Source organism: Vulpes lagopus, chromosome 24 (genome assembly GCF_018345385.1).
Source record: "Vulpes lagopus strain Blue_001 chromosome 24, ASM1834538v1, whole genome shotgun sequence".
NCBI lineage: Eukaryota > Metazoa > Chordata > Mammalia > Carnivora > Canidae > Vulpes > Vulpes lagopus.
Genome location: NC_054847.1, coordinates 1,979,400 through 2,051,160, shown reverse-complemented (window position 1 = coordinate 2,051,160; position 71,761 = coordinate 1,979,400). Strand labels below are relative to the sequence as shown.

General features: G+C 47.3%; 1 long non-coding RNA gene across 1 annotated transcript; it reads left to right on the top strand.

The window, feature by feature from the left end:
- The first annotated feature begins 23,557 nt into the window (after positions 1 to 23,557).
- Positions 23,558 to 43,269, top strand: LOC121481824. Its single transcript, XR_005985431.1, has 3 exons — positions 23,558 to 23,901; positions 25,133 to 25,256; positions 40,423 to 43,269. It is a non-coding gene; the product is annotated as an uncharacterized LOC121481824 (long non-coding RNA).
- The last annotated feature ends 28,492 nt before the right edge of the window (positions 43,270 to 71,761 follow it).

The following is a 71,761-nucleotide window of genomic DNA, read 5'->3' as shown; positions in this document are numbered from 1 at the left end:
AGTATTAAGGATTTTTGCATCTATGTTCATGAGGGATATTGAACTATGGTTTTCTTTTTTTGTGCTCTTTTTGTCTTATTTTGTTTCCAAGGTAATACTGACATCATAAAATTATTTTGGAATTTCCAGAAAAGATTGTGTACAATTGGTGTTAATTATTTTTTAGGTGTGTGGTAGAATTTCCAATGAAACCATCGAGACTGGAGATTTCATTTTGGGGAGATTCTGGTAATTTCCAGAATTTCCAAGGTAATACTGATGTCATAAAATTATTTTGGAATTTCCAGAAAAGATTGTGTACAATTGGTGTTAATTATTTTTTAGGTGTGTGGTAGAATTTCCAATGAAACCATTGAGGCTGGAGATTTCATTTTGGGGAGATTTTAGCTTACAAATTTAATTTCTTTAAGAGTTACATAGTTATTCAAGTGATCTATTTTGTATTGAGTGAATTGTGGTAGTTTGTGCTTTTTGAGGACATGGTCTATCTCATCTAAGTCATATATTTATGTGTGGAAAGCTGTTCACAGTATTCTCTTAGCCTTATGCTGGCTGCAGGTCCTAGCCCTGCGGTGATACGATAGCACCTGCCACATTTCTGATACTGGTAATTTCTCTCTTTCTTTCGTCAGCCAGTAGAGGTTTGTCAATTTTATTGATCTTTTCAAAGAACTAGCTTTTTGCTTCATTGATTTGCTCTATTGTTTTGTTTTTAGTTTCATTGATTTCTGCTCTCACCTGTAATATTTCCTTCCTTCTGGTTAGTTTGGGTTAATTTTGCTCTCTTGAATTTTATCTAGTTTCTGAAGGTGGGAGTTAGTTTACTGATTTGAGTCTTTCTCCCTCTTCTAATGTAAGCATTTAGTGTTGCAAATTTCAGTCTTTGGTATCAACATCCAATTAGTTTAAATGAAATATGGAACAGTTTCCTCCTGTTATGTTCCTCTACCCTTGTCCATTTATAATATAACTTTTACATATTTTTTCTATATACATACATTGAGAACCACATCAGTCCATGATGTAAGTCTTGCTTTAGCCATCAAACATAATTTAGGAAACTCCAGAGAAGGAAAGTTTATTGTATTTATCTACATTTTTACTTTTTCTGTTGCTTTTTCTTTCCTGATTGCCCAATATTCTTTCATCATTTATTTTTCTAGTTCCATAATTTTATTTAAGCTCTTCCTCAGGCTGAGTCTGCTGGCTCAAATTCTCTTGCCGTTCCTTCACTTAAGAATGTCTTGCTTTCCTCAGAGTTTTTTGCTGGGTATAGAAATCTGGTTGACAATTGCTTTCCCTCTCTCTTGAAATTGGTCATGTTACCTCTTTCTGGCTTCCTTGCATTTGAGGAGAAATCTGCTCTTATTCATAACAGTTATTCCTTAGAGTAAGCTGTCATTTCAATCTTGATGCTTTCAAGATTTTGTATTAGTCATTAGTTTTCAGAAGTTTGACTATGATATGCTTGATATGGTTCCTTTGGGTTTTTCCTATATGTTTAGCTTCTTGAATCTGGAGGTTCATGTATTTTGCCAAATTTGTGGAAATTTGAGCCATTATTTCTTTTAATCCTGTTTTAGTCCCATCTTTTTTCTCTTCTGGGGCTCAGATGACACAAATGTTAGATACTGTGCTGTAGTCCCATAGGTTCCTGAGTGACCATTTTTTTCACTCTGCTCTCTCTCTATTGTTAAGTTTGGATAGTTTTTATTATATCTTCAAGTTCACCAGTACTTCCTCTACCTTCTCTATTCTACGTTTGAGCCCATCCATTGAGATTTTTTTTTTTTCAGTGATTGTATTTTTCAGTTCTAAAATTTCCATTTGGTTCTTTTTTTGGATATTCTATTTCTTTGCTTAGATTTTCTGTTTTTGATTTATTTCAAACATGTTCAAAACTGCATTTCTGTATTGTAGCATTTTTATCATGGCTACTTTAAAATCCTTGTTGGGTAATTCTAAGACGTGTGTCATAACAGGGTCAGTATTTTTTGATTATCTTGTCTCATTCAAGTTGAGATTTTCTTTGTTCTTGATATAATGAGTGATTTTCATGTGGACCTTGGGTATCTCAGGTATTATAAGACTCTTAATCTTGTTTAAAACTTCCATCTCAGCAGGACTTGTTTGGCTCTGTGCTGGAGGGGAAGGAGGATGCTGCCTTGTTGCCATTGGGTGAGACTTGAACCCGGGTTCTTCATGTGGCCTCCATGGACACTTTGGGTGGGAAAGGGTGCCTCATCATTGCTGGCAGGGGAGGGACACCTTCTTATGTGGTCTATCCGGGCATTGCAGAGCAGGGACTGGGGATGAGATACTCACTGCTGGCTTCTGACACACTCTAGGCCCCCTCTGACACACTCCAACATAGAGGGGAGAGATACATCCATCTACTGACTGGGGGTAGAAACCTAAGATCACCACATGGACTCCAGGGACACTATCAGGAGTAGGGGTAGGTGGACTCATTACTGCAGGTGTGCATGGAAGTCCTGAGTCTCCACTGGGCCTTTGCTGTTGGGAGTGGGGCCACAGTTTTTTCTCTCTGGTTGGAATAAGGCAATGTTCTGTTTTGCTAGGTTGCCTTTTCCTGGTCCTTTGGCTAGAGAGAGCAGGCTTTCACTAGAGCCTTGTTTGTCTGTGCCCATTGGTACTGCCAGGTGGCCCCTTCTTCAAGCATGCAGTCTGGGATATATGTGGCAAAAAAGAAAGTTGTGGGAACTCTTGAGGAACACTGCCATATTATTCCTCAAGTTCCCTAGCTGAGCAGACTTCTCTCTCCTTTCCAGAGTGTTCTTATGTTTGGCTTATAAGTAATATCCAGGGTGTTTAAGCTATGCTTTGTGGGCAAAATAGGGAGAAATGTGTTTACTCCATCTTGTCTGGAACTGGAATGCAAATGGGTTTTAAAACCATCACATGAGGGAACCTCCCTGTTGTTTTTATTGCCTTTTAGGGTTGGGTGTGAGAACTCACTTAGGGTGTTACTCTTCTGGCTGAAATTAGGACACCCCCCTTCATTGCCTGGCAGAGAACATCCTGAAGCAGGCATGGCTTGTATACTCCCTCGGAATACTCACTGCAGTGGGAAGAGGGCTGCTCTATTGTGGGCCTCTCTTTCACACCTGGCTCAGAACCCTTGACTCCACAGGGTTTTCCGTTTTTGACAGCCCAAGGATAAGATACTCTCTCCTCTATGCTGCCTGCCCCTTATACAAGCATCATGTGTCTCCCTAACTGCTTACCCATCCAGGTGCCCATGACTGGGGAGATTTATTTCCTCTTATGATCCAAGCCCAGCCCAGGTCTGTTACTCAGGAGCCATGAACTGAGCTGGCTAGAGCCGGACAGGCTGGGAGCGGAGGCTCTGACTAGTTGTGTGTGTGTATAGGGGAAGGGTTGCTGGGAACAGAGACTTGGAGGCTCACAGTTGGGAGGGGCATGTGTGAGGTCATTTGGCTTCCTAGGAGTGACCTGTGGAATTCCCTCAAACCTCAAATGACAGAGATTTGGATAGACTTTTATCATGGTTAAGACAGTTAAAGCTTCTATGTGGTCTATGTATACAATGGAATATTACTCAGCCATTAGAAACGACAAATACCCACTATTTGCTTCAACGTGGAGGGACCTGGAGGGTATTGTGCTGAGTGAAACAAGTCAATTAGAAAAGGACAAACATTATATCGTCTCATTAATTTGGGGAATATAAAAATTAGTGAAAGGGAATAAAGGGAAAGGAGAGAAAGTGAGTGAAAATATCAGTGAGAGTGACAGAACGTGAGAGACACCTAACTCTGGGAAATGAACAAGGGGTGGTGGAAAGGGAAGTGGGCGGGAGGTTGGGGTGACTGGGTGATGGGCACTGAGGGGGGCACTTGGAGGGATGAGCACTGGGTGTTATGCTATATGTTGGCAAATTGAACTCCAATTAAAAAAGAAAAGACAGTTAAAGCTTCTATCTTTCACTAAGTCTCAAATTCAGGGAATGTTAAATAAAAAAGAACAGTATTTAGGATTAAAGTAAATAAATGAAAGATTAGCTTCTGTTTGAACTACCCACGTGATTTGAATATTCAGCTTTTCTCAGTGGAATGTCAGAAGATTTTCAGGAAATACAATGAAGATTATCCAAAGTTGCTGAAGACCTTAAAATAAGTTTGTTAAACAATTATATTCATCTGTCAAGGGTTAGAGTGGCATAAGTGAGGGGAGGAGATACTTCTTTGGGATGCTTCTTTTCACCAGACAGTGGTTTCACCAGACAGGGCTAGGGGACAGGAGGTCTGGGTCTAAAGTCTTCCTTTTCCTCTGAGTCCTTCTGTTGTGTGATGTTGGGTGATTTCTTGCTCTCTCTGAGCTTTGGCCTCATCATTGGCCAGCTGAGGCGGTTGGACATGTAGTCCTTATACTTAGTGTTTTGAGATCCTTAAAGTTGACTCTTAAAATTCTTCAGTGGAAGAATTCCCCATGAACATTTGAATCAAGTCCAGACCGTAAGGCGCCTCCTGGTAGCTCAGAAATACACCCATGCACATATAGTCAACTAGTCTTTGACAATGGTATGAAGAACACACAGTGGAGAGAGGACAGTCTCTTTAATAAATGGTGCTGGGAAAACTAAATATTCAAATGCAAAAGAATAAAACTGGACCATAGCTTAACACTACTCCCCAAAGTGAACTTGAAATGGATTAAAGATTTAAGTGTAACACTTGAAACCGTAAAGCTCCTACAAGAAAACATACAGAAAAATCTCATTGACGTTGGTTTTAGTAATGATTTTTTTAAATTTTATTTTATTTTTATTTATTTATTTATTTTTAAATTTTTATTTATTTATGATAGTCACAGAGAGAGAGAGAGAGGCAGAGACACAGGCAGAGGGAGAAGCAGGCTCCATGCACCGGGAGCCCGACGTGGGATTCGATCCCGGGTCTCCAGGATCGGGCCCTGGGCCAAAGGCAGGCGCCAAACCGCTGCGCCACCCAGGGATCCCGACTTTTTTTTTTTTTTTTTAAAACGAAACATCAGAAGCAAAAATAAACAAAAGGGACTGCATCACACTAAAAGGTTTCTTCATAATGAAAGAATCCACCAAATGAAAAGACAGCCTATGGAATGGGAGAAAATATTTGCAAACCATATATCAGATAATATGTAAAGTACATAAGGAACTCAAACAACTCAATAGCAAAACAAAAACAAAGACAAAAATAAACAGTCTGATTAAAAAACAAGCGAAGGACTGAAATAGACGTTTTTCCAAAGAAGACATACAAATGACATAGCAGCACTATTCGCAGTAGCCAAGGGGTAGAAACAACCCAAGGTCTATCAAAAACAAATGAGTGAATAAACCAAATGTGATATATTATACAATGGAATATTATTCAGCCATGACAAGAAATAAAGTATTTATACAGGCTATACCATGCATGTACCTTGAAAAAACTACGCTGAGTGAAAAAAGCCAGACACAAAGTCCTTTTACGTGAAATACCCAGGACAGATAAATCCATGAACACGGGAAGTAGATTAGTGGTAGCCAAAGGGTAGGGCGTGGGGAATGGAGAGCCTGGTAATGGGCATAATGTTTCCTTTAGGGTACGCTAGTCGTTCTGGACCTACAGACGGTGGTGATACAACATTGTACAAGTAACCGAATACTGCTGAATTATAAATGGTTTATATGATGACTTTTGAGTTATGTTAACTTTACCGTGATAAAAAAAAAAAAAATCCTGACTTCTGGGCCCCACTGGAAACTTCTGACTTCTAAATCTCTGGAAGCAGGGTCTAAGCACCATGATTCAAAGCTCTCCAGGTGATTTCCATGTGCAACCAGAGTTGAGATTTCTGGGTGTCCAGATCTCGTTACAGGAGGTAGATTCATCAGGGTTAATAAGATTTTGTACAGTTCAGGGCCCCGTAATACTTAGAGCGACTGAAAGATCAGTATTTATAACATATAGAACCCATGTAAATACAAACAATCCAAAATGTGTCCAAATATGAAAATCATATCTGAATTGGGCAATCACAGGAGAGAAGATCTTTAAAAAGCAAAAGAAACAAATGGAAAGAGGCTCGACCGCATTAGTAGCCGGGGAGATAAAAATGAAAGTAACCTGGCTATAGCTATATTTCATTCACCAGATTGATAATGATGAAAACAAAACAAAGCAAAAACACACAGTACTTGCAAAGATGCTTTGGAATGGGCACTTCTGCAGATTGTTAGCGAGAATGTGACTTCTTATTGTATTTTTGGAAAGTTAATAAGATGGTTGAAATCCCATATCTGGGACTTTACCGTAATAGAACAGTGGTTACTGAAGAACTGATTGTAGATAACAAAATATAAACCAGAAATAACTTGCAGCCCTTCAAAAACGGAATTGTTGAATAATCAGAATATACTCACATCATAGGATATTATGCAACTATTAAAAATAGGGAGTTAGACATCTATCTATTCACTTGAAATTCCAACATTGTAAACACTGCCAAGTTAAAAAAAAAAAAAAAAGCCAGTTTTAGAGAAAACAGGGCCTCCTGTGTATGGCCTCTTTTTCTGTCTTTGTTTCCTCCATCTCCCCCATTCTGCTGTGGCCTTCACTTCCTGCAAGGGGCCAGGCTCAGCCCCACCTCTGGGCCTTGCCCACGCTGTTCTAGTTGCACTTCTCAGCCGCAACCTTGTAAAACCTACTTAGGGCTCACGTTAAGGAGGTATCTCCTCTTCCAGGAAGTCCTCTCTGACCTCTCCTCCCTCCAACGTGTGTCCCAGTCCCCCAGGCTTCTCTCTGACCTGTCCTTACTATGGTTTCTGCTACTCATCCTTTGTCTCTGGCCTGGGGCCTCCTTGTGGGGGAGGGACTGTGTCTTGGTCACTCTTGAACTCTGCATGCCCAGCACCGGGTCTGGGGAGGGCGGAAGTGGAGGAGCAGTGGTGTTGAAATGGAATTGAAGGGGGTGTGTGGCCACTGCCTGTAGGGATGGGCTGACCATTGCGAATCAGACTGTGAGAGCAGAAGTGGTCAGAAACTTTCTTGGCTGCTTCTTCAGACCTGATCTTGGGAAACATTGACCCATTTAAAAGGAGTGGACTTAACAGTGTGTTCTCTGTTATTGAAATAGTTGAATGAACCATTATGCATTTTCTAGCTCATTAAAGGTGATTGGACATAGGGTGATCAGCTGGTCCTGGTTCGCCTGGGGTTTTCCTGGCTTTGGTGCTAGAAGTCTCATGTCCTAGGTGAAACCTGACAGTTGGTTGTCCGACCGTGTGGGTTACCTGCTGAGGTCTCTTACTGTCCTTTCCCAGGGTCCAGCTTGCTGTGTGAAGAGTGGGGTCAGCAGGAGTTGCTTTCTAGGGGAGAATGGTACTTGGTACATCGTGTCCAGGTCTGGCCAGTATCCTGCCACTTGCAGCATATGCAGTTGACCCTTGAACCACATGGGTGCACACTGCATGGTCCACTTATTTCAGATTTTTTCAAAAGATACAATATAGTTATGTAAGTGTATTTTTCTTATGATTTTCTTAATAATATTTTCTTTTCTCTGACTTACTTTATTATAAGAATACGGGATATAATACATGTAACATACAGAATATATGGTAATTGTTTATTATCAGTAAGGCCTCTAGTCAAAAGGAGGCCGCTTAGTAGTTAAATTTTTGGCAAGTCAAAGTTCTATGTGGGTTTGCGACTGTGAATTCCTGGTGTTGTTCAAGGGTCAGCTGTAATCTCCATTTAACTCCAGGAACCTAGGTTTTCTAATACTCAAAATGAGCATAAAAATCCTAAATCCAGTTGGTGGGAATTTTCAGCATGATATAAAGAAAGTCACTGGAGTGAGGTGATCCTAGCATAGCCACTATACACTACATGCCTCCAGTGTATAGTGGGCGCCATGCACTGTGGTTTTAACTCTCAACATCTTAGAGATGGGGGCTCATCTAACTCCCATCTGACAGACTAGGAGATTGGGGCTCAGGAAGGCTGAGCCATCTGCCCAAGGTTGCACACATGCAGGTGGCAGGGCTAAGCAGTTGTTCAAAGGCCCTGGGGCTCGTGTCTGTTTCTGACTGCAGGCTTCAGGTGCTGGCCAGGTAGACACGAATGGTAGCTTTCTCTTGGACCAGGCCTCCCCACCAATGCTGGGCAATCCTGCTGGGGAGCCTCTGGCCTAAGGCTGTGGGAACAGCTAATGAAACAAGCAGTTCCCCTCGGTGCCCACGGTACATCACCCGGGGCTTCATCAGAGATGGGGAAAGGGATCCAGTAAGGCAATCAGGGCAGTGATTCTTTCATTCTGGCAATCGTCCCTGCATGCGTTAATCACACAGGTATGCACTCACTGCCTCTGCCACCTGAAGGGAGGGAGACTCCCCCCACCCCAACAGCAAATACACTGGTGCTTCTAAAGAGAGGTGCACCCAGGATTGTCTGCCTGGGGTAGTCAGCGAAGGCTTCCTGTAGGAGGATGCATTTGAACTATGCCTGGAGAGAGTGACTGCCCCTGGATGGGCAAGCTGCTAACAGCATTCCCATAGAAAGGCCAAAGCCATTGTGCAAGTGCGGGAGGTTGGGGCAGTTTGACATTACTGGGATCGAGGAAGTGTGGTGGGGGTGTGGTGGGGAGGAGGTCCTATCAGCTCTGAGGGCCAGGGAAGGGACTGTAGTCATCTGAGGCCAGGAGCGGTCACTGGAGCGTTCCGAGGAGTGGCAGCCAGCTTTGTGGGCCAGGAAGGCACAGCTGGGATTACTGGGGGGCTGAAGCATCCCCAAGAGGGAGGTGAAGGCCAGAGCAGAGCAGGGCAGGGGCCCAGTCTCTCCCGCCCCTGCTCCCTGCACCAGGTTCTTGCTGACCCCAGAGGGAGGGGAGGGAGGTGTCTGGCCTGAGACCCAGGGCCCAGAGTTGGGGATGGGTGCAGGGGGAGATGAGAAGAGAGGTGGAAGCAGCTTTCCTGGTAAGGGGAGTGATGAACACTTGGTTTGAATTTGGAAAGACATTTCCCCCCGACCTTCTGCAGAAGGAGCAAGCGCCTTTCAGACGCCCTGACGGCTCCTCATCCCACTGATTTGCACAATATACAATTTCTTTGCATAACAGACAGAATAATCTCATTTTCTCACTGGCTACACAGCTTAGCTTTCAATCAATTATTCCAAATACATTAAAAAAAAAGTCTCCATGTCACTTCCCTGCCTGCTCAGTGCTCAGTTTTCCCTGTCAAGGAATTTGCAAATCAATTGCTTTAACAATACTTTCCACAAATTACCTTCGAAGGCCTGTGATGTCACCCACAGTTAATGTGCTCCTGATAAATAATGCATCAGGAAGTGGTGAGGCTTTTTCTTTCTCCGGCCTCCCTGAGATACAATAAAGGAACTGTCGTGTTTTGTGTTGAGCAGCCTGGCTTCAGCCCTGGGGCCCCAGCGTGGGGTTGGGTGCTGGGTGGCAGTAGTGGGTGGAGAGGGGACCAGCTGGGGGCATAGGGTGGCTCTGCACCCACTGTTGTGGCCTGGCCAGCGCAAGACCCTGCACCTCTTTGCACTTCAGCTTCTGTGCTTGGACTTGGGAACAGGCGGTCCCACATCCTTACAGCCTTGTCTGGAGTCCAGATCACTCCATCCAACCGCTCGCCTGTGGGAGGTGTGGGAATGGCAGCTGTTCTCACTGTGGGGCTTGGGTCTGGTGCAGAGGCTGTGATTTTGGCTCCTGGTTCCTGAGAACTGTGGAGAGTGGCTGGAAAGCAGAGGGCATTGTCTTGAGCTGGCTAAGATCCCAGCCCAAGGAACCCCGGTGGTCTGCGTTCTTAAATTCACCATCCCATGTACGGGCTACTCCGGAGAGGCCTCTGTGCTCTGAGCGGGGCTGCAGACCCTGAATGCAGGCCTTAGGAGTGCTTAGAGGAGCTATGGCTTGGGGGAGAGCTGTGTGTTCTGGGGGCTTAGGCAGCACCGGAGCTGGTCTTGGCTGGGGACTGGGATGACAGGAGGGTCTGGGCCTTTGGCTGGGGTCTGTGCAGTTCCTTCATTATATGCTGTGCAGTGTATGCTTGTGTGCACATGTGTGTGCAATCACTATGAGTGACATGAGGTGGGTGCTCTGTACTGAGGCTTTTGCAAGGGGCAACAGGACATCCCCTGGGGGCTGCAGAATTTGCTTATAGGAATAAAGTTCATTTTTTCCTCTGTATGAGTCTTACTACTGCTGGTGTCTTCATGACTCTTAAGTGTGTTTTGATATTGCAAACTAAAAATCATAGTTTCAGCACAGTTAAATAACGAACCCCAAGCCAAAAATTTGGAAGTGGCCTGAGCTCCCATGTACATAGAACAAGGACCTGGTTCCAGTACTACTTGTCAGCCCCATGTGTGAAACTTGGGCTCCTGTTGCCTCTGCATGTAACCAGGGCCCTGTGTGAAGCGCACACTGAGTCTCTTAATTAACCCATTGCACTGTGTCTACTTCACATCACGGGGTACACACCACAGGAGGAAAGACTGTCTGTTTGCAGGGCGGCCAAGATGAGAGGGAAGAAGGGCCTGACCCTGCCTAGGGAAGTTAGAGAGGATTCCAGACGGAGAGGACTCAGGGTGGAGTGTGAAGGGCACGTGGGGTGCGGGACTCCTGAGGCATCTGGCATTTGGAGAAGTGTTATCTGGAGCGTCCTGGATGTAGCCATGGGAGATGGAGAAGGTTGTCTGGTAACAGGCTGAGGAGTCTGTGTTCGCTCCTGCAGAGTGGCTTTCCGGCTGTGTGTCTTGAGATGTTAACTCCAAATGGCGTGCTTGGGTGGGCAGTCAACAGGGCCTTGGTGGTTTGGTGGCCTGTGAAGTGCTGCCCACTGCACTGCACACCCTGGAGGTGGTGGTGTTAATGCAGAACGAACAAACCTTTGACAATTTTAAGAAGAAAAGAAGAGAGTTTTATTTGAGCCCAAGTTAGGACAGCTTCATGGGATGCACAATCCTCACAAAGAAGAGATGCTCAGAAGAAGCAACATTTGGAGCAGGGTTGGGTACATTTTTTACATAAAGAGTCACAAATCATCAAGACAAGGGACATTCCAGAAAGCTACAGAGGTTATCTTCTGTTTTAGTATGCGCAAGGCTATAGGACTTTAATCTTATGGGAACCCAGTCTCCCATCCAAGTACTAACACTTGCCATCAGGGAAATACAAATCAAAACCACAATGAGATCCCACCTCACCCCAGTGAGAATGGGGAAAATTAACAAGGCAGGAAACCACAAATGTTGGAGAGGATGTGGGGAAAGGGGAACCCTCCTGCACTGTTGGTGGGAATGTGAACTGGTGCAGCCACTCTGGAAAACTGCGTGGAGGTTCCTCAAAGAGTTAAAAATAGACCTGCCCTATGACCCAGCAATTGCACTATTGGGGATTTACCCCAAAGATTCAGATGCAGTGAAACGCCGGGACACCTGCACCCCGATGTTTCTAGCAGCAATGTCCACAATAGCCACACTGTGGAAGGAGCCTCGGTGTCCATCGAAAGATGATGGATAAAGAAGATGTGGTCTATGTATACAATGGAATATTCCTCAGCCATTAGAAACGACAAATACCCACCATTTGCTTCAACGTGGATGGACCTGGAGGGTATTATGCTGAGTGAAGTAAGTCAATCGGAGAAGGACAAACATTATATGGTCTCATTCATTTGGGGAATATAAGAATTAGTGAAAGGGAATAAAGGGAAAGGAGAGAAAATGAGTGAAAATATCAGTGAGGGAGACAGAACATGAGAGACACTTAAATCTGGGAAATGAACAAGGGGTGGTGGCAAGGGACGTGGGCAGGGGATGGAGTGACTGTGTGATGGACACTGAGGGGGGCACTTGATGGGATGAGCACTGGGTGTTATGCTATATGTTGGCAAATTGAACACCAATACAAAAAAATATACCAAAAAAAAAAAAAAAAAGAATCTTATGGGAACCTGGGAAGTTTCTTTCTTTTCCTTATCTTGTGTTCAGAATGCTTCTATGTGATTGGTTGGTTGGTTATTTGCTTAATGAAGCAGACATACAATGTGTGCTCAGAGCAGAAAATAGAGGACATGAGGACATGCTCTGAGTTGGGCCCAGTCATTTTGACCTTGGGAAATGTTAAAGTATAGCTTCCCTGGAGCCCAGGGACAGGGCCCCAAAACATTAAAGGTTGAAAATTTCCTTTACGAGCGGCACATGGGGACAGTCAAGAGGCTCTGGGAGGTCCTGAAAAATGTCCCTCAGACACAGGGCTGCCAAGCCACTTTTATTTTGTAATTTGTATTAATGTATTAATGAAATGGGTTTTGGGGAACATACTCTGGGAAATATCATGCAGGCAGAGAGGAGCCATTGAACTGTTCCTTGTTTCTTGGTTGCTCCTCTGGCTGGTTTCTGGCCCCGTGAAGGATCAGATGCCTGATGTCGGTGAGCTGGGCCGACTCAGGGCAACCCCGTGGTCCTGGGCTCCTACAGTGAGATCCTCTGAGGACCAGCAGTGCTTGGGGCCAGGTGCACGTGAGGTCATTGTGGCCACAATGTCTTGCTTGAGGCCTTCTCATGGAGGCTCCTGATCTGTAATTTCTGAACCAGAAAACAAAGTGAGGAATAGGGGAAAAATAAAACTTGAAATGCATCAAGTCAAGACCTTTTTAGGCCCCATGAAACCTGAACCTACCCTGGAGGATTTGGGGCCACTTGGGGCCCCTGGGGAGGAGTTAGGTCCAGTGGGCTGTCTGTCCTGTGTGCCCTCCTCTTTCGAAGCTCCCTAAGCTCTCTTTGAGGGTGACCAGTCAAGGGTGGCCAGACTTGCTGAGGCAATCTGAGCTCAAAGCAAAACCCAAGGAAGCAATGATGAATCTCAGATGGCCAACAAGCAGGAGAAAAGCTGCTCACCTGGCCCGGACTAAGATAGACAGGAAGGTCCTGCTTCCTGCCCGATCATACTGGAGGATGGGTCAGATAATGGCAAGTGTTTGCTAAGATGTGGGGAAGTGGGTCTCCTGTGTTCTGCTGGTGCAAGAGCAATCTTGGACTGTGTATGGTGTGGGACCAATGGTCCTACACCCAGATCATTTCTGAGAGACCTGCTTACCGTGGTGGGGGGGTAGGTGAGTGAACTGCAGCAGTGCCATGGGCACCATCCAGCAGTGGGTGCCATGGCTGGGCATAGGTAAGGCCCTCAAGTGGTCTGAGAATGGGACCTAAGCACAAAAGCCGAGGGCAGGAGCGGAATTTGCAGTATAATTTCATTTGTGTAAATTACGATGCAAACACTCAAAAGATGGATTCGAGGGAGCCTCCATCTTCCAGAAAGTCTATTCACATAAGGCAGTAGGTGCCTTTAGCAGGAAGGAGGATGGAGGGTGGTGTTGAGGACAAAGGAAAATACAGGCAAACACCACAGTGTTATCTTAGCCTGGGTTCCCTGGGAGGCAGAGCCTTGCAGCAAGGCTTGAATACTAATGCTTTATCAGGAGAATGAATGGGAAGGCCAAAGGGGAGCCTGGGCAGAGGTCCCCCCATGTGGGGTGACATGGCTGGCCCTTGGCAGGACCTCATCTGTGGGTCTGGACGTGGCAGGAGGAGCCAGGAACTCTGGGAGCAGGACCTACTGGCTGCAAGCATCGGAACTGCAGTGTGGTTGGGTGCGCTGGCGGCTAAGGGGACAGGCGGTCGAAGGGTAGGAGAACAAGAGGACAAGAGGCGGAGAAGACGCTCAGGAGGGGGCAGTCACCTGATGGCAGAGCAGGGCCGGGGCTCGTGCGCTGAGTAGGAGCAGCCTGAGTCCCCTTGTCAGAATATGCACATGCGCTTGTCCTAGATTTAGGGAGGCCTGGGTCTGAGCGCTTGGGCGAAGTCCGTGCCTGGCTAACGTGGGTTCCCATGTCGACAGAGCGGACGTAGTGAAACCGTTACTTCGTGAGAGTTTTGCGGATGCAAAGTGTCCAGCATCCTTGGCGTCCAGCGAACATTCACTGTGTTACTACCTGGGAGAAGCAGGTGTGCCGCGCGGCACTCAGCTGCTCCGTCACCCGCCTGGAGCAGGGTGCCCCATCTCCCATGTGACAGGATCTCTTTCACGTCGTGACAGTCTGGGATCTGCAGCAAGGGTGCCCTTCCTCCAGGGAGAAAACCCACCAGAGCAGCCCCCCTTCATAGTCAAGCACATGATTTACTTCGCTCCCAGGTTTCTGTGTTTGACACCTGGTTACATCCAGCTTCACACCCAGAGTCCTCCGTGTACTGAGCACTAATGATTTCATGCATCCTGAAATAGAGACAACTGGACGCCACTTACTGCGTTAATTGGGATTCGTTTTACTCCTGGGACTCCTGTTCTGTACAGATTTTAGGCTGTGTTTATTCATTAATGCAGCCATCTAGTCATTAGAGTCATTAGGCACTTTTTGAGAGTTTATTACACACCAGGCATGTTGTGGGCACTTTGTTCTAGAAGTAAGACCCTGGCTCCTGGTCTTTGGCAGTACCTCATCTGTGGGTGCCACCAGGGCCTGCGGGCATGGAGGGCAGATAGGTGGCACCCACTGGGATGACCCCTTGGGAGGGCCTGAGGGAGCAGACGAAGTGCTAAGGCCTTGGGAGGCCACTGCTCCTGGAGAGCCAGCTGGCCTGAGTTATAAAGCATGGGTGGGATTTCTCAAGGTGGCAGAGTGGGGGCTCGCTTGGTGGTGTGTGCTGATGAGGCGCCTGGATTTGAAGCGAAGCGTCTCTAGGGTGAAAGAGATAGCAGGAGGTGAGATTGGGCCCAGAGGAGGTAGGCTCTGAATGCCAGGCCCTGGTCTCGTTCTCTTGGATATCAAGCAGCAGTGGGCAGGCTGGGAGGTGGAAGGGGGTATAGGGTGGCAAACCCGGGGGTGGGGAGACTGATGGGAGGCGGTGATCACAGATTGTACAGGTCTAAGGAGCGCCTGGTTATGCACGTGTATTAGATGTCCCTGAATGATCACTGCAGGGAAACCCCGGCCCTTGGCACCTGGAAGGGCCATTCTCACTGAGGGCAGTTTGTTCATTGTGGGAATCTGGCTTTGCTGCCGTTGTAGTGTTCAGAAGGATGACATTTGCTTATGTAAATCCAGCTTTTTGGCTTGCAAAATCTGATCTCCTTTTATTTTAAAGAATATGCTTATTTCATAAAACAGGACAGATTTTTTTTTTTTTTTTTTTTTTTTTTTTTTTTTTTTTTAATTAACTTTTATTGGTGTTTAATTTACCAACATACAGAAAAACACCCAGTGCTCATCCCGTCAAGTGTCCACCTCAGTGCCCGTCACCCATTCCCCTCCAACACCCGCCCTCCTCCCCTTCCACCACCCCTAGTTCGTTTCCCCGAGTTAGGAGTCTTTATGTTCTGTCTCCCTTCCTGATATTTCCCAACATTTCTTTTCCCTTCCTTTATATTCCCTTTCACTATTATTCATATTCCCCAAATGAATGAGAACATACACTGTTTGTCCTTCTCCGATTGACTTATTTCACTCAGCATAATACCCTCCAGTTCCATCCACGTTGAAGCAAATGGTGGGTATTTGTCGTTTCTAATTGCTGAGTAATATTCCATTGTATACATAAACCACATCTTCTTTATCCATTCATCTTTCGATGGACACCGAGGCTCCTTCCACAGTTTGGCTATTGTGGCCATTGCTGATAGAAACATCGGGGTGCAGGTGTCCCGACGTTTCATTGCATCTGAATCTTTGGGGTAAATCCCCAACAGTGCAATTGCTGGGTCGTAGGGTAGGTCTATTTTTAACTCTTTGAGGAACCTCCACACAGTTTTCCAGAGTGGCTGCACCAGTTCACATTCCCACCAACAGTGTAAGAGGGTTCCCTTTTCTCCGCATCCTCTCCAACATTTGTTGTTTCCTGCCTTGTTAATTTTCCCCATTCTCACTGGTGTGAGGTGGTATCTCATTGTGGTTTTGATTTGTATTTCCCTGATGGCAAGTGATGCAGAGCATTTTCTCATGTGCATGTTGGCCATGTCCATGTCTTCCTCTGTGAGATTTCTCTTCATGTCTTTTGCCCATTTCATGATTGGATTGTTTGTTTCTTTGGTGTTGAGTTTAATAAGTTCTTTATAGATTTTGGAAACTAGCCCTTTATCTGATATGTCATTTGCAAATATCTTCTCCCATTCTGTAGGTTGTCTTTTAGTTTTGTTGACTGTATCCTTTGCTGTGCAAAAGCTTCTTATCTTGATGAAGTCCCAATAGTTCATTTTTGCTTTTGTTTCTTTTGCCTTCGTGGATGTATCTTGCAAGAAGTTACTGTGGCCAAGTTCAAAAAGGGTGTTGCCTGTGTTCTCCTCTAGGATTTTGATGGAATCTTGTCTCACATTTAGATCTCTCATCCATTTTGAGTTTATCTTTGTGTATGGTGAAAGAGAGTGGTCCAGTTTCATTCTTCTGCATGTGGATGTCCAATTTTCCCAGCACCATTTATTGAAGAGACTGTCTTTCTTCCAATGGATAGTCTTTCCTCCTTTATCGAATATTAGATGGCCGTACATTTCAGGGTCCACTTCTGGGTTCTCTATTCTGTTCCATTGATCTATGTGTCTGTTTTTGTGCCAGTACCACACTGTCTTGATGACCACAGCTTTGTAATACAACCTGAAATCTGGCATTGTGATGCCCCCAGCTAAGGTTTTCTTTTTTAAAATTCCCCTGGCTATTCGGGGTCTTTTCTGATTCCACACAAATCTAAAAATAATTTGTTCTAACTCTCTGAAGAAAGTCCATGGTATTTTGATAGGGATTGCATTAAACGTATAAATTGCCCTGGGTAACATTGACATTTTTACAATATTAATTCTGCCAATCCATGAGCATGGAATATTTTTCCATCTCTTTGTGTCTTCCTCAATTTCTTTCAGAAGTGTTCTATAGTTTTTAGGGTATAGATCTTTTACCTCTTTGGTTAGGTTTATTCCTAGGTATCTTATGCTTTTGGGTGCAATTGTAAATGGGATTGACTCCTTAATTTCTCTTTCTTCAGTCTCATTGTTAGTGTATAGAAATGCCATTGATTTCTGGGCATTGATTTTGTATCCTGCCACGCTACCAAATTGCTGTATGAGTTCTAGCAATCTGGGGGTGGAGGCTTTTGGGTTTTCTATGTAGAGTATCATGTCATCGGCGAAGAGGGAGAGTTTGACTTCTTCTTTGCCAATTTGAATGCCTTTAATGTCTTTTTGTTGTCTGATTGCTGAGGCGAGGACTTCCAGAACTATGTTGAACAGCAGTGGGGAGAGTGGACATCCCTGTCTTGTTCCTGATCTTAGGGGAAAGGCTCCCAGTGCTTCCCCATTGAGAATGATATTTGCTGTGGGCTTTTCGTAGATGGCTTTTAAGATGTCGAGGAAAGTTCCCTCTATCCCAACACTCTGAAGGGTTTTGATCAGGAATGGATGCTGTATTTTGTCAAATGCTTTCTCTGCATCTAATGAGAGTATCATATGGTTCTTGGTTTTTCTCTTGCTGATATGATGAATCACATTGATGGTTTTACGAGTGTTGAACCAGCCTTGTGTCCCAGGGATAAATCCTACTTGGTCATGGTGAATAATTTTCTTAATGTGTTGTTGGATCCTATTGGCTAGTATCTTGTTGAGAATTTTTGCATCCATGTTCATCAGGGAAAACAGGACAGATTTTATGTGTTAATGCAGTATGTTCAAAATATAGCATAAGGTTTCTTTTTTTTTTTTTTTAAGATTTTGTTTATTTAGTTATGAGAGACACAGAAAGAGAGAGAGAGAGGCAGAGACACAGGCAGAGGGAGAAGCAGGCTCCATGCAGGGAGCCTGACGTGGGACTCGATCCCGGGTCTCCAGGATTAGGCCCCGGGTTAAACGTGGCGCTAAACCGCTGAGCCCCCCAGGCTGCCCTAGCATAAAGTTTCTAAACAGAAGCTACATGGATTGCTACTGTGGGCTGGGGTTTTGTTGGAAGTGTTGTGATCCTCTGCAAAGATGTGTCCATTTTGGCTTGTCCTCCAAACAAGTGATCCCTCCTGCCCAAGAGATGAAGCCAGGCAGGAGCTTTGGTGCAGAAGCTGAGAGAGACAGAGTGCGAGACCCTACATGGAGAACGAAGACTACATGCCCAGTGTGGGTGAACAAGTGTTGTGCTGGAACTGGCTTGCAGGTGGCCTATGCAGGGGTCTCCCTGGACAGCCCTGCACAGCTGCTCTGGTTTTCCAATCTAGAGAGAAGGTTTGGTGCCAATAGCCCACCCTTCGTTTTCACAGAACATTCGTAACTGCGTATTGGATATGTAAGATTCATGCAATTCTGGTACTTTTTTGTTACCTATGGATGTTAGATACTGGGGGGCCTTGGAAGGATCTAAGCCATAGTAGTGCCGAGGTGACTGAGGCAGCAGATTCACTGGGGATTTCCTAGTGCTCCCAACTACATGTTGTGTATCATAAAGTAAGGCCGTGGGTGAGGTGAGCACATGGGTCCTCAGGACGAGATTTTGGGTCGTCCCTCTCAACAAGGGCCCTACTGCTGGTAGTGGTTGTGTTGGTGACAGGGGGGGATGGGCAGTGAGCACAGGGTCTGAACTCCTCAGTGCTGAGCACAGGCACCATGGCCCCTCCCACCATGCTGATGGGCAGCAGGAAATCAAGAGTATCTTCTGAGATTCTGCATGTCAGACTCTTGTCTAGCCCTGGCCCAGTATTGGCTCCTGGACTTCAGAGAAGCCACGGCTCCTGATGGGGTAGGGGTGGTCAGAGGCTGCAGCATGCCAGGGATTTCCAGAGCATGGTAAAGGAAGCAAACCCTCAGATAAACCAAATGATAAGAATTGGTGTCTTGAAGTAAACATTGGGCATTGGGCATTGAGTGAGCTTGAGAATTATTTGCAAATTGTTACAAGGGCTTGCTGAGATCACACACGTCAGCACAGGCCAAGAACTGCAAGGGACTGGAGAGAATCCAGAGAACTCAGTAAGAAAGGAATGCAGACTGGCCACATGGTTCTAGATGCTGGTTTTCGAATCTTTGCCCACCCTTCATTGCTGCTGCCGTTGATGTAGGTCAACTGTTCTCAGATCTCCTCAGGTAGGACGTCTCCAAGCAATGCAGATTCATGATTAATGCAGTTCCCTTGGTAAACTGCATTAGTCCTAAATTAAAAAGCCCTCCAGATGGATAGCTGTTTACCCACAGTCAAGATTATGGCTTGGGGCGCTACTTGCGCGGGGCACTACTCTGTCATGCATGGAAACCACATCCTCTCTCAAAGCATGGAGATCTGTTTGTGAGAAAGTCTTGTAGTTCGAAAGGGCGCTGTGTGGCCAGCCGAGCAGTGCTTCTGTGCTCAGCCATTCAGGAGCTAAGGCCCCTGGGGTAGGTCAGTGCCCCTCTCTGCGTGGCTATTCACTCACCCATGAAATGGAAGCTTAAAAGTGGACCCCAGTGGACTCAATGAGCTGTATGGTCCTTGCAATGTGCCTCCTGGGTGGTGAGGATCATGTCCTGGTTTGGGTCTAGCTCAGGTGTTTGGGACGCATATTTTTTTAAAAGATTTTATTTACTTATTTTAGAGAGAGAGAGAGAAAGAGAGAGAGAGAGAGAGAATGCATGGGGGAAGGGCAGAGGGAGAAGGAGAGAGAATCTCAAGCACCAATGTAGGGCTTGATCTCACAATCCCAAGACCATGACCCGGCCCAAAATCAAAGAGTTAGATGCTTACTGACTGAGTTACCCAGGTGCCCCAGGGGCTTAGGAGACTCTTAGCATATCCAAATCACCTGCTGGCTCTCTCTGGTTGGGGCTTGTGTGGGAGAGAGCATCCACGTCTATTTTCTTGGAGGGACTCAGGTCTTTGGCTGACAATGGAGGACTGTGGGCAGTTCTGTGCACTCTGGGATGTATGTCTTGTGGCCTTGTCGTCTATTAGATGTAGAACGACTGGCTTGGCTCAGGCATTTAGACTCCAAACCTAGTGCTCTTTTTGTAGAATTCCAGGGCCTACCCCAGGGAGAAGTGAGGTCCCTGTGTAAATCAGTGAAGAAGACAAGCCTTAGGGCAGCGTCTAAGTGAGGCCTGCCTTGTAGGGTCAGTGCTGAGAGCTCTTGGGTTCTGGTTCATCATTTAATCCACAACTGACATGTGGGAAATGGCTGGTGGGCCTGTGTTTGCTACAATTCCAGTATGACTGAGTGTCATTTTCTATGCCTCCTGGCACAAGGTCTGGTGCACAGGTGGTGCGGATAGAACTCCCCTGGAAGGGTGCTGTAGGGGCCAGTGTAGATGGTGGCAGATTAGGCATCTTAAAATGTGATTGCGAAATCAATAAGCCAATTACAGTGGTTGAATCTTCACCTTTCCAGAGCTGCTTGTGGAGCTGAGCTGCTTGCTGTTGCATTAGGTGGCCGTGCAGCCCAGACTGCAGGGCTGGAGCGGTGGGGAAGGCTGCATGGGAGCCTTCTTGCTCTCCTTGGAGCCCTGCCCTCACTCTCTGGACTCCTCAGTAGAAAAAGCAGTTGCTTAAAAACTGTTTTGCATTTAGGCATTGGAGATGGGGGTGGAAGGTCAGGAATATTTTTTGAGCTCCGGTGGTAACTTCATGTATCACCATTGCATCTTCACAACCCTTTGAATCAAGCGTTGACATCATCATTTCACATAGAAGGCCTCTCTGTTTTCCTTGCTACAGAGCAGACCTGCTCCGTTAAAAGAAAGTCCCACTATCCTCTTAGCCCGCAGTTCTACTGGGTAGTTCCTTCGGGCTGGGCTGGGCCAGACGGATGCTGGTGGGTTGACTGGGGGCCTGTTGGTCCTGAGTGGCCTCATTTCCAAGTCTGGAGGTCAGCTGGTGATTGGCTGAGGTGTGGGGGTGATGGTCCCTCTCACCATGGCAGGGGAGCCTGAGTGTGTTCCCATGTCAGTAGAGGGTTCTGACAGCAGCAATGATGGAAGCTGAAAGGTCTTTTTAGATCTAGACTCAGGGTGGACACAATGTCACTTCTGTCACTGGCTGTTGGTCAAAGCAAACGACTGGGCAGCTCAGAATGACAGGAGGGGCTGCCAAGGATGGTGACCATTTTTGTGACCCACCACGGGGAGAAACCGAGGCTTGGAGACTTGAAACCTCCTTCCCAAGCCATGCAGTGGAAAGGGAACCCAGGCTCTGCTTTCCTGGTACTGCGTGTGGTGTGCAGCCTGGGCGGGAAAGTGTCACTCTGGAAAATAGAGCAATGCTCATCTCAGATAAACGAGTCTGTACTGTGGAATTTGAGGCAGCAGTAGCTGATGGTGGGTGGGAGTTTGCTGATCGAGGGTGAGTATTTAAATTGCTGAGTATGGAGAGCGTCCAGTGTTGTATGGGCCGTCGAGTCCTCCTCGGTGGTGACCCTTGTGGATCCCTGAGTAGAGGGCTTCTGTATGTCCTCTGTACCCCATCACCCTCTCTGTCCCCCGCCGCCAAGCCTCATTTGTGGTGTGAGAGGCATGCGCGTGAGTATGTACCTTCGGTCAGAAGGAATGCTTCATCTTTCTGGGAGTAATGAAGTTTGAAAAGACAAATTCATATCACATAGGTTTTTGTTTGCAATGTTCACAGCTGGTATTTACTTTCATATTTTGAAATACTATGCTGATCCTGCTATTTCTTGATTAATTGATTTTAAACATTGTCTATTAGTTGCAACGGAAGATGGTGATTTAGCTTTGCACACACTTCTTGCGTTGGCCCTTCCTCCATCTTCTGATGTACTTTTTATCACAACTTTTGGTCCAATCAATAGTCAGTGTTTCTGTTCCTATGATAATACATTTTGCTTACTGCCGGATGAAGTAGAGTACGATGATGGTTCCTGGATGTATTACATGCAGGTTTCCTCTTTATTTGGTTTTCTATGTACATATATTTATTTCTCCTAAATATTTTTTACCAGATCATTTCTATGTGAACCAATATTATATCAAAAGAGTCAAACTGACATTATATCAATTTCTTTTTTTCCCCAGACCCTCCCATGTGGGGTTTCTGGTTCTTGGTTGTTCTCAAGATTCCTGAGCCGCCTGTCATCCCAGGGCTTCCCTTTGCAGCACACTCTTGATGGGCCGCTAGGGCTCATGGCTCCCTTTCCTGCTTCATACCATCATTTTGCTGAAGCATGTTCCCTAGTGGCTCCCTAAGTTATGAGAAGTAAATTTTTAGGGTCTCTGTATGTCTGAAAATATTTGACCCAAGCAGGATTTGTGTGAAGATGATTCATTAAGAAGATACTCCCAGGTGAAAGTGAGAAGGGTTGGGGAAAGCAGGGCAGAGAGGAGGAAGCCAGGCCCATTGCGATTTCATGGGGAGTGCCCGACTCAGCCCTACCAGGGAACCCTGGGATGGATACTATCCTACTATCCTGCAGAATTTGTCCTGCGGAAGGCAGGGGCCTGGTGTAGGGGAACTTTAGGTCCTGGCACTCTATTTGGGCCCAAGGGCCATCACCTGGAGCCCACTGGAGCCTACCCAGCACACAGCAGCTGGTGGCATAGGCTGGGAGAGGCCAGCTGGGGGAACAGGAGCGTCACCAGGGCAGCTTGACAGCTGTGTTGTCAGAATTCAACATTCAATGCAGGAAACAGGAATCATTATAGGTGTTCACACCATTTTTAGAAAAGCTAAAGAAATGATTTCTAGGCGGCCCCTCATGGGAGGGTTTTCAGAACAATACAAAACTGCCCACCAGCGAGCTATACCCACCAACCCCACCCTCCTGCCCTGTCCCACCCCGAGGTAGTCTTTGGTCCCCTGTAAGCCGGAGCATAGACCCTCAATTCTTCCATGCAGGCCGAGTCCTACAGAAAGAAGCCATCTCCACCGCTGCCATAGCTTGGTGTCATACGAAGAAAACAGCAAGAAGGAATCTGGGGACCTGTTAAAGGAAAGTGACCCCTTCTTAACCAGGATTGACTGCTAGAAGTTTCTTGAAAACTGCCTCCCCCTAACACAGAACCCAATTTATATCCAGGAGAGTGGCTGAGAGCAAGTCCGGGAAATAGTTTTATCTATTTAATCTTTACAAATAGGAGGAGGGTAAAGTGGAGGTTTAGAAAGCAGTACAAGTATCATACAGCTGGATATACAATTCTAGATTAAACAATTTTTCTGAGAATTTCGAAGGCATTGCTCCATCATGCTCTAATTTATGGTTTCACTGTTGAAAAGTCTAATGCCCTTCTCATTCCTTGCCAAGCGACTTTCTTTCTTCTTTCTTTCTTTCTTTCTTTCTTTCTTTCTTTCTTTCTTTCTTTCTTTTTTGTTCTTTCTTTTTTCTTTCTTTCTTCTTTCTTTCTTTCTTTCTTTCTTTCTTTCTTCTTTCTTTCTTTCTTTCTTTCTTTTCTTTTCTTTCTTTCTTTCTTTCTTTCTTTCTTTCTTTCTTTCTTCTTTCTTTCTTTCTTCTTTCTTCTTTCTTTCTTTCTCCTTCCCTCTGGAGGCTTTGAGGATCTCTTCTTTCTGCCTGGCATTCTAAGATATTGTAATGATGTGGTTGGTATGAGTTGTTTTTCTTGCATTTTGCTGGATGCCCAGTGGACCCCTTCAATCTGAGTCTTATGACCTGTGCTATGGACTAAAACTTGTGTCCCCCTCTCTCCAAATTTACATGTTGAAGCCTACTCCCCAGTGGGACGGCGGGGCCTTTGGGAGGTGCTTTGATCACAAAAGGGAGTAGGATCCTTATAGAAGAGGCCCCAGAGAGCTCCGTCACCCCTCCACCATGTGGGGACACAGTGACACAGAAGATGGGTAGCAGTGAATCAGGAAGAAGGCCCTCATCAGACCCAGAATCTGCCTGTGCCGGGACCTTGGACTCAGCCTCCAGCACTGTAAGGATAAGTGTTTGCTGTTCGTGATATTTTTCTTACAGCCTCCTGAACAGACTAACATGACCTGTAAAATATTTAGTATCATTTCTTGATAATTTCCCTCTGTAACTTTTTCATTCTTTCTGCATCATATATTAGTCAGGTTGAAGATTTTCTGAATTGACCTTTTCAGTTTCTTGTCTTTTCTCTTCTGCTTTCTATCTCTTTCTGCTCTAGTTTTTCTCTTCTTTTCCTACTTATTTCAGCCATTATTATTTGAATTCTAAGAGTTTTTCGTGCATCTGTTACTTTTCCCACAGAACTCTATTCTTGTTCTGTGCCTGCAAGATCTTTCTGATTTAATTTTTTCCTCCCTTTTTTTTTCTATTTTGGTTTCATTTTTCCTCTGTTAGAAGATTGCCTCAAATGTTTGGTGATTGCTGGCTGCCAATTCATATTTAACAATGAAGCGCTCAAAGGGAGTGAGGAGCCCTTGGGGCATGGGGGTACCAGTCAATCAGAGGCTTTGCTGTATGAAAGCAGGTGGCACTGCGACCTTATCATTGGGGATCCCCGACATTAGGACTTGGTGTCTGCACAATAATCCTTCTATGTCCTCTCTCTGGGTGCAAGCCAGGAGTGGGCTGTGTGGTGGTGGTTCTGCTGCTGAAGTTCAGACTTTCTCTCATCCTCTGTTTCCCTTCTGCATCTCACACCCACCCTCTGTTGTGTCTAGGTCCCCCAGGCTGGAGCCTTCTGGGTTAATTTCTCCCAAAACAAATCTTTGGTGTCCCGAGTCACGGGCTTTAAGAAGTGATGGAAAGCCCCGAGTTTCTGGGACCATTGGACATTCATCACCTTTCAGCAGTCCTGGGATTTTCCCCCCTAGGCCAATTGTGTCTATTGCCTGGCAGAATTATTGATGGTGGCCCTCCCAAGTTGTCCCATTCGGGATAATAAGTGTTGTGGCCCCCACCCCATGCTTCCTTCGAGCCTTCAGGTGTGCCCTGGGTGTTCCTGTCCTGGGCCCTGCGGGGGGTGTTTGGTGTCAGCCAACTACCTTCCCTGTGCACTGCCTCTGTGCTTCACCAATGGCAGCTTCCTGGGTCCTCTTGGGCCAGTTACCCCCTCCAGCATTTTTCTAGATTCTAAAATGTTCTGCAGTTTTGCATGTGCTGCTGTCCCCTCCCTCATTTTTCCAGTCCTTATGGATTTATACGTTAAAAAAAATCCATTGATGTCATTTTAACAGAGCATTGTGAGGGACAGCTGATGACAGGTATGATCAGACTTCCACGTTCACCTGCAGTCTGGAGGGGACACGAGGGAAATGCAGAGCCATTAGGAAGAAACATGGTGGCTGCCACACCTCCTGGGTAAGCTCTTCCCTCCTCTCTGGCAGCTCACAGATTTGATGTTTAATTATTTTTCACATGGGGATTGCTGGATCTCTGTACATGCGCAGTGTGCCAGATGTTTGTTGGTGTCCTGCAGGGCCTGGCACTGGGCTGAGGAAGGGGTAAGACATAGATAACCTGCCCACCTAGGCTTGCACTGTTGAGAGGACAGATCTTGGGTATAATGGGTGCCAGGGCAGGTTATGCACTGGGTCAAGGGGAGGGCTATCTAAGAGCCTGCTAGGTATCTTTGGTCACCGGGGCCAGACAGGAATAGAGGTGTGAGGTGTAGTGGGTGCCTTCAGCAGCATGGTGTTTGAAGCTTTGTAAAGGATAAAGTGCAAAGAAAGCGCAAAGAAGCTTTGCAGAGCAGGCAAGCCCTCCCTTCCTTTTTCTCCCCCGCCTGCTGCAGTCTGCAGAGACACCATGAGGGCCTCTTTCTGCCTCCTTAGAAAAACCTGCCGCAGCATTGGGTGAACTCATCACGGCCAATTCTAGTTCACATGGTCCTGGAGCATAATGAGGATTTTCTTTCATTGGGTCAGATTTGCATAAGTGGCAACAAGAACATGTCAGTGGATACTGTCTCTCCCCAGTGTCTAATAAAGCAGAATTCAATTCAAGGTAGATCCTTCTCTGCCCCACCAGACCAAGTGCGATTCAATTTAATTCACCTGAGATTAATTCCTTGCACATTCATTGCACATCCTCCCTCTATTAGTTTTCTATGCTATGTAACAATTACCACTGCCTTTGAAGCTATATTAGTTCCCAGCTCTGTAAGTCAGAAGTTCAGCATGCGGCGCCTGTGTTCTCTGCTCAGGGAATCTCAAGGCTGAAACAGAAGGTTCGGCCAGGCTGAGTTTTCTTCTGAAGGCTCTGGGGGAGAAATTGCTTTCTTGCTCATTCTTTTTTTTTTATGACATAGAAAAATTATATATATTTAAGGTGTACAAAATGATGGTTTGATATATGTGTACATTGTGAAATGATCACCACCGTCAAGTTAACACATCTATCAGTTCATATAGTTGCCATTTGTGTGTGTGTGTGTGTGTGTGTGTGTGTGCATGTGGTTAGGTTTGAGGTCTATCCTCTTAGCACATTTCAAGTACACAACACAGTATTGTTGACTATGGGCACAATGCTCTACTTTACTTTTTAATTTTTAAAAAGATTTTATTGATTTATTCATGAGAGAGAGAGAGAGAGAGAGAGAGAGAGAGGCAGAGACACAGGCAGAGGGAGAAGCAGGCTCCATGCAGGGAGCCCGAGGTGGGGCTCAATCCTGGGACCCCGAGGTCATGACCTGAGCCAAAGGCAGATGCTCAACCCCTGAGCCACCCGGGTGTCCCACCATGCCGTATTTTAGATCTCCAGAATGTATTCATTCTGTGTAACTTCGGTTTTGTACCCTCGACCAGCATATCTCTATTCCCCTCGGTCCCCAGCCCCTGACAACTTCCATTCTACTCTGTGTCTATAAGTTTGACTATTTTAGATTCCACATATAAGTGAGACAGTGCAGTATTTGTCTTTCTGTGTCTGGCTTATTTTGCTTAGTGTAATGTCTTCCAGCTGCATCTGTGTTGTAGCAAAGGGGAGGATTTCCTTCTTTTTAAAGGCCGAGTAATATTCCGTTGTATATGTGTAGCTCATTTTCCTTATCCATTTATCTAAGGAACCTTAGGTTGTCTCCATGTCTTAGTTACTGTGAATAGTGCTGCAGTGAACATAGGAGTGGAGGTATCTTTTTGAAATCCTGATTTCAACTTCTTTGGGCACATACCCACAGTGGGGCTGCTGGGCCATATGATAGTTCTTACCGTTTTCCATAATGGCTGTATGGATTTATACTTCCCATCACCAGTGCACAAGCTTTCCCTTTTCCCCGCCTCCTCACCAAGACTCAAATCTGGTCCTTTTTGAAAACGGCCGGCGCCATAGCAGGTGTGAGCTGAAGGCTCCCTGCGGTGCGATGGGGCACTTCCCTAATGATGAGTGATGTCGAGCACCCTCTCACACCCTCTCACACCCTCTCACACCCTCTCACATCCTCTCACATCCTTACTTGCGGGCCATCTGCATGTCTCCTTTACAGAAGTGTCTAGTTAGGGCGTCTTTGCTCGCTCATTTATTTTGTTCGCGGAACTCAGCTCCTTGCGGTAGTAGGACTAAAGTGTCCTGCTGCTGTCCCCTGGGGACTGCCCCTAGCTTCTAAAGGCCGCCTGTTCTCTTTGCCATGCGCCCCACTCTCTTTTCAAGCCAGCAAAGGTGCATGAAATCCTTCCCATGCTTGGAACCTTCGACTTCCTCTGCTTGTACCAGCTAGAGAAAGCTCTCTGCTTCTACAGGGCTCATGCGGTTAGGTTAGACCCTAATAATTTCCCAATCTTGAAGTCAGTTGTGCTGAGTAACATACCCTAATCCCAGAAGTAACCCCCATAGGGTATGTGCGCACCAGGCTCCCTATGGGGAAGGGTCTCTTCACAGCTGCCCTCTGTCCAGGGACACGAGGCTGTACACACAGATGGACTCAGTCTGGGTGTGGAGAATGTCAGGAGAGACATGCTCTGCTCCTGTCACTGTCACTGTCACTGTCACTAACTAGCTGCCTCTCCCTGGGGCTCAGTTTGTAAGTGGTGATATTGGGACTGACTGATGGGCTTTTATCTCGGATGCCACCTCTGGCTGGTTGGCAGTGCTGCTTGGGATGTTTCTTAAGGCCTGTGAAGCTAACCTTAGTGGGGAAGAGGATGGTGACTGGTGTCTCGAGGATACTCGACGGGCCTCCTGCCATCTCCTGACCTCTACACCCTTCCAGCTCTTTGTTCAGCATATATTACGGACGCTCACTTCCCACAGCAGTTCAGCCTGCTGCTGAGTTCACATTGAGTCATTAGGGAGGTTTTTTTTTTGTGTGTGTGTGTGTGGGGAATAACAGGAACTCAAGACTGGGGCACTAGAGGGTAAATGGAAGGCATGAGACCTTGTGAAACCTCTGAGCAAGAGGGACTCTTCTGGAGATTAAAACTTCATCCTGTTTTTTTGTTTTGTTTCATTTTTTTTTTCTGAAACAGAAACTGCATTGAACTATTGAACCGGGCGAAAGCCTATGACTGAACACAGAGCGGCTGCACCCACATTCTTGATAAAAATTGGGCACTCCGCAAAAAACATTTTCCTAGTAATAGTCCTAATGTACTCAGATTTTGTACATTGTAAGATAGAATTATATCTTCCAATCAGAATTTCTGGAAGACAACTTGTGCAAGTTTCTGGAGACTTCTGTAATTTGCTAATAAATACCAGGCTTTTACTCCTCAACGGGACACGGTTTGGGGTGCTACCTGAATCTGCATTTCCCGAATTGCAATTCTAAGCCCCCAGGTAAATGCTTTTGTTTTATTTTGGTGCATCCTCTTTTCTCCACCAACAAAGGGAAGGAAGAAAATTGACATTCTGCCGATTATGCCTTGATGCCTGCTGCGTGGGTGGTCTGGGCCACCCACAGCGTGTCATGGTCTTCCTCTGCTGGGTGGGTGCTATGTCCCCCCTTAATAAGGAAGAAACCTGAGGCCCAAAGAATTCATGTCACTTACCTGGGACGCACAGGAGGCCAGACACATGGTCCAAACCATTGCCCTTCTGATGCAATTAAGCAGTGGGCTGCGGGACTGAGAGCCCAGGAGAGCAAGAGGAAGCCCCCCACGCCCGGGCCTCCCCCAGCCTCCTGCCTGACAGTCGTTTTCCTACTAACTTGGTCATCCCACCTCAGGGAGCATGTGGCCTGGATGCAGCGATAAAACATCCTCATCGCACCAAGGAAATTGAGAGCAGAGGGTCAGGGGCTGGCTGCTTCTGGGCTGGATTCCTAATCACTTTTTAAATCCCTGGTGCCATGACATAAACATGATTGAGTTGGGGCTGGTTTCCGAAGCTTGTGAAGAGGAGAGGCCTGAGCAGCCTTCGGACAGCTAATTTGATCCGAGGTTGCGATTTCTTCTTTTTGCCTCCATGTCCAGGGCAGATAAAATGGAAGGAGGGCGGAGATGCTTAATTAACCCCGTAATTCTGGCATGGACTAATTAGCATATAGATGAGGGTGGCCCTCCAAGTCTGTCTCTGAGCTGTCTCCTGTCTGTGTGAGGAGCGCTCAGCCAGCCCCACGTTACCCAGCCCCCGTCCTTCCCACGTTCCGCCTGAAAGAGGCCCAGGACAGTGGGGGGGGGGGGTAGAGGGGGATTGGAGGCCTCTTATGGACCTAGGAATTTTTCTTTTTTTTTTTGGACCCAGGAATTTTTAATACAATCTCTCAATCAGTGCTTGAGGACAATATTACCAGGGCTGCTTGGGCTTCTGATTATTTTGGCCTGGTTCTGGCATTCTGGACAGTCTGGAATCCACTCCCACCCTCCCTGGGGTCTCTGCCCCCTGACTCTGTCTTCTTGGGCTGAGCATGGAGCCTGGCTGTGGCAGCCGCCCAGGAGGAGTGGTTGGACTCAATCATCTGTCATGTCCTTCCTGGAGGTGGCTCAGTTACGTCTCCCTTCCTTTGTCCAGTTGCTGGGTTCAAGGCTTGGGGCATCTCAGAAGCCCTCCTGGAATTTCCTCTGGGGACTTCCTGTTCCATCCACCCCACCAACAAGCAGGCTCTGGGCATGGACAAGCATGGCTGTTCATGTGGTGGGGGGTTGAGGGTTCCAGCCAGGAGTCTGGCAAAGGTGCTGTGTGGCCCAACATGTTGGGGAGGGGGTGGCAGAGCAGAGGAGGAACCATGGGTGAGCCCCTTTGGCACCCTCCCGTTCCTTCCTGTGTCACAACCTTGAGCATCTGCCCCTGAAGCTCTCCAGCTCTCCCCTGCCTTCCTCCCCACCCTGCGGCTCCTGGAAGTCTGCCTGCTGTAGCATGTGGGGCTGGGGTTTTGAAGAATGAAAACATTTGTTTAACAAAATCCAGATTTGAATTTGATCTGGGTTGAGCATGTGTCCTGATGCACACAAGTTCCATGTGGGTTTCTGATGACCCAGATACATGGGAGGAGGGGGTGCACAAGACAAAATGGTCAGGGTAGGGATGCTGACCCCGCCCTGTCCTAGTGGTCCCCATCTATGAAATGGGGATGATGATATGCGCTTCACAGATGCTCTGGTCTCACAAGAAGCCTGAGGGTGGAACCATATCCCCATTTTACAGACAAGACTGTTGGGGCTCAGAGTGGGCATGTCTAGCTCAAGAGGCCAGAGCTGGGAACTGAACCCAGGGTCTTACACAGACCTGTAGGACTCTGACCTCCCATTCTTCCCAGCAGAAGAGGGTGGAGGGCCCTTGTCGGGCCCGTTGGGGTGTGCATGTGCGTGTGCCTGTGTGAGCATGCATGTGGTTCACTGCTCAGCAGTCCTGTAGGGCTGCTCTGCTGAAGGTGTGAGTCTGTCTCAGGCCTGAGGAAAAGGCCTGTTCATTCTATCACTTATCCTGGTAGGACAGGTGGAGGCAGAGCTTGCAAACAGCCAGAAATACTTTAAGAGAAATTTTTTATTGAAATAATTGTAAATTCACATGAAGTTGTAAGAAATATTAATGTTCCCTGTATCCTCTACCAGATTTCCCTCCATGGTAACGTTTGATAAAACTATAGCATCGTATCACCAAGGACGTGCTGATATTGACACGACCCTCTGCTCTTATTTAGATTTCCCCAGTTTCCTTGCATTTACTATGTGGGTGCATATAGGCACACGCACACACACGTGCGTGTATGTGTGTGTGTGTGTTAGTGGTTTGAGGTGTGAGGCTGATCAAGGGGAGGAGGTGACCTTGACAGGCAGTAACATACAACAGGCTTGATTGGGCAGTTCTGAAACAGGGCTGCATGCGGGGGACCCCCTCCCAGCAGGGATCTCTCTAGACGGTATGAGGTCCAGAGCAAGGGTGGGGGTGGGTCACTTCTCAGAAGGAGAGGAGGGTTAGGCACCTTCTGGGAGAGAAGGGGGTGAGAGAGGGGCGCATGTGTCCAGGTGATGTCACTCAGCAGCACGCCAGGTGTCTCTGGGTCACAGAGCTGGAAAGGGCAGCACAGCTTTGGGCTTTTCATCTTATCAATAGGGAACAGCTATTGGGAGAGTTTCCATGGGGTATGCAAAGCAGACAGTCTCTAAATGGCTAAAACCTTGCTTGTTTGGGCTATTTTTAAAAATAATTGGATATGTGAAAATTGGAATTTGGCGCCTGTGAGCTTTTGACCTAATGGGTCCCAGCCAGTAGTAGAGAAATAAACAACTGAGAGACGATACACACAGGCCATCTTTGGCTCATTTGTATGAACGTGTATGTGCACGTGTGTGCGGGCATGCGCACCTGTGTGTTTATCTAATTTTATCACCTGTGCAGGTTTATGTATCCGCCACCACAGTCAAGGTGCTGAGCAGTGTTAGTGCCCTAAAGTTCCTTCCTGTTGACATTTTATAACCCACTGCTAGCCTTCACCTCTCCCCACCACGGCCACCCACTGGCAACGACTACTTTGTCCTCCATTTCTTAAGTGTTGTTATTTCAAAAATGTTTTGTGAAAGAAATCATATAATCTCCTTGAGGTTTTTTTTTTTTTTTTTTTTTTTTGTCAGCATAATTCCCTGGAGATTCCTCCAGGCTCTGTGTATTGAGTCCATTCCTTATCACTGGTTAGCATCCCATGGCCTAGAGGTATCACTCTTTATTCACATAATGGAGGGCCTTTAGCTGGTTCCAATTTTGGCTATTACAGTAAAGTTGCTGTGAACATTTGTGTACATTTGTGTATATGTTTCATGTGAACATAAGGTTTCATTTCTCTAGGATAATGTCCAGAGGCCAATGGCAATCACATGTTTACTTTTTAAAAGAAACTGGTCTCTGGGTGACAGGCACTGAGAGGGGTACTTGATGGGATGAGCACTGTGTATTACACTATATGTTGGCAAATGAACTCCCAAAAAAAAATATACAAAAAAAAAAAAGAAAGAAATACTGGGACAATATTCTTTAGACAAGAGAAACATTTTTTAAATAAAAGGATTCTTGGAGTAAGAAAAAAAAATAAAAGAAACTGCCAAACTGCTTTCCAGAGAAGCTGTAGCATTTGATGTGTTCAAAAGTATGAGACATCTGGTTTCTCTGCACGCCCCCCTAGTATTTGGTGGTGTCACTGTTTTTTGCCATAACCCCATTCTCATAGGTATATAATGATATCTCCTGTGGTTTCAACTTGCATTTCTCCAGGGGCTGATGATCATTGACTGTCTTTTTGTGGGTTTATTTCCCATCTGTGTACCTAATTGAGTGAAATGTGTTCTCATGTCTTTTGTTCATCTTCAGACTGGATTTATTTTTTATTTTTTGTTTATTTTTAAAAGATTTTGTTTATTTATCCATGACACACACACACACACACACACACACACACACACACACACAGAAAGGGAGAGACACAGGCAGAGGGAGAATCAGGCTCCATGCAGGGAACCCGATGCAGGACTCGATCTCGGGTCTCCAGAATCATGCCCTGGGCTGAAGGCAGGTGCTAAACTGCTGAGCCACCCAAGGAGCTCCCCTGGATTTATTTTTTTAATGTTGTGTTTTGATCATTCTTTATATATTCTAGATACTAGTTCTTTTTTTAAAGATAGGTAGTTGGCAAATATATTCTTCCAGGCTGTAGTTTGTCATTTCACGTACTTTATGTAGGTACTCACAGAGCCAAAGTTTTAAATTTTAATAAGGTCCAATTTATTAAATTTTCCTTTTATAGATGATGCTTTTAGTGTCAAGTCTAAGAACTCTTTGCCTAGCTCTGATCCTGAAGATTTTCCCTTATGTTTTTATTTTTCCTGAAAGTTTTATAGTCTTATGTTTTGAACTTAAGTCTATGATTCATTTTGGATCATTTTTTGTTGTTGCATAAGATGTGAGGTTTAGGTCAAAGTTCATTTTTTTAAGGATTTTATTTACTTATTCATGAGAGAGAGAGAGAGAGAGAGAGGCAGACACCCCCCCCCCCCCCCCACACACACACAGAAGCAGAGACACAGGCAGAGGGAGAAGCAGGCTCCATGCAGGGAGCCCGACGTGGGACTCGATCCCGGGTCTCCAGGATCACGCCCTGGGCCGAAGGCAGTCACTAAACTGCTGAGCCATCCAGGGAATCCCCCATTTTTTGTTTTTTGAAAAGGTTATTCTTCTAATTGGTTTTGCACTTTTGTCAAAAATTACTTGGGCAGGTAATAGATACGGGTTCTATCCCGTGTTCTCTATTCTCTTCCATCGATCTATGTGTTCATGCCTCTACCAATGCCACATCAATTACCGTCACCTTAATATTGGTAACGAGATGACCACTAATTTCTCTTATCTCAGGCTTGTTTACTGTTATAGTTTCTGTGCCTTTCCATATAAACTTTAGAATTAAGTTTCTGTGTCTGCAAAACCCTTGCTGGCATTATGTTAAATCTATCAATCAACTTGAGAGAGAATTGACGTCTCACTACCTTGAGTCTTCCAATTCATGGAATATCCAAGAAGTGGAATATTTAATCTTCCTTAATTGCTTTCATCAGCATTCTGTCGCTTTCAGCATCGAGATCTGATACATGTTTTCTGAAATGTGTATCTATTTCACTCTCTTCAGAGAAGTTGTAAATCATATTGTGTTTTAAAATTTGCTTTCTGGGGATCCCTGGGTGGCGCAGCGGTTTGGCGCCTGCCTTTGGCCCAGGGCGCGATCCTGGAGACCCGGGATCGAATCCCACGTCAGGCTCCCGGTGCATGGAGCCTGCTTCTCCCTCTACCTATGTCTCTGCCTCTCTCTCTCTCTCTCTCTCTCTCTGTATGACTCTCATAAATAAATAATAAAAAAATTAAAAAAAAATAAAATAAAATTTGCTTTCTGTATTTCATTTGAGAAATGTAATTGATTTTTGTTAGTTATAGGAGGGTTTTTTTTTTTTTGTAAATTCCTTGAGATTTTCTATGTAGTTAATCATGTCATCTTCAGATACAGACTTTTTTTTTTCCTTCTTGATGCCTTTCATTTTCCTTTTCTTGCCTTACTGTACTGACTAGAACTTCTTGGGGGAAATATTCAGTTTTTTGCCATTGAGTATAAATATTAATAGTTACAGCTTTTTTTGGGGGGGAGGAGATGTTCTTTAACAAGCTGAGGTAATTTGTCTCTATTCCTGATTTTCTGAGAGTTTTTTCTTTTTAAACTGTGAATGGGTGTTGGATTTTACTAAATGCCTTTTCTGCATCAACTGATACGTGGTTTTTCTTTAGCTTGTTGATAGGGTGAATTATACAGATCAATTTTCAAATTTGAGTTAGTCTTGCATTTTTGGAATAAATCCCACTTGATCACAGTGTGTGGGTTTTTTGTACATTGTTGGATTTCTTTTAAATTTCACTGTGGGTTTTGTATCTAAGTCCATGAGAAATATTGCAGCGTAGTTTTGTCTTTGATCGTGGTTGAGAGTATTCCTTCCTCTTCTGTTTTATGGATGAGATTGCTTAAAATTGATGGTAATTGTTAATTTTTCTTTCATATGTTTGATTGAAATTTCCAGTGAAACGATATAGTTCTAGTCATTTCTTTCTTAGAAGCTTTTTAATTATGAATTCAACTTAATTGATGGTTATAGGGCTAGTTAGATTCCATCTTGATTGTGTTTTGGTACTTTATAGTTTTCTATGAATTGGTTTATTTCTTCTAATTGTCAAATTTATGATTATAAAGCTGTTCACAGTATTCTCTTATTACCTTTTTCAATGACTGTGGAATCTGGAGTGATACTGGTGATTTGTGTTTTCTCTCTTTTTATTAGTCTTGCTAAAGACTTATCAATCTCACTGATTTTTCTAAAGAACCAATTTATTGTTTCATTGATTTTTCTATGTTGTTTTTCTATCTTCAATTTCATTGACTTCTCTTTTTATTGTTTCATTCCTTGTGCTTGCTTTTTACATATTTTGCTCTATTTTTGCTAGTTTCTTGATGAAGGAACTTAGGCTGATAAGAGGTTTTATTGGAAATTATTGATTAGCTTTTTAATTTCTAATGTAATCTAAATAACAAATACAAATATAAATTGTGCTGTAAATTTCCCTCTCGGCCCTGTTTTAGCTGCATCACACTAATGTTGTGTTTTCATTTTCAGTGTGTTCCATGTATTTTTAGATTGCCTTTGAGGTTTCCTTTTTGACTCATGGATTATTTAAAAGTGTGCTGTTTAATTTCCATGAAATCTAAAGATTTCCTTGTGTTTTTATTGATTTCTAGTTTCATTCCATTATGGTCTAATATGGTCTAAGAGCTCAGTCTGTGCGATTTTAATTCTTTTAAACTGGTTGAGACTTAAAACCATTTTTTAAAATATAGTTGATGCACAATTTTATATTAGTTTCAGTTGTCAAGAGTTTTTTTTAAGTTTTTATTTAAATACTAGTAAGTTAACATAATACTAGTATCAGGTGTACATTTTAGTGATTCTACACTTCCATTCAATACTAGGTACTCATCACAACAAATACACTCCTTAATCCTCATCACTTATTTAACCCATTCCCCCATCCACCTCCCCTCTGGTAACCATCTGTTTGTTCAAGAATGGTTTTATAGACCAGGGTATGGTCTGTCTTAGTGAATGTTCTATGGCCACTTATGGAATGTGTATTCTGCTATTTTGGGGTGGAATGTTCTACATATGTTAGAGCTTGTTGGTTGGTTGTGTTGTTTGCAACCCTTTTATATCATTGCTAATTTTTTGTTTAGTGGTCCTGTAAGTTGCTTAAAGGAGAGTGTTGAAGTCCCAACTGTAATTTTAGCTTTTTTTTTTTTTTCGTTCTATCAGTTTTGCTTCATGTGTTTCGAGGCCCTGTTGTTTGGTGCATGCACATTTAGAATTGTTATGTCTTCCTGGTAGTTTGGTCCTTTTATCATTATGTAATATCCCTCTGTCTTTAGAAATTCCTCTTCTATGAAGTCTGTTTTATCTGATATTAATATAGCCACACATGCTTTAAGAGTTTTGTATGACCTTGGACAATGAATTCCCTGCTCAGCTTTGGGTCTCAGTTTCTCCATCTGTAAAATGGAAGGAGAAGTTTGAGGTCAAACAAGGATGCCTCAAAGACCTAGTAGTGATGTCTTTTGACTCTCACCTCCCACATGTTCTCTGTGTAGGTTTTGCTGTGTGGTCCTTCTGTGTGACAGATTCTTTCTCTAGTGAGGGCAAGCCTAGGGGGTAGGCATGAGGGCCAGGACAATGGAGCAGGGCAGGAGGGGGCCTGTGGGAGGATTCTCACTGATCCGGACTTGATTGAGAGTCCAGAGCCTCTAAGAAGTTGTACCCTGGGTCTCGGGGCTATCCCTTGAGGTGTGGGAAGAGAGGTGCAAAGAAGGAACCTGCCCATGGCTTCCTGTATGCCACTGGATAAAGGTTAATACCTTGAGGTATTAACCCCTGGCTCCTCCATGCACATGTGTGTAATTGTGGTGGCCTCTCTGGGGATGTAAGTAGGGAGGCCCAGGTGGCAGGGGTGACAGGGGCAGGGGTTGGGGTAAGCACTTCATTTCATCTGGGTGAAGTTGGTCTGGGTGGAGCTGGTCAGAGACCAGATAGAATAGGAACAGAGACAGGAGGCCGAGAGGACCTGAAGTGGCACCCTCAGCCATCTCTCATCTCACCATCAGGGGGGTGCCCATTCCTTCCTTCCCTCACTGATTCAGCTGAACATTGGGCCATATATGATGGCTTGATTACTCTTGGACCACTTCTTCAACACTCAGGCACATAGGATTCCCCCCTCCCTTTTTCCCCCCTGAATGTAACCATTCCAAGCAACTGGCTCCCAGCTCTGGCATGGTGAAGGCAGGGCCTTCTGCCTTCTGTGATGCAGGGTGAGGCTCAGCACCATGCCATGTTATCCTCTACCCATTGCTGGTCCAGGGGTTCTGTGATCTCGCAACTGCTGGGGCTCCAGCACTTCTGTCATGTTGGAGTGTTCCCCAGGGGAACCCTAAAAAGGACCATGCCCCATCCATTCTGAGCTGCCTGGAGTGGGGACCTTGCCTGGCTCAGCTCTGATATGCCCATAACCATCTGCATGACAGTTGCTTTGTGCAGATTTGTTCAGTAAATTGCCTTGCGTACTATGGTGCATCGTCTGAAAGATCACCATTAATGCAAAGGTCTTGCTAGGTTTCAAAGATGTTCCCATGGGTCCCTAGCCTGTAGGATGATAGCAGATATGAAAACCAGTGAGGGCAGATGATGGAGCTGTCGGGAAAATCCCAGAGTTAGAGGGAAGTCATTGCCCGATAACTGCTCCAGTCTGTAGGAAGTCAAGAAAAACCTTTCTGCTTCTTCTTTTTTTTTTTTTTTTTGGCTTGCCTTTCTCTTTTTTCTTCTGGCAAGTGGCAGTTGATTCAGGCTATGTTTCCAATTAGGACATATGGTAGAATTAACGAATCTCTTCCACCGTACGTTGCAGGCCATATTTAGTGTGGAGAGGATGTGAAGTTTTCCTTGGTGATAATAATGCCAGCAGCTGTCATCCTTCAAGCATCTACTCGGTGTCAGAGTGTGGCATGCATTGTCTCATTTTATCTTCATTGAGGATAGGTGAGGGTAGGTGTCACTATCCAGCGTTACCTGTTCTGAGTGGGGGTTTTGGAAATTCCTTTATTCATGTTGGGGGTAGAAAGGAACTGGGTCCTCTCAGTTGCTCTGAACTCAGGCTGTGGATGAGGCCTGGGTGAGCAGTGGGTGCTATCAAGGAAGATCATGGAGGGATGAGGATAGGAGGGCCAGTGCTCCAGGGACTAGAAACCCCAGCCAGGTGGTGGAAGGGGAGGTGGGCGGGGGGTGGGGGTGACTGGGTGACGGGCACTGAGGGGGGCACTTGACGGGATGAGCACTGGGTGTTATTCTGTATGTTGGCAAATTGAACACCAATAAAAAATAAATTTATTAAAAAAAATAAAATCAATTCTCAGTTAAATGACTACTGGTTAAAAAAAGAAAATGGAAAAAGAAAAAAAGAAACCCCAGCCAGTGGCGTGGGTCACAGAAGGGTCAGGATGCTGGCACTGGCCTGACCCCTGGGCAGACCTGTGATTGGGACCTCTAGTGGGACTTGGGGACAGTCATCCCTCTGGAGGCAGAACTTCTATCTTAGGCCGTCCAGCTTTTGGAACCACGGAGCTCCTTTGGAGGTAGAGTTTGAAGAACTGGGCCTGCGTTTTCTCTCATGATCACATTCCTGGGCCTGCATAGAGCATCCATTGGGGCTTGACTCTGTGCAAGGTCCTGGGGAGAGAAAAGTAGAAAAGTAGAAGACAAGGAGCGGGTTTGTGTAACCGTGGTCCTGCTGCAGGTGGTCTGAGGCGAGTGGCCCTGGGCTGCTCCACCTGTGGCTTCCGATGGGGCCTCCTGTCCAGACCCCAATTCTTTAGCAGGGAAAGACAGGTTTGAGATAGATGATTTCTAAGAGCTGCCCCTTTATGATATGGGGGTCACCAATTCAGGTGCTGGGGACTGGACAGGCACCCTGAGGTGGGGGGTGGCTGTTGGGGTCCTGCAGACGCAGCACTCAGGCTGGTATCACGTGAGTTCCCAGGTCTTCCAATTTTTCAAGAGAAACCAGAATTTAGATTTTGTGTGGTAACTCCTGGGTTTTCAAAACTGGTAACCAATTAAAAAAACAACAACACTCCAGGCTAAACAAGGCCTCTTCGCTAGTGGGATGTCCCATGGGAACCTCTGGCATGTCTGGGCTGAGGACTATGAAACCAGATCTCTAGGAGGAGCGAGGAGGTATCAGCATCTGAGTCGCCACTGCCCCTCCCAGCCGTGCACTCTGTCTCCTTCCTTCAATGCTGCTTCCCAGCTCCCGGCACAGACTCGGTGCCTGGTGGACTATCGGTGACTTCCGAGGAGGTGATTTCTTTCATGCGTCCTCTGCGACTTTCCACCAGGGCTCCATAGCTCTGTGCTTCAGTGTCATGTGTAAAAGCATGTGTGAGTCCGTGAGAGCGGTTGCATGTGTGTGTGAGATGTGTTAGTACGTGGGAGTGGGTACGACTGGTGTGTGTGTCTGAGTGTGATTATGTGTCAGTGTGAAAATGTGTGAGTGTGAATGTGCATGAGTTACGTGTGATTATGGGTGTGTATACGAGGGAACTTGTGGGTAGGAGCAGGTGTGAGTGTGGGTGAGTGTGCACAAGAGACTAGTAGTAGGAGCAGGTGTGAGTGTGGGTGAGTGTGCACGAGAGACTAGTAGTAGGAGCAGGTGTGAGTGTGGGTGAGTGTGCACGAGAGACTAGTAGTAGGAGCAGGTGTGAGTGTGGGTAAGCGCAGGCTGTTTCCTTCAGAGTCTGGGGTTGCTTTGCAAGCTGAGCACTTTTGCTCAGACCCCTGCTGGTTGCTGACAAGCACATAATTGTTCGATGCTGCCCATTCCCTCGGCTCCTGTCCAAGATGTTTTCCCCACAACGAAAGGGACTAAGCACTTTCACCACCTCTGGTGTCAAGTATGGGCCTGGATCCCAGTACCTCTGCCTAGACTGTTGCCCTTGGAGCTCTGCTGGAGAGGCCACGTGGGAGGCCCTGAGACCATGATAGGAGGGACACAGGCCTGGGCATGTGAGTGGGGACCTCCTGCACCAGCCATACAGCCAGCTGAGCACCATGGAGCAGCCCTCGTAACATCACTCAGAGTAGAAGAATCACCCAGCCAAGTCCTACCTCAATTCCCAACCCGCAAAATAGTGAGATATTCTTTTTTTTTTTAATTTTTTTTTATTTATTTATGATAGTCACACACAGAAAGAGAGAGGCAGAGACACAGGCAGAGGGAGAAGCAGTCTCCATGCACCAGGAGCCTGATGTGGGATTCGATCCCGGGTCTCCAGGATCACGCCCTGGGCCAAAGGCAGGCGCCAAACCGCTGCGCCACCCAGGGATCCCAATAGTGAGATATTCTAAAATGGAATTGTGCAAAGCCACTAAATTTTGGGATAGTTCGTAAAACAGCAAGAATAATCAATTCCTTTAATATTTCCCTCATGGTAATGTGTCATATTTGGTAACAGATTTCTTTCATGCCGCTTCAGTTTAGGAAAAACTATGCCAGCAAACTGTGACAACTAGAAGAAGAAGAAGAAGAAGAAGAAGAAGAAGAAGAAGAAGAAGAAGCAGAAGAAGAAGCAGCCGCCGCCGCCCAAATCTGAGTGAGACCCAGGCTGGCTCATCCATTTGGATTCAGTCCTAATGACGATTACTTATTTCCCCGTTAGCAGCATCACTGCAACTAAAGTTAGCCTTGGCCCAAAACTCAGTGTGTTATTTAAGGGTCCAAAGTAGGCAGCGGGGTGTCTGGTGATTGACAACAGGATCTGCTGGAGCTCCGGCTGGCTCTGGGCCTGGCTCCCTCCTCTCTGGCTGCCTCCTGGGTGGCAGCATGGGAGCAGCAGCCCGTGGCCCTGGTGGCGCGCAGCCCATGCAGACGCAAAAAAGCTTTCGGGCAGTTTCCATCCTCAGGCCAGGCCTCCCTTGATGCGGCGAGGCTGTGCGAGCCCGTCTATGCTTGCTGCTCTGAGCTAAATTGAGTTTCCCCCTTTCACATGTTGAAGTCTGAACTCCTAGCACCTCGGCATGTGACCTTATTTGTGCATCCAGTGGGCCTGGAATCCTTGTGAGAAGAGGAGGTTAGGACACAGATACGCACAGGAAAGACGACGTGGAGACACAGGAGGAGGACGGGCATCCATAAGCCAAGGAGACAGGCCTGGGGCCCATCTCTCCCTCGTGGCCCTCAGACAGAACCCACCCTGCTGACCCCTTGGCTTTGGACTTCATTGTGACCGGCACAGACTTTACTGACCTGCATTCCTGGGCGTCACGTTTGGTTACCCGTCATTCCCTACCCGTCCGTGGCCCTGCCCACGTTCTCAAGTCCCTTCCGAGCTTGACCCTACTCCCTCCCAGGATGGCACTCACAGGACTACACTTCACTCATTCCAGTGACTCTTTGTGTTACTCATGGGTTTTTGCCCTTTGTGGTTTCATTAATGTGAGGTGGTGGTGGTGGGGTCCCATAATTGGGACAAGCTGGAGTGACACTCTAGCTGCGTCCTTGGTTCTTCCACTTCTGCGTCTTATGGCCAAGAAATCCCCAGGGTGGGACAACCCAGCAATTCTAAAGCAAAGCTCTGCTACTAACCATTACTGGCCCACCCCCACGTTGCCTCTGACTGGTCAGAGCTGCCCAACCTGATCAAGCCCATTTGGACCCACTGGACCCATTTGCCCTTTGTCCCAGCCAGGATCCTCATGGCACAGTTGTCCTGCACATGAAGGCCAAAGCCAAGGCTGAGGCAGGATGGGGCCAGGCCGCTCTCTGCACCTGTGGCCCACCCTGCAGTGGCTAACGGCACCCCAGCAGCCTAGCACACGGGGTTTCCTGCCTCTGCCTCTACTCCTGCAGGCCCCTTTTATGCTGTGCCCTCCACCTCCCACCCCACAAGGGCTCCCTTTGCCTTCCTCCTTCCTTTGGGTCCTGGCTGTCTCCATAGATGTCACACAGAGGCCTCTAGTACCTGCCCAGCCGTGTGGGAACAGCTCTCTGCTGATGCCCTGTGCCAGGTGCCATCACAGGTGCCATGGGCTCTGCTGGGCCCTGCTCAGCTCATCCAGGAGCACAGTCCCTTCTGCTGGGCACCACCATAGGTAGGGTGTGCTTCATGCTCGGGTCACCGCTCAGCTGTGTGTGTTCCCAGCCCTTGATGCCACAGACCCTTGGGGCCAGTGTCCTTTGCCCCTCACACCTGTGGTGACCCCCTCCCGAGGGCATCCACGGCACTAGGTCACTGGGGTCAGGGCTGCTCTTCTCCCTCAACCTGAGCCAAGTGACCAGAGGAGGACACTTGAACAAGGAACCTATTGGCATCTGACCAGCCACCTGGGCCCCAGAGAAAGCCACCGAGGGCTTGAGCTGGGCCAGTCAGGTTCCAGAAGTGGACACGGAACCGAGAAAACTAACAACCATGGTGAGAAGGGGATGGGGGAGGGGCTTCTGTGGCGCTGGCAGCCCACTTGGTGGGAGCGGAGGGGAAGCCAGCAGAGCACAGAGGAGAGCAACCCTGTGGCCAGGGACCGCCTGCCCCAGGGAGGACCCCGCAGCCCATCTGTCAACCCCTCCCCACCCCGTCCACAGGGCCTGCGTGTGCTTGTAGGAAGGGCCACCTGGGCCTTTCCCCAAGGTAGCCTTGGTTTCCTCCAAACCAGTAACCAGCTCATCCTCAGGTACGGCTCCTGCACAACTGGTGCATGGTGGCCCGGGGCCAGCCCTCCGCAGAAGGGGCGAGGAGAGGAGGGATAAGGAGCACTGGGGAGAGCTCAGCCTGGGGGAGCGCCGCTTGCAAGCACCCGCCCCTCTTCAGGCCCAGGAGCAGCTGGGGGAGCCCGCACAGGGGCGTTTTCTGGGTCTCCTCTCAAGGTGGAGCCAGCTGTGTGCCAGGTTACAGGACTTAACAAAGGCAGGACTCTGAGCAAGGAGGCCAGGTGAGGATGGACGTGCCCCGCATGCTTGGACACGCACACCACGATTCGTGCCCAAAGAGACCCTGAGGCTTTACCTGGCCTGAAATTGGCAACCGCCTAACGTCCACGTTAGAGGAACAGCCACGGAAATTGTGCAGCAATTCAAGTGAATGCCATGCAGCATCACAGGGTTACTAGGCACGTGGGTTAACACCATAAAGTGCTTGCAATATGATCTCGAATGCAAAAACCAGGCGGTGGAATCCTACCCAATCTTTGTAATTGTGCTTTGTTAACAAACAGAAGCTAAGCATAGAGAGGAGCCTGGAAGGAAATACATGAAAGTATTTCCGGTGACGGTGATGGTAGTCAACAGTGAGTTTGAGCTTTAAATGTTTTGGTATTTTATGTATTTTCTATTGAGACAAAAGTTATCTAAAAAAATCAAGAGAATGTGAAAAGTAATAGCTTTTGTCTCATACTCTGTTGGTATGAGGTGGGTGCGAATGAACTCCCGCTTCCCATCCTATGAGCATCCTGATCACGTCAAGGCAGAGCGTGTGCTGGGCTCAGAGGCCAAAAAGGGTGATACGGGGCCCCCGCCCTTGGGAACCCGCTATGTACTGGGGCAGCTGACCCAAGACCGGGCCTTCCAGCTGTGGTGAAGGGGGGCAGGGGTGGTCAGGGGTACAGAGAAAGCTTCGCAGAGGAAGAGGCACCAGAAGGGCCTCACCTGAAGGCAAGCCAAAGGTTTCATCATCTTGGGATGGAGGCTCCCATGCGTGTGGTTCTCCTGGTTCCCTGAAGGAAAATGCAGCGAACTGCTGGCTGCTGTGTATTCTCTTTTGTCCTGAGACAGGTCAGCTGGGCCTAGTCCTCACGGGGCAGTTCACCAGCTGGGGCCAAGAAGAAAGTCTCATTGGCCTCTCCAGTCTCACCTGTGCAACTGGAGTGCTCGCCCGCCTGCTGCAGAAGCCGTCCGCCCGGCTTCCAAGGAGGATGCCACGTCATACGGGGCCAGGGGGCGGCGTCTCACCCCAGGGCCTGGTGTGGGGAATCACGGAAACACAGGAGGATGCTCCGGTCAGGGCTGCAGGGTCAGGGAGCACCTGGGGTTAAGAGCTTAGTCCCTGCGCCAACTACAAGTGTCCAAGGGAAGTGGCTGGCGACGGCTCACGCCTGACACCTCTTTCACCGAGTGAGCGAAGGGCGAACGAATAAACAGTGTCCGGTCTTCGGCAGGTGCCGGTTTTTGCCCAAGCCTGGCGTGCTGAGAGACGCAGTGAATACGGCCTTGGGATGGTGACTCTGCCTAGGCCACCCCTGCAGCTCTGGCGGGAAGGATCTCCCCGGGCAGCACTGGGGTGTCTGGTCTCAAGCTCTTGAGCAGGAAGCAACGTGAGCAGCACCGGTTCCCAAGGATTAATTCTGGCCTCGTGGGTCCCTCCGACCTTCCCCACCCTCACACCTCTGCATTTCTGGGGTCCCCAGGGCTCCAAGGTGCTTGCTGGTGGGGTCTTGCCTTTCCTGCTCCCCTGAGAAGCTGCTCTGTACATGGGGCCCTCGCGAGGGTGCTCAGATCCCAGAGTACGCCCCATACTTCCCACGGGCCCACAGAATTCCCAGGGGAGCCTGCACAGGTGAGAGTCTCCTTCCTCCCTGTTCAGGGCTCAGAGCTGGACAGGTGGCACCTGTCTGCTCACCTCGTCCCTCGTGGCCAGGCAGCCCCGCCTCAGCCCCAGCCTGGGAGACACCGGTGTGGGTGGTGGTCAATGGGCTGTTCCCCAAATGCCCGGTTTTCCACCTTCTGGCACAGGGCAGGGGAGACGTCCTGGCTCCCCTGTGGTCTGTGGGGAGTGGTGAGGGGCGGGAGGGGGCCCAGTGCGTGATTCTGGCTTCATCGTGTGCAGGAGTGAGGAGTGTAACGCCCAGGCTGGGCATGTCATTCCTGACGTCAGGCGCTTCTGCTTCTTCTCCTCTTTCAGTGACCAGCAGAATTCCAGCCGGTAGCCCGGAAACTCCAGTTGGGGCTCAAAACCGCGTTCTGTGGGTTTCACAGTGTGAGCAGTGCCACGGCTCTGGGGCTTGGAAGTCCCTAAATGTAGGCTGTCCGCTGTCCCCGAGCAGGCACGATCCCGACTGCGAGAGGCCCTGTACAGGTCACCTCGTGCCTGGAAAGGAGGAGCTACTTCTGCTGAAGGGGCCCCGGTGACTTCTCTTGTTCAAGCTTTTCCTTTTACAGAAGGGGAGACTGAGGCAGGAGATGGAGGGACAGCGTTTGAGGCCACAGACTGTTGGCGGTACAACTGGAACCGGGCCTAGGCATGTGGCGCTGGCTCGCCCTCACCCCTTAGTTTTTGCTGAATCATGTTGCCTCCAGAGTGGGCTTGTGGAAATGCTTCCAAAGCAGAACAGAAAAATGAATGGCCTGACTTTGGGGTGAGGGAGAGTTAATAAAGTAAAAGGAATTCTCACGGAACACTCATTATTAAAGCTAGCCTGAGGCCAAGAGGGTGTGCGCAGCTGTTGTCACACAGGCTGCGGGCTTCCTGGCAGGGGGGCAGCCGGGGGAGGCCAGGACAGCTTTGCACCCTGTGGAGAGCACGGACAGGCCAGTGAGGAGGGGAGACGGCAGACCCCAGGGGCCTGGCAGCCTGCAGGGACGGGTGAGGGGCTGCCTCGCTCACCGCCTGCCTTGGCCCGGCCCTCCCTGGACAGCCCAGGCCCTGCATCCAGGAGGCTGCAGCAGTCCTGTCTGAGAGGAGGCTTGCAGATGTTAGGAGACTTGTCCAGGCCGCACAGCTTGTGGGTGGCAGAGCTGGAGCTTGACGCTGGGTGCTGTGGCCCTAGGGTCTGTGCATGCTCAGGGTCAGCCCATGGTGCTGCTGCGGACAGCCTGGTTTAGCCACATGTGGGCACTGCTTTGCTCCTCTGAGCCTCTTTCCTTGCCTGCCTGTCAGGTGGAGGTGCTCCCACGGGTTTTGCAAATGATGCGTGGGAATGGCGGGCGCTGCCAGAGTGTGGTAGGCCCACCCTTGGTGTAATTTCAGAGGCTCGAGGCTGGGGCAGTGCAGTTACTGGGCTCCTTGGAGGTTTCTCAAAAGCACAGACTGTCCTTAGAGATCAAGTACTTCTACCCAAGGGACCTGTGCGGGTGCCTGCACCCTGCACTTTCCCCAGAAAAGAAGCCTGTTTTCCCCGAGGCTCTGTGGGCAGTTTGGAGAAAGGAACAGCCCCTTCTGGGAAGGAAGGAAGAGAGGGTGGTGGGGAGAGCAGCTGGGGCCTGAGCACAGAGGTCAGGTGAGGGGAGCAGATGATGCCGGGAAGAGCATATTGACTTCCTCCTTTTAAAAACGGACTCAAGTGCAATCATTTATAATGTGCTCTCCCCACTGCTGATAATACTCATTTCCATCACTGTCGGGGAAATGGATTTGCAGCACTCTCAGAAAAAGAAAACACATTGCTTGAGATGTGCGAGGAGAGCTTGGTTCCCTTCCCAGTTCTTTCTGGAGAGCCTGCTGGTGGCTGTCTGGGGACAGAGGGCAGTGGGCTGTGCTGGCAGGGGCTGCTTCCAGGAGGAGGGCTGCACTGAGAGCTGTGGCCATAGCGTATGGTCAGCCCATGGTGGGCAGGGCCTCCGAGGGGGGATGGATGGAGCGTGGGGGTCAGGAAGCCACCTGGGAGAGGCAGCGTCTGAGCTGAGTCTCAGAAGCAGGAGTGGCCACGCAGAGCTTTTTCTGTGGAGAAATGCCTAGGACCCCCCAATGCCTAGGACAAGAGGCTCCTTGCAGGGAACCAGGGGAAGCCTCATGTGCCGGGGACCCAAAGGGTGAGGGTGGGAAATGGGGTGGCTGGCCAGGTGGGCAGGGATGGTCCTTTCCTTGCCGCCACTCTTCAGGGGCTGCAGCAGTCGGGTGTGGATCAGGACACCTTGGGAGACAAGAGGGGGTGTCTACGTGTAGCCCCTGCTGATCAACCCAACCTGCTAATCCTGGGCCTGGAGCTGGTCAGAGGGAGACCGACTCGGGGCGGGGGTCACTCTTCGGTTTTCCCTGGGTTTGGCCTGAGGTGGTGGGGGCAGTAGTGGGACGGACAGCAGGCCTAGGCAGCCGTGGCCCCAGAGCCCATCCCCCGCCTAGCCACTGTGTCTCCTGCCCGCAGGGGCCAGGAGATGCCACATCAAAGGAGCGTCTTGGTGTCCGCTAGTTCATTCACTCATTTATCCCTTCACCCTCCAGGTATGCCAGGTAAGCCCGTGGGGAGCTGGACTCCCAGCATTCAGGAGGGCGTGTGGACAGAGACAGGCTTTGGAACCAGCCAGACCTACCATCAAGCCACACACACTAGCGAGTGACTGTAGAAAGCCACCCGAGATCTCCGAGCCTCAGTTTCTCCACAGCAAGATGGTATTAACCTTGTTTAATGGCTACGGGTGACTCTAAAAGTCGCTGGCAAGTGCCAGGCCATCGTCTGGCCCCAAGGAGCTCAACAGGGTGTCCTCCCTTTCCCTAGACACAGTGGGAAGGCTGAGCCTCAGGGCCTTGGCACATGCTGTGTCCTTGCCTGGAGCAATCTTATTTCCTGACGCCCTGGGGTCAGCTCCTAGATTCCCTTCAGATGCTTGCTTAGCTGTCACCTGCTCTCCTCGCTCTCTTCCTGGTCCTGTGCACGCTGCCATCTGGTGTACTTATGAACCTCATGAGGGCTGGGGTTTGTTTGTTCCCTGGGTCTCCTCTATACCTGGAACAGTGCCTGGAACATCGCTAGGGGTGAAGGGACATTGTGCAAGGGCACAAGCACTCTGCTTGCTACCCCCAGAGCCACAGAAACAAGGGCCCAGTGTCTTACTGGCAGGGGCTCTGCTAATCTTTCTGAGCCTCAGTGATGTGAGCACAGAAAGCTCTGGGCTTTGAATCAGACAGAGGTGGTTTGTGTGTGTGTGTGTGTGTGTGTGTGTGTGTGTGTGTGTGTGTGTGTTGGGGGAGGGGTGCAGTGTACTCTAGGTCTCAAATGAATGAGGCTCTATCCCTTGGTCTGAGGGAATATAAGGCCTAAGTGAGGCAAACCCTCCAGGATGACAGCAAGCCCAGGCTCAGGCAGCGACTTCCCAGGAAGGGAAGCCCTGGGAACCTCGGAGGGGAGCTTGGTGGCAGCTCCGCTGGGGAGGGCTCCTCCTTCACCCCAGTTTATGTCCATGAGACCTGGGCTCCTTACCGATGTCCTGGGGATCCTGAGAGCTGTTCCCCCCCTGGACATTACAGGGGACACACAGGTGAAAGAGGGCACCTCCCTTCCAATGGAGGTGAGGTACAAAGGGACAGAGTCAGGACCCCGCCTCCACCCCCTCTGAGCACACTTAGCCCTCCTGGATGATGAGCCCTGGATGATGAGCAATACGGTCAAGAATACAAATATCCCAGGAGAGGGGACCAAGCTGGTCTGAATCTCGCCCCTGCTGACGTGCTCTGTGACTGCGAACTAATGACTCGGCTCGCTGAGCTTCAGTTTCTTCATCTGTGCAATGAGCCTGGTAACAGCACCTGCCTCAGGGGGCTCTCGGGTCAGGAGCACTGTTTGCCTGCACTGTGCTCATTAAATGTTACTCATTCCTGTTATTTCCATCGGGATTCGAATTCATGGTACAGTTTAAATGAGAGGTACTGGAGCTGTTCCGGAGGCCCTTTTGGGAGGGAGAGACCGTGAGAGGAGACCAAGGCCACGAAAGGAGGGCTGCGGCCCAGGCTACCTCCGTTCACCTTCCCGGGCACCCACTCTGTCTCCATTCTTTGGGAGAGGAAGTCCCCAGAGTTAGCCTGACGGTCGACAGAGGTGGGGGAGTGCAGGGCATTTTTCCTGGGGTTGCTGGGGCAATGCCACAGTTGCCAGGTGTCCATGGTGTGTGTCTGGCTCAAAGCTGGGGCTTCCATCCCCTCCTCTCAGGTACCCAGGCCTCTGGTTTCAGGCTTCCCCCAGACTCCTGGGCAGGACATCCAGTGGCGCCAAGCTGGGCAGTGACCTGTTTCTGTTTCTTGGCTCAGAGAGCTGTAGTGAAGATTCACTCCCGAGCTGGGCAGGAGGAGAGCATGAAGCTGGTGCCTGTCCGGAGGACGGAGCCGCCGCAGGGCCTGTGCCGAGCAGCACCACGAGTGTGCACACACCTCCTGGAAGGAGCTGGGCCGGCCTTGGACGGTGAGAAAGGTGGGCTGCATGAGGGAGGTTGGGGAGGTGCAGCTGGGAAATGTGGCTTCAATGCTTGGGCCTTGTGGCCCCGCTCAGGCTGCATCTTCTTCCATCGGACGGTGAACTGGAGAGTCGACAACACGTAGACTCCGTTGTGGCCCGGAGCCCCTCTGTACTCAGGGGTGGTTGTTCCCATTCCCCCAGGGGTCACTGGTGAGGGAAGCCAGTCTTGTTCCTGTATCCTTGAGTCATTCCAACCACCCCGTGTCACCCCTCACCCCGCCTCTCCCATCTTACACGAGAAAGTGGGGAGGTTGCTTGTGAGCGGTAGACGAGGGCCCCAGTCCCGGGCATCCTGCCCTTGGAGACGCCGCCAGCGCAGCTCCAGGCTCCAGCAGTGGCTGTAGCCTCGGGAGGACTGTCCTTGGATCTCTGTCCCACCTCTGCTCCGGCGTAGGCCCCACCCGGATCCCCGGCCTCTGCCTTGTGTAAAGGAAGCGCCACAGAGAGCCAGACGCGGGCTCTGGGGAGCCATTTCTAGTGGGAAAACATGCCCATTTGCCTAAATGAATCAAATCCATTTCTCTCCCATACATATTTCATGGGCTTCCTCTCCGTGTAATTTAATTATCACTGTTGTTAGTGTTAATGTCCCGGCTGGTGCAGCTCTGCTCCTCGGATCCTTGGAGCCTGGTCCTACAGCTGGGCTCCGGGGAGGGGCCAAGAGGATGCAACCATCTCTATGGCAACAGGATGCGATAATATTTCCCAGTGATCTATTGCTTTAATCTTGAGGGCTCTGAGTATACTGCCAGCACCAATAAATAAGTCTAAATAACACCCCGGCGAGACTGATATTATTCTATCCATTTTACTGATGAATAAACAGTGACTCATGGGGGTTAAGTGCCTTGCCTGGGGGAAGAAGTGAGAAAGATGCTGATGTGGAAATGTAGGCTGAATACCACCCTGGCTCCTGGGAGCCCCAACATCCCTGCTGGAGGGGCTCCACCCCATGCATGGAAGCCTTCAGGGAGTCGGTGGGACCGTGTTGGCCACGTGCAAGCACCCTGGGTGTGCTCTGTGACTCTCTGGCTGGGTGGGAGCCGGGCTTGCCCTTACAGGCAGCAGGAAGGACCCTGTGGCCCTCAGCATTGCTCCCTTGCCTTCCTATGCGGGAGGCCACCCTAAGAGCTCCCGTCCTTTGGTCTCTCTATGCTCAACAGTACATTTCCCGGAGGGAATAGCCTTTAATCCAACACCAGTCTTGATACTCACTGCGAGTTACCAGGATGACTCTTGAGATTGTTTCCACAGTGAAGAAGCAGGAGTGAGCAAGAAGACGGGCCTCCTCTGGGATGAGGGTAAGGCGAATGGTCACATGCCCACCTCTCCAGCAAAGACATGCCGACATGTGTCCCCACTTTGTCCACCTGTGGGCTCGACCCACTGCATACAGTCCGGGGAGGAGACCTCCCTGCTCGTGGTGGCCCTCAGGCTTACCCAACCTGAGGAGGTGGTTCTGTGTCCAACTGTACCATGTGCTTCTGGCCCTGCCACTACGTGTCGCAGGTCCTGTACCACCGTTCTGTAAGGCTGGTGGCTGGGTACCAGTGCTGCTGCCCTGTGCTCCGGTGCTTCCCTTTCCTCTCTGTCCCTGCTGCATCTGCATGGAGGTCAAAGTAGCTGCATCTGGCATCCAGCCTCATGCCCTTGGCCAGCATAGCCCTCCTCATGGGCTCTTGCCCACCCATTACCCAGGCTCCTCCTTCTGCAATATGAGGATCTTTTTGGGGCTGGGGTGGGGTCAATGGTGCCCTTTTTCCTCTGTGAGCCACAGACAGAGCCACTTAGTCCGTCAGATGGGGTCCTAATAATGTAGGATCAAAAGATAAGGGGCTGTCACCCCATCCCTTTCATGAAGGTGCCTCTTTTGCTCCTGTCCCCTTTCTCTGAAACCAGTTATGTCCACTTAGGGGATTTAGGTGCTTATAGGGCAGGTGGCCCGGGGCAGCTAATTTTGGCTCATATGCCTGTGGAAGAGGAGGATTTTGGGAGGGAGGAAAGGAGAAAAAGAGAATGGAAGGGAGAGAAGGGAGGAAGAGAAGGAGACTGAGGCAGGAAGAAGCAGGAAGAGAGACCAGGAGGACTCTGAGAGTGGGAGGAGGGAACCCTGATGCCTAATGACTTTCCTGTTCTGCTCTGCTTCCCCGGAGGCTCCACTGGCAGCCCTGCCCTGAGCTCTGTCAAGTACTTTAGCCTTATCCTGCTTTGTGGCTGGGTAAGAAAGGGTTAAGCCAGCAGGCCTGGGCTGTTCAAACCCTGCACATTCCAAACAGAAGCTTGTCTTTAGAGATCTTAGAATATCCTGTCTGGTAGGAGTGTTTTGCCTGCCTGAGACCTGGGGCCATGCTCTACCGGTTTGGCGAGATAAGTTCATCCTGCCAATGTGACTTATAGACAATGCCAGGACCTGAAGCCAGAGCCAGTCACATAAGTGCCACAGGCTTGCATGACTGATCCTTAGTAAAAACTCTGGACATAGGGCTCAGGTGAGCTTCCCCAGCTGGGAACTTTGCAGGTATTTCTGTGCTGCTGCTGGGAGGATTGAGTGTGTTCCCTTGTGATATTGTTGGGAGAGGAGCTTGTGTCTCGTTTCTCCTGGGCTTCCTCGGGGTCCTCTTCCTGCTGCTGATTTTTGTCTGCGTCCTTTTGCCGTGATGGGTCCTACTTGTGAGTATAACAGCAAGTCATCGAGTGTGAGGATGGCCTTGGGGACCTCTGACATGGCACTTACAGTGGCTTACGTGTATTTCTCTCCCTTGCCAATGAAAGAGCCTTGTCTGAGGCAGCCTGGAATGAAAAGGATGTACAGGAAAGGGCCCCAGCAGGGAATGGCTGGCTCATCCTGGGGCCTGGGGAGCGTAAAGACACGGCAACCATGGGAGCTGCCGGCAGCCTGAGGTGAAGGCCAACCAGAGGCTGGAGAAGCTCCGGTTGTAGCAAAGGGCTTCCCACAGAGGCCGTGGTTGCAGGTCGAGGACATGTCCCTGCCCAATGTGGCCTGGTGGACAGAGAGCTAGAGGACACTGGCTTGGTTCTGATCTGCTTCTGTCCGTCTCAAGGCTCTGGCAAAGTCCTCTCGTTGCCCACATCCAACATGAAGCTCCAGGACAAGTGGGTCCGTAGGGGCACATGGAGGCCATGCCTGCCCTGACTTACACTGCTGGGGAGGGACCAATGTCGGGGCTGTCCCCTGTGGTCCCTGACGGAGGCTGGGGTTAGGCTGCCAAGGGGTCTGCCCTGTGCCTGCTGAGCTCGGCCCAACTGCGCAGTGGCTGTGGGCGCAGACACCATGATGAGTGCGGGTGGGGCTAGGGCAGCGTGTGGCTCAGGAGGAAGGGAGGGAAGGGGGGCTGTGGGCTAGTAGGGCGCAGCGTGGGCGGGGGACGCTCCGGTGGCCAGGATGCCTGAGAGGGTGGTACCCTCTCCGGGAGAGGCCATGGGAGGCCGATGGGCTTCCGGGATCTCGGAGTGTGGCCACGCTGCCTGCCAGCGCACAGCCTCCTCCCAAATCTGCCCCGCCCCACCTGCAGGGTGCTCAAGGTGGGTGCTGTGGGACCTGGCAGGCCCAGGCATAGAGAATGAATGGAAAAAGCCTTGCTAATTAACTTGTTCATTAATGAATGCCGTTCCTCTTCCCGCAAAGGATTCAAGGCGATTTACTAGAACTTCTATAATACAGTAATTACAAAATAGAGACAGACTTACTGGGCCCGGGACAAAGTAAATAAAAGTGCAGAGCGGGTGCTGGCAGGCTGCCCCGTGGCCCTCGCTCACATTTCCTGCGCTGGGCGCCTCGCCTGGGCCCACCCTCCCTCCTCAGGTTCTGAGGCATGTTCGGCTTCCAGGGAGTCCTCCTCACTTCTGCACATGACATAGGGGCTGATTTTACCTCGGGGACACTCTGGCCTCCCTGCCTGAACTGGCTGACTAGTGTTGCCATCCCTCCATTTTCCGTGTCCCATGTTGTGCCAGGCTCCTATGACCGCAGGCCTGGCCAGGCTTGGTCCCCACCACACCTTTTCACCGGCCCTGGCTTTCATACCGTTTTCTTCTTGGCTGAGTCTGTGAAAAGACAGGTCTGAGCCCACACTCCCTAGGTTGTCCGAGTCCTGCTTACTTCATTACATTTTACCACACTTGACACTGTTGACACCATTGACACTTGCTGTGACTATGTGAGACTAAGCGTATAATGGTACTACCAGCCACTCCAAAGCGCTTGTGGGGAAGCCTTGGGGCCAGGAGTGGGCCGCATGGCCAGGAATGGTCGGGGCCCAGACCTTCCCTGCTGCTGGCTGTGATGCACAAGGGCAAGGAAGGGCAGGGAGAGGTGAAGTCCATCTGGGGAGACTTCCTGTGGCTTGACCTACCTCTCCATGCAGGTGCCTCAGCTACCCACTGAGCTAGCCACTAGCCCTCCACATGAGATCTGAGAGGGAGGCCGTATAGACATCCACGTACAAAGTGAGGGGGTCCAAGAAGATGCCCTCACTGGTTTTGGGTGCAATATCAGATTCCCACTGCTCAAGGAGCAATATGCAAACAAAAAGGGAAGTCATGATATGAATGTGCAACCAGTAAGCAGTCAGGCCTGACCTTATTAAACCATTAAACCATGCACTGAGTTATGTTAATTATCATAAATGAGAGCACAAAACAGAAGGGAAATATCTCTAAAAATAATGGAAGACAGAATGTAAAATGGAAAATAATGATTTAAAATAAATAACTCCAGCAATTTATTATCTGCTCAAGTGGCACACCAGGTCAGCTGGGTAAAGTGGGTTCATTTGCCAGCAAATATAGTGAGTGCTCTACCAGTAAGCCCAGATTTTTCACTCCACATGGTTAACTTGGGCCTGGACCTGCCTGGCCTTGGCCATTTGCCTCACTTGCTGGCTGGAATGGTCATAGTGATGGCTTTCAGACTTTCAGTGGTACAAATGCCACTGCCATGGGCATAAAGCCACTGTGGTGACCCATCTCATCGTGCTGTGTGGGCCTCCCTGGGGCTACACCCCTGAATCCTACCTTCACAGCTCTCTGTCCAGAGGGGCTGCTTGGAGAGGAAGCAGAAGGCGGCAAATCAGTGTTCCAGAGGGTAGATGTTGGCCAGTGAGAGGAGCGAGCAGGTGACAGAGCTGTGCCTCCTCTTTCTATGGCTGCTCCGTGTTCTTTCGCTGTGTTCTATTTGGCTGTAGGCCCACAGGCTTGCTTTCCCTCCTTCTCTGGCTCACCTCTTTCCCTTACCCTTGCTCCCTGTAAGCATTAACACATACATTTGACCTCAGGCTCTGATTTCTAGGGACCCCTTGCTAAAATAAGTACATACTATGTACCAGGCAGTGTTCTGGGCATCTTGCACATAGCAATGCACAAAACAGAAAAACATCCCTGTCCTCATGGAATTAATATTCTAGAAATGGTAGTGGGCTATGAACGACAATAAACAAACAAGTAAGTTACAGAAAATGTCAGAAACTAGTGAATGTCCCAGGGGTGGGAATGCCAAGGGGAGGAGAAATGGAGCAGTTTTATATAACATGTTCCCAAAAGAACTCAACCCTCTAAAGAGGTTGAAATATGAATACAGACCTAAGAAAGCAATGGGGATAAGCATATGGGGAAGACTGTTCCAGGTGAAGGGAACAGAGGTGCAAAGTTCCCGTGGCAAGAATCTGCTTGACATGCTGAAGGCTTAGGAAGGAAGCCAGAGGGCTGGAGCAGGATGAGTGAGGAGCAGAATAGAGATCCCAAGAGGGCCAGACTGTGTCAGGCCACTGAATCTTGCCAGTGTTAGGGAAAAAAGGGAGATCCACAGGCACTGTTGCATTAGCACAGTGAGAGGTGGTGGTGGATTGGACCAGCATTCAACACAGAATCTGATGGCCAGATTATGAATAGAATTTGAGGTGGAGCCAGTAGGCATAAGACTTAGACATGAAAGGAAGAGAGGAAGCAAGCATGACTCTAAGGTACTTGGCCTGAGCCCTGGTAGGGTAGAATTGCCATTAACCATGGTGGTGGAAAGAATAAGCTTTGAGGGGAAAGGTCAGGAATTCAGACTATGTACATTGAATGTGAGATGCAGGTGAAAAGTGTGGAGAGATAGTTGGACATTGGAGACTGGAGTTTGGAGGTGGAGATTTGGATTGGAGATTACGTACGGTGCTGCCTGTGTTCTTTTATGTCTTGGTGCTTCTACTTGACATTATGTTTCGGGAAGTCATATGGACTGTATGTAGTTAATTCATTTTGCTATAAGGTATTCCATTGAATGAATATATCTGAGTTCTCTTAACCATTTCACTTTTGATGGTCATATGAATTATGCCCAATACTTGCTTAATATGGATATTTCTACTTGATTTTTCTTATATGTGTCCACAAGTGCTCACATTCCTCTGGGATATATATCTAGAAGTGGGATTTCTAGGTTATAAGTATGTTTTTAATTTTAGTTTTGTATTTTTAGTTATAATTGTATTTTAATTTTACTAGATAAAAACAACTGTTTTTAAAATGGTTATATCACTTTGTGCCCCCATTAGTGGTGTCTGAAGTGTCTGAGAGTTCCCATGGTTCCATGATGCTTGTTTGCCAGCATTTTGGGAACATCCATTATGCTCTTACTTTGTGTTTTCCTGTTTTATTTGTGATGCATGTATTACTGTTCCAAAACAAGTCACTAAAAGATACTAGTGATAATAAAAACAGAGAAATTGATTCAAGAATTACAAAACTAGAAGAAAGGAGGAAGGAGGAGTGGAGGAAGTAGAGATGTGACTATTTTCTGTCTTACACTGGATTAGTCAGTGGACGTTGCCTGGAGCCAGAGTAACTTACTGGGCCTATATGACATGAATGCAAGAAAAACCAGAAGGCCCTTGAAAGTCACACTGGAATTTCCTTTTAAACCTCTTTAATTCTGCTTCTAAGGGGACACAGAGGCTAAAGCTATAAAGGGGCAGAATGCAGGGGGCAGATGGGTTTGATTTTAAGCCGGGGTTAGTTGTAAAATTCAATTACCTTAACTTGGTGTCATACTTCTGGATAACTTTCCAAACAGCTTCTGTAGACTGGTTGTCTGAAGCAATAGAAACTGAAAAATCTGCTAACATGCTGATCATGACCCAGAATTGGAACATAAAGTGCCGAAAGATGTCCTGTGTACAACAGGTGACAGGCCAAGGTGTCACCTTCCTTTGGATGGGCAGACCAGGCTTCAAAGGGCACACAGGGGCTCCTCCCACTGTTTCTGGATGTGCTGTCTCTCCTTTGCTTAGTGACCCATTGGAATTGTATTTCTTTGTAACAATAGCATTTCCGAGTACCATTAGGCCCCTTGGTTGGCAACAGCTCCTTCAACTGCATCCATGGACACACAGAAAATGTTGCAGAAACACAATAATAGTGAAAATATGTAACAAAGTTCACTCAGGGCTTTATGCATCAATAGGAGACACTAGTGGTATAATCAGTGGGATGACATGAAGTTTACATACCAAACTCTGTGCCCTTCATACTAAGATGTCATGTTTTTTTCCCCAGTGCCCATGGGACACTTACAAAAACATTTCATTCATTAGGCAACAAGCAAGGAAAATTTTCCAGTAAATTCCTCTTAATAGAAATTGTACAGGTCAGTACTTTGACCCGGTGCATTGAAAATGGAGAGTAATAACAAAATAGAAACAAAAAAACCCTCCATCAACATGAAAACTAAACAAACACAAAAACAGTGCAATCATTTCCTGAATAACTTTTGAATCAAGGAGAAATTTGAAACTACAATTGTTGAATACTAAGAAAACAGCAATTTGAAAACTCTATGTATCCAGGCCTAGGAAATCTGTCAAGGTTATAATGAAGAAATTCATGACCCTAAATGCCTTCAATGTTAGAAAAGATAAACAAATTAAGTAAGCTTTCAATTCATCTTAAAAAGAAAACAAAAAATAAACTTTAAAAAAGTTTAAAAACTTTTAAAGTAAACTTTAAAAAAAAGCTGGAAAAAGGAATTAATAGATAGGAACAGAAATTAATGAATTAAAACCCCTGGGCCATAAATATGTGCCAGAACTGGTTGTTTGGGAAACCCTCAACAAAAGATATAAATTGCTGGCTGGTCCTGATTGTCCCTGTGTGTTTCACCAGGATATACATGATGGATGGCGTTGCAGGCAGGATGGCTCCCTGTGGGCACAGCCTGGATTAATGTGAAGTCCACAGTCCCTCACACAGAAGCTCCTTTACTCAAACACTCAGGAAATTCTCCTGGGATGCAAGTGAACGGAGTGTGATCAGCTCAGGGATAAATCTGGATTTAGTCTAGTTAATAAAAAGGAATCTGTGAAATTTTGGAAATTGAACTATAATTAGAAAGGAAAACCTTTCATTGTGTGTTTAATCTGATCATGCCAAAGAAAGCATTGCATCTTCATGGTGGAGAAGAAGGACGAACCTAAAGCAGAAGAGATTAGGAAGGGGGAAGTATTTCAGATGTGGAGGAGATTGAAATGGAGTTAAGAAATTGCTTAATACAACTCAATAGATTTCCCAAGTGAATATAAATGATCAAAACTTACACCAAAAGAGAGAGAAATAACACAGTATGGTAATATCCATGGAAAAATAGAGAAGTGATTCACAAAATGGTAGATAAACAATCAGTTACATGTCGTAGAGGATGTCAGAATGGAAAGTTCCAGGAATTGATCCTTCCAACAAAACAACCATTGGGCAAGGTGTCTGGGTTGTGTAGTCAGTTAAGTGTCCAATTCTTGGTTTTGGTTTAGGTTGTGATCTCATGGTCATGGGATTGAGCTCCATGTTAGGCTCTGCACTCAGAGTGGAGTCTGTTTAGGATTCGCTCTTCCTCCCTCTCCCCATGTATTTTCTCTCTTTCAAATAAATAACTAAATCTAAACAAACAAACAAACAAACAAAGAAACAAACAAAAAAACCCAAACACCAACCATTGAGCTGGCATGAATTGTCAGAATCAACTATTTTGGAACCTGGAATCTAGACAAAACCTTATTGAATCTGGGGGAGTGCATGATGAAGAAAGGGGCTGGTAAATTTTGGTATTTGTGTAGCAGCTACCATTCCTCATTCCCTAGCATCAAGGCATGCAGCCATGGAGAAAATGGCCTACCTTCCTAGTGTGCTTGCTAAGGAGGGCAATAAACCTTGCCCTCCAAAAATGAGGTTGTGTGTTTTGTTCTGTCTTGATGAGTAACTGAGGTGCCAACATAAATGCTGGCCATTGTTTCAACCCCTATGGCTCACATGACATCCTGGGTAGCATCTACTGAAAGAATTTAAAAAGATTTTAAAAAGAACATCTTTTTTGTTTGTTTGTTTGTTTTCTTACTGGATTCAGGCATTCATGGAAATCTCTATCATGTCACTATCTGACCATTAGAACAGAACAAAGGCTTCAATGATCACACAGAACAGAGAATATAGATTTTATAAAAATAGTTCAGAAATGTCACTAAACAAATAGATGACTGTAGCCTTCAGCAAACCAAAATAGCAATCCCTGTGGATGTAGAAGAATCCTATTTCCAGATTTATTATACTACAATATTCAAAATGTCTATGTCTCAGCAGAAAAATGATAGAAACTATCCCTATGAGAGCCCAGACATTGAGTTTACTAGACAAAGACTTTAGATTTACTCTCTTATATATACTGAAAGAGTTGAAGAAAACCATGGTCAAATAACTAAGAGGATGAGAATAATAATGTATGAACAATTATGGACTATAAATAAAGAGATAGAAATTATAAACAGGAACCAAATAGAAACTCTGGAGCTGAAAAGTACAATTGCTAGAATAAATACTTCAATAGAGAGTTTCCACAGAAGATTTGAGCTGTGGAAGAAAGTATCAGTGATCCTGAAGATAGAGCAATGGAAATTACCCAGTCTGAGATAAAAGAAGAAAAATGAATAGAGCCTAAGGAACCAATAAGACATCACAAAATAGGTCAATAAGCACATTATGGAAATCCCAGAAGAAGAAGAAAGCAACTGTGAGAGTGAAAGCAAGCATGGGAGTGAGAGAAAGGAGCAGAAAAGATATTTGAAGAAATAATGGCTGAAAATTACTCAGATTTGAGGATGTACATAAATCTGCACATCCAAAAATTTTAAGAAAATTCAAGCAGAACAAACTTAAAGAGAACCACATTGAGACACATTATAATCAATCTGTTAAAAGTTAAAGGCAAAGAAAAAAGTAGCAAGGCAGAAGCAACTTGTCAGGTACAAAGGATAGTTAATAAGATTAATGGCTAGCTTCTTATCAGAAACCATGGTGGCTAGAAAGCAGTGGGATGATATATTTAAAGAACTGAGAGGGGAAATAACCCTGTATCTAAGAATTCTAAGTCTGGTAAAATGATCCTTCAAAAATGAAAAAGTTAAGACATTCTTAGATAAACAAGAGAAAGAGTATGTTGTTAGTAGGTCTGCCCTCAAGAAATGCTGAAGAGAGTACTTTAAGTTGAAATGAAAGGACACTAGAAGGTAACTCAAAGCTATATGAAGAGATATAAATCTTTAGTAAATGTAACTATATATGTAAATACAAAAGTTAATATTGTTGTATTTTTATTATAACTCCTTTTTTTGCTTCCTATATGGTTTAAAAGACAAATGCATAAAATGATAGTTATAAATCTATCTTAATGAGCACACAATGTATAAAGATTTAACTTATGACAATATTAACACAAAAGGGTGATAGAGTGGGATAGGATTGGAATTAATGTATGTCGTTGAAACTAAGTTGGTATCAATTAAAACTAGTGTTTTAAATTTAGAATATTAACTTAATCTCCATACTAACCACTAATAAGATATATTAAAAATATGCAAAAAAAGTAAATGGAGAGTCAAGTAATTACACTAGAAAAAAATCAAACACCAAAGAAGGCGAAATTGAGAAAAAATTGTGTAAGACATAAAAATGGCAAAATGGCAGAATAAGTTCTTCACTATCAGTAATAACTTTAAATGTAAATGGATTAAAATAATCAATTAAAAGACAGAGATTGGCAGAATAGATTAACACATACCCCGTCCCCCCTCCCCCATTCACAGAATCCAGTTGTATCCTGCTTATAATAGACTCACTTGAAACCCAAAGAAAAATAGGTTGAAAGTGAAAGGAAAGGAAAGGAAAGGAAAGGAAAGGAAAGGAAAGGAAAGGAAAAGAAAGCGGGAGTGGCTATACTAGTATCAGACATAATAGATTTTAAGCAGAAAAATTATTACAAAGAGACAAAGAAGAACATTAGACAGAAAAATTATAAACTTGTACATACCAAAAACAGAGCCCCAGATATATGAAGTAAATATTGACAAAAATTGAGAAAAACAGATAGTTCTATAATAATGGGAGACTTCAATATCCAACTTTCAATGATAGAACATCTAGACAGATCAATAAGGAAATAAAGAACTTGAACAATATCATACACCAACCAGATCTAACATACATATAAAGATGCTCTACCCAAGAACAGAATACACATTCTTCTCTAGTGCCTTTGAAACTCTCTCCAGGACTCCTAACTCTGAGAAATGAACAAGGGGTAGTGGAAGGGGAGGTGGGTGGGGGGATGGGGTGATGGGGTGATGGGCACTGAGGCGGGCACTTGATAGGATGAGCACTGGGTGCTATACTATATGTTGGCAAATTGAACTCCAATAAACAAATATGCAAAAAAAAATAAAAAACCAAAGAAACTATCTCCAGGATAAACCATATTTGGGCCATAAAACAATTAATTATCAATGAATTTTAAAAGATTGACATCATAGGAGTATCATCTATGGAGTGAAGCTAAAAGTTGATAACAGAAGGAAAACTGGAAAATAATTACGTTCATGGAAATTAAACAACACCTCCTTAAATAACCAATGTGTCAAAGAAAGTATCACTAGAGAAATTACATATATATATTTTAAAGATTTTATTTATTTATGACACACACACACACACACACACACACACACACACACACAGACATAGGTAGAAGGAGAAGCAGGCTCCCTGTGTGGAGCCCGATGTGGTACTTGATCCCAGGATCCTGGGATCATGCCCTGAGCCAAAGGCAGATGCTCAACCACGGAGCCACCCAGGCATTCCTCACTAAAGAAATTATAAAACACTTTGAGATGAGTGAAAACAGAAGCATAACACACCAACGCTTATAGGATACAGTCAAAGCAGTGCTCAGAGGGAAATTTAGAGCTGTAAATACATATTAAAGAACAAGAAAGTTCTCAAATCACCAACTTAGCTTTGTGCCACAAGTAACTACCAAAATAAAAGCAAACTAACCCAAAGTAAAGGAATGATAAAAGTTAGAGTGCAAATAATTGAAGAAGAGGGTAGAAAAACAATAGAGAAAATCAAAGCAAAGTCTGGCTTATTGAAAAGGTCAAGAAATTTGGTAGACCTTTAAAGAGACTGGCTAAGAAAAAAGAGAGAAGACAAATAACTAAATCAGAACTGTAAGTGTGGACATTATACCAACCATATGGAAACTAAAAGGACTATAAGAGAATATTATGAATAATGGTACCACAACAAATTAAGTAATCTAAATGAAATAGATTCATTTTTAGAAACACACAAATTGTCAAAACTGACTATAGATGAAATAGAAAATCTCTGCAGACATAATGAGTAAAGAGATTGAATCAGTAATCAAAAACCTCTCAACAAAGAGAAGTCCATGATCAAATGGCTTCAAGGTGAATTCTACTAAGTGTGTGTGTGTGTGTGTGTGTGTATGTGTGTGTGTGTGTTAATTAACACCACTTCTACTCAAACTCTTAAGAACTAGAAGAGTAGAAAATACTTCTATATTAATCAGCTCCAGCTGCCATAACAGGGTGCTACAGATAGGGTGACTTAAATAATTATTTTGTCACAGTTCTAGAAGATAGAAGTCTAAGATCAAGACACCAGCAGGCGTGGTTTCTGGTGAGACTTCCCTTCCTGGCTTGCAAACAGGTGCCTTCTTGTGTCCTCACATGGACTCTCCTCTGTCTGGTGTCTTCCCCTCTTCTTATAAGGAGACCAGTCCCATTGATCAGGACCCCATCCTTATGATCTCATTTAACCTTAGTTACATTTTTAAAGGCCTTACTTCCAAATGCAGTTACACTGGGGGTTAAGGCTTCAATATGTGAATTTCAGTGGGACACACTTCAATACTTAGTAACTTCCTAACACATTCTATAAGGCCTCGATACCAACGTTATACAAAAACACCACAAGAAAACTATAGACTTATAGGCCTTATAAATTTTTCCTGTCAAAATACTCGCAGACCAAATGCAACAGTACATTAAAAGGATCGGACCAAATGGGATTTATCCAAGGAATGCAATGGTGACTCAACATAGGAAAATCAGTCAATGTAATATACTACATTAATAGAATGAAAGGGAAAAAACCCCCACATGTATCTCAACAGATGCAAAAAAAGCACTTGAAAAAAATCCAGCATCCTTTCATGATAAAAATACTCAGCAAAGTAGGAATAGAAGGGAAATTCCTTCATATGATAAAAGGCATTTATGAAAAACTCACAGTCAACATCATACCCAATGATGAAAGACTGAAAGCTTTTCCTCTGAGATTAGGAACAGGACAAGAATGTTTGCTTTTGCCAATTCTATTCAACATTGTACTGAAAGTCCTAGCCAGAGTATCCAGACAGGACAAAGAAATAAAAAGCATCCAAACTGGAAAAGAAGAGAATGTATCTCTATTTGCAGATGACATAATTCTATTTATAGAAAATACCAAAGAATCTACAAAATAACTATGAGACCTACTAAATTTGCAAAGTTACAGGGTACAAGATAACACACACAAATCAGTTGTGATTTTACATACCAGCAGTGAATAATTTGAAAAGAAATTAGGATGACAGTTCCATTTATGATAGCGTCCAAAAGAATAAAATGCCTAGGAATAAATTCAAAGAAGGTGGTAGAAAGACTTGTACAATTGTACAGTGAAACTCTAAAACATTGCTTAAAGAAAATTGAAAGGGTCTAATTAAATGGAAAGCCATCCCATATCCATGGATTGGAAGGCAATATTGCTAAGACAGTAAAGCTCCCCAAAGTCATCTACAGATTAAGTGCAATCCCTATCAAATCTCTAATAACCTTTTTTTGCACAAATGGAAAAATCAATCCTCAAATTCATATGTAATTGCCAGTAGCTAAAACAAAAACAAAAACAAAAACAAAAAACAAACAAAAAACCCACCAAAAACATTGAAAAAGAAAAACAAAGTGGGAGGTCTCACACTTCCTGATTTCCAAGCTTACTACAAAACTATAGTAGTCAAAGCAATCCAAACTTGCACTGTGTCTAGACACTAGGTGAAAGAGACCTTGTGTCTCCTCCCTCTTTCGCGGCTGCTAGAGATCCCCACCCCATGCCTTCTGCTGACCCATTGCATGGAGACTCCCCTGCTGGGAAGACCCATCTGCTGGTGCCTCCCTGCCAAGGGGTAGTTCTTTGAGCTCACTCTCTCATGTTCAGCCACTGTTTCCCAAAGTTCCCCTATGGGACTAGGTGGCTTCTGGGATGATGTGCAGGTTGAACCTCTGAGTCCTCCCTGCTGTACGGAGTCCAGGTCACTAGAAGAGATGGGCCTTTCCTCAGGGTAATGTAGTTCAGAGGCCAAAAATGTCACCCTCATTTCACATCTCAGGAAGCAGAGGTAGGTGTCTCTTCCACCTTCTCACCGAAGCCTGGGTCTGGGTGCCAATCAATCCATCATCAGCCTGCAAACCAGAGATTCCAAAGGGTCCCCAAAATGTCAGCTAGGCCTTCATGTCCTGCTGTTCTGCACTGCAAAAAAGTGATGCTACTTTGATGAGCAGAAAAACCAGCTTCTATAGATTAAAGCAAACACAGAAGCAAACACCATAAGTATGTATTTCTGCCCATCTGTACACATAGGAAAACACTGAACTATCAACTGTGAAGTAGGATTATGAACATTTTCCCCAGTGTGATTTTTGTGGTGTGTATGTGTGTGTGCGCGCGCGCATGTGCGTTTCCCGAATTATCTGATTTTTTGGAATTGAGACTTATCTTTTTGGTGAAGGAAAGATATGTTATAAAAATGTTGGGAGAGTCTTCCAATGACACTGTTCAGCATGGGACTGGGTGTATGCCAAGGGCCTGCTGATGCATTTTAGATTAAATCTATGAAACACTGAAGGATGACTCTCAGGCTTGGGCCACAGACAAGGAGAGATCTCACCAAAGGAGAGTGAAACCCCAGAGTAGTGCTGCCCCTTCCAGTCCTCCTCTGTGGGCTACCACCTCTCCCAGATGTCTAAGCAGTCATGAGGAGTGGGCCTGCTGAGTCTCACGGAAGGAGGAGCCACCCAACACCTCAGGGAGTAACTCCTGAAAGGCCTGGAGGTAGCCAAGCTCTGCTCTCCCCAGTGGAGTCAGGTGGTCCTCAGGGGTTGAGCTGTGGCAGGTGGGCCCAAGTGGGCTCCCTTACTCTGACATCTCTTCTTTCACCAACTTCCCTCCAACCTTCCCTGGTTTTAGGATTCTTCCAGAGCACATTAAGGCTTTATCCTTGATGGTTCCTCCTCTGGAAGCACCTGCTCTCCACAAAGTCACTTGACTCATGCTTTCACGCCCTCAAACCCCTGCTCACTCCAATCTTTTCTGAGAAACCACTTAAGGCCATTCCATCTGAAATAGTACCTTGCCAGGCTAGGTATCACATTGGTTGGCTGATTTTGCTCCCTGTGGATCCCATAAAGGTAGACCTCTTCTACCCTGGTGCTTGTTAAATCTTGCTGGGTGCTTATGGTGCTGGATAAGGAAAGGCATGAAGGTGGATCCCATGACCACCCATGGGGATGGTCACTAGTCCCACCTTTCATGTGGCTTTAACAATACAGATGTCACTCTCTACTTTTAGGACCTACCACACACCCCTTGAGGGCCTCCCAGTCCTTCTGTGGATGGACCTCCACCTCTACTACTCCAGTGATATTGCTCTGACCACACCCGGCATCCCCAGGATCTCCTCAGGACTCCCTGTCCTCACACCAGGAGTGTGTCTTTCCTCTGCTCACCTCACAAACCCTTACTCAGGCTTCGAGGCCAGGTCTAAATGCTGCCTAGAAAGCCTTCTAAGCCTGCTCAGCCAGCTTTCCTTCTTGCTGGAATTTCTCTGAGCACCTGGTGCTCACCTGCATGGAGACTCCATAAACTGAACTGTTGGCCTCCGAATGACCAGGGGAATCCCTGGGAGCACAGGTTCCTCACCTCCAGAAGGGTCTGGCTCAGAGAAGGCAGGCCACCAGTGCTCAAGGAGTGAGTGCCTTTGAACAGTGAATCTGTTCCTGGGAGTACATGCTCATTCCTTGCCCTTCCCTTCCTCTCTCTCTCCGGTTTCCATTTTGCCCATTGCCTCTCCTATTTGCCCAGAGTCAATGTAGCTTATGAAAAACAAGCTGTCATCTTAGTGTTTTTTATACCTCATTCTCCCAACAGCTGCTGGGTTTCCAGATGTTCATTACTGCTGTATTAGCAGAAGTTGTTAATGACACTCAGGCTGAAAGAATACAAATTGATTTTCAAAAGTTATGTTGATTGCTTAGGCATGTTTCTTGCACCAGCTAAGCAAAAAAGGGGAGACTGGAAAAAGAACCATGTCATGTGGCACATACGGTCTTTGATCCAAGGGGCTCAGGCCACATGTGAACCAAATGTGACTGGAGAAGTTGTGTATGAGGCTGAGTTTCCAGGGAAGTTTTAACCAGGCTAAACCCAAAGGGAGATGGTACCTGGAAGCAATGCACCCCGAGATGCTTTGTGGTTTCTGGCTTCCGGTGTGGGTAGAGAGGGACTTTGGGAAGTGCAGGAGTATGGACCCTGCTAGTCACAAAAGCCTGGTTTAGATCCTAGCATTGCCATTTCTTTGGGGTATGTGATTTTGCTGAAATTGTTTACTCCTAAACATCTTTAAATGCAAAATTCATACAGTGTGGGAATGTTAATGATCATCAAACAAGACAGATGCATGTAAAAGTGGAATGACCCTCCCTTACCGGCTAGGTTGACTTAGGGATATATGGTTTCCTGTTAAGGAACTACTAGAGTGTTCACCAGCCTTCACTGGTAGGAAGGGCAGAAACTCCCTGAACTATTTAGGAGCCTGGAGCTGCGCCTGCTTCCAGGCACCAGGGGAGAGAAATAGCTGAAGAATCCAACCAGAACACTATTGTTTCTGTAGCTACCACATGATGTCGCTGTTGCACACAAACCCTGCATAGCTGGGTGGATGCTGGGCCTCTGGTATGGTGGGGGCCTTGTTCCAGGTCCCTGAGAAGGCTGCACTGTGCCCCACTCTGGGGCTGCAGCATTGCGATACTCTTTGTTTCCCTCCAAGAAGCTCCCTGGGATCCTTTGCTGGAGATTGTGCAACACAGAAAACTGAAGTTCCTCTAACAGACTTTCCTGGGGCATTGACATCATAATTGGCCAGGGACCATTCTTGTGATTTCCCCAGAAACACTTCAGGGAAGTCCTTTTAAATTCCAGTTCACGAGCACCACCTCACATGTGTAGGTCACCCATTCAAGTGACTGGTTCACACTGATCTATGAACTAATCTGAGTGAACTCAGGTTCACTCGGGTGAGCCAGGAGGTCACAGATTGTCAGACACCCCGGCAGGATATCTTGGTAACTGAGATATTGATCTATTGATCCTTCTGCAGCCCTGACTCCTGGGAAGTGTGGGGGTAGTGGACGGAGCAGACGGGCTCTGAACCAGATGGCTATTTCCCTTGTGCTCAGAGCCTGTCCTAGTAGGTTCAGATGTAACAGGCCCGAGAATTAAGGCTGCAGGTCTGCTGGTTGGATGCAGTGCTTTGGAGCACTTGTTTTTTTGAGTTCCCAAACAGAGGTCTCCCTGTGACTTGGCATGAGGAAACTGAAGCTGATGCAGGCAGAGCTCTGACATGCTTCCCGAAAAGTTGCTGGGAAGGTGAGATTGTGGCTCCAGACCCGAGACCGTGGCCAGAACCCTAACCCTGCCACAGGTGAGCCAGAGGGTCTAGGGCAAGTCACCGCCCCTGCTTAGGGTCATGTTTTCCTGAAGTCTGGAATTCTTGATTGTCTTGATTGTCTGGGAGTGCTGGAAGGTTAGAGGGGAAGGCCCCCAGAGATCATTCTAGTTAAATCTCTTCCTGCCCTGATCGCTCTCCACCACCACCCCAGAGGGGACCCCAGGGGCTTGAAGTCATTTGCTTTCTCATGAGGCTGGGATGAAAGGAAGGAATGGAAATAAAGAACTTCACAAAGCTTTAAGGGATTAGCAAACAGGAGGAGGCAGTCTCAATGAGGCAATTTTTGGACCACTGAACGGAAAAGCATCTTGAGGGAACAGGTCTAAAATGGCTCTTTCTCATGTGGAGAAGGGTCTGGACCCCTCCCAGGCCTCAAGAGCACATCCACTGGGCCAGATGGAGACTGGAGAGTCGGAATCTCAGAGTTGCCCTCAAGTTGTATCTTGCCACACCATATGGGTGCATTATCCAATTCATTCATTCATTGATGCGCTACTGCAAGCGCATGTGACTAGTATAGGGTGGGGTCTGAAGCTCTACAGCAGCAGAACCCACAACTCACACAGTGATGTGTTTGGAGGAGGCTGGGCTCCTAGAGGCAGGGCAGGATCTGAAATGCTGGGTGAGAGGAACACACAGGTGACTGTGTGAAGCTTGGGCACGGGGCACTTGTAATGGCTGTACTGGGCCAGAAATGGGTCAGCTGGTGTGGAGCAAGCCATTAGAGAAGGGGGAAGAGAGGACAAGAGAGAGGGAGAGGATAGGGAGACACCCTCTTTCTGGAAACTCTCTGCCCACCTCTTGTTGGGCCAACCTTTCCAGTCTCAAGTTAAATGTCGTCTCCATAGGAAAGTTTTCCCTGTCTCTGTGTCCTGGACTGAGGCGGGTCCCTGATTATGAGTGTTGGCCTCACATGCAGTTAGCACAATTCCTATTAAATAATGATTTGTGTGATTATTTGTCTTCTGTGATCCGTCGGGGCACCTGGCATAGGGTCTTGCACACAAATGATGAAATGATGCTTTCTGAATATTGCACCCGCTCCTGGGTGGAGAATCAGAGTTCTGTCTGTCTGAGGAAATACTGGCAAGGGATATGGATTTCCCTCCCAGGGCTGTCACTTTGTGAACCAGTAAAGTCATTCTCCTTTTGGTCTCAGTTTCGAGAAAACAGAACAAATTATTGAAGCCAACTATCTCTGAGTTTCCTTCCAGCTCCGAATTGCTGTGTATTACAGAAAAGTGATGTTTATAAGAGTCAACAAAGCCTCCTCAGTGTTGGCTGGGTCGCCTCTTTCTTTGTCTCTTCCTCTGCTTGCTTCCCTCCTTCAATCCCTATAGGATGAGGCTCTGCGGAGGAGGCCCCTCAGCTGGGAAGCACATAGTTTCATGGAACCATCTGTCAGCCTCTGCGTAGTTGTGATGAGTTTTCAGTTGAACTGACCTTGAGATGTCAGATGCCTTCCTGACTTGTACATCCCATTTCCTCCTCATGTGGCTGCCCCAGACCTCCCAGTTCCTCATTCTGGGTGTGATGACTATCTGGGGACGGATGTGGTTAAGAAGGCCAGCGGCTGGATGATCACACTGTCCACAGACACGCTCCCTAGTCTCCAGCAGCTATGGGAGATTAATGATGTGGTGCTAGACGTCGGAAAGAGACGTCTCTTGCAATCGCACACCATGCACATGACAGATTGCGGGGCTTCCCTGAAAACAGAGCGGGTGATCTCCATTGACATTTACAGCACAGTGAACCCCAACCCGATTCTGCAGATATTTCTATCTGTCTATGCGGGATGCTCTGCCTCATTGCTGCTGGCAGGGCTATTCTCTTCCTGTAGCTACTGTCTTGGCGAAGGGCTATCTGGTAGGGATGACCCCAGCGAGAAAGGAGCATTCCCTCACCATCATACTGCCCACACCTACTCAGGAGAAGACAGTTCCCTTGTGTGTTTGCACCTAGGTAGACGGGCCTTGGGGAGTCCAGCCTGTGGTCTTACCTTTGTGTCTGTCTGCAAGGTCCTAAAATAGTCTGAGGAGAAGTTGGCTCGGCCCCTGTGCAGAGGTTAGCTAAGCATTTAGAGGTGTCTGGTGCTGGCTTCGGTAGAGAGTGGTCCTTTGGGCCAGTTAATTCCAATGCTGCCTGGACACCTGTGGGGGAGGGACACATCTGATCTCACAAAGCTCCCTCGGTCACACCAGCTGGAGGGGACGCCAAGAAGGGGCAAGGGCCCAGCAGAAAGGGTGACATACATGGTATGAGTCTTGCTTTCTCCCTAGCCCAGGGCCCGTTCTCCTGCCTGTTCTGCAGTGGGTCCTGGCTCCCCAGAGGGGCTCTGAATGAGCTCCCATGGCACATTCTTATCTCCACGATGTCCACGCTGCCAGGGAGGAAAGGCACTGTTCACATGACGGAAGGGCACACACATTCTCTATAGGAATCTGTTTGGGGTTGGGCAGCAGATATATATTATCAAAGTGTGGTGGGTCCCTATATTTAAAAAAGGCAGGGGTAGGGTCTGTGTGCTCAGGCCTGGGGACTGGACTAGACTACCAGATAGGGACCTCACAGTGCTTCCACTTCTCCCCCTTAAAACCCAGGCAACTCTATCCCACATCCCATCTGCCTGCCTCTCAGCCTTCCGTGGCCAAGTCCACCGCAACATTCCAGGGTTCCATCCAGGTAGAAGGGGTTTTAGTATAGCTTCCCTCCATCCACCAGAGTCTGTGCCAGGGAGCACTGCCAACCAGCAGAACTCAGGTCTGTGGCCACCCCCCTCTGCCCCTGCCCTGCCTTCCCCCACCTGGAGTCCTGCAACCACACCTACAGGTTTACAGCCTCAGTGGACACTCAGATACACTCACACACACACACGTGCCCACCTCCCTGATTGCCCTGAATCCTGTCACTTAGAACAGGGAGAATGCACATCAGTTCTGAGACAGTGGCCCTGGTGTTCAAGCCCCTCCCATAACTGAAACCCCCTCCAGTTTATTCTGATAACTGTTTGAAATGGGCAAATTTTCAGGAAGGGCAACCAAGCTGCAATTTTATGTGCTGTGTCCACACACACCACTATGGAAGGACTTCCTGGTGTGATTCTAAATGAGAGCTCCCTGAGGTGGTGCTGGGATCCTGGCATCTCTGACGATTGGGTTCTGTTCTTCCCTGGCAAGGTCTGGGTCCTGTGGATGGGCTGCCCTGGGCTCAGTGCCTCAGAGGTTTCAGACCTTTGGGCAGTTGGCTGCTAAGCATACAAAAGGTCTGAGCCATGGTCAGGAAAATCCACCCAGCTCTGGGGCAGACAGACCAGAGTTCTTGGAGTGACACCCCCAGCCAGCTCATGACCTTGGTGAATTCCAGCAGCTCATCTGGATAAGATGACAGGGCATCCCCTGGGCCTGGAGTGTAGATGTGCTTGTGGCACTGTGACACTCATTCTTTTGTGGGTCTGGAGCACTGGGCAGAATTTTTTGAGGAAAGTTACAGAAACTGTGTGGCGAACTCAAGGAAAAGTTTTCAAAGACTTTGCAGCAGCCACCAGAGATGATGATGGTTTGAATTGACTAGGACAGGAGCAGGAGTCCCAGGACAGCCTCCTTCTGGGGTACCTGGCAGGATGAGTGACCACCAGCCTACACTGGGCTCTGCACTGATTCATGTCCCAGAGCCAGTATTTGAAGCTCCTTTCCCATCTGGGGGAGGGTGGACTCTTTAGTTGCTGTCCCATCAAGGCTGATATAGTGAGGAATGGGTTCCCCAAAAAACACTAGGGTCCTGCCACCTGGAGGAGAGGAGTGGACATGGGAAGGCCCAAACCAGTCCACTCCTATGTGGCCTCCATTTCCAGCATTCTCTTCTTATCAGTCGTGCACACAGCTGCTTAGCCAATCTTCCTTCATTGCCACTTCCATCTTGCGATTCTCCTTAAACTTGCCTTTGGAGGGATGAGGAGGGGCTAGATGTCCTTGGGGAGGACTTGGGCACCACTCACTACTCTCCCAGCTGCTCACACTTGTCCACTTCTCTCCTACCCCTCCTTGCCAGTTTCCACTCTGAACCCCTTTGGCATAGCTGGTGGCTGCTGCTTCGCCTTCCCTCTTCTCTTTCCCCACAGCCCAGCTTAGAGCAGATGGTTCTTTGGGGACTGTTTGGGATTTTACTCTGCCCAGACCTGAGTCCTATGTCTGAGAGCCCTCATAATGGCATTGGCAGTGGACTGGGACATTTTATCTTTCCTTCTGGGTTTGCTTTTTCTTCTTGATTTTGAGTTGTAACCTTGCTTGCTCCATCTCTCCCAAAATGCTAAGTCCACTCCTTTGGGGCCGTCAACTTTTTCTGGGGCCCGTATCACATCTTATCCCATCGCCTGCCTCTCCCTTTCCTCCTTGTCACTGTCCTATCACCCCACTGGTACCAGGGAGATGGCCCCATAATTGTGTTAAAGTGCATTTCTGTACAATGGGGTAGCTGCAGTGCTCAAAAACACGAGGTGT